This window comes from Vanellus vanellus (assembly GCF_965231255.1).
Source record: "Vanellus vanellus genome assembly, chromosome: 18".
NCBI classification, from domain to species: domain Eukaryota; kingdom Metazoa; phylum Chordata; class Aves; order Charadriiformes; family Charadriidae; genus Vanellus; species Vanellus vanellus.
The window spans coordinates 1,259,488-1,316,160 of NC_138923.1; the positions used below are offsets into that span (position 1 = coordinate 1,259,488).

At 58.1% G+C, this 56,673-nt stretch overlaps 4 protein-coding genes across 7 annotated transcripts; 3 read left to right on the forward strand and 1 right to left on the reverse strand.

The window, feature by feature from the left end:
- Positions 1–817: 817 nt before the first annotated feature.
- Positions 818–1,201, forward strand: LOC309679497 (uncharacterized protein; the record flags this gene model as incomplete). The annotated part of the gene is made up of 1 exon (XM_082492824.1): positions 818–1,201. One exon carries the CDS (start codon positions 818–820, stop codon positions 1,199–1,201), a length of 384 nt encoding a protein of 127 aa, XP_082348950.1.
- A 6,030-nt stretch (positions 1,202–7,231) lies between these two features.
- On the forward strand, positions 7,232–7,738 carry RNF224 (ring finger protein 224; the record flags this gene model as incomplete). The annotated part of the gene is made up of 1 exon (XM_082492542.1): positions 7,232–7,738. The coding sequence occupies one exon, from the start codon at positions 7,232–7,234 to the stop codon at positions 7,736–7,738; it is 507 nt and encodes a 168-aa protein (XP_082348668.1).
- A 4,251-nt stretch (positions 7,739–11,989) lies between these two features.
- On the forward strand, positions 11,990–13,760 carry LRRC26 (leucine rich repeat containing 26; the record flags this gene model as incomplete). Its single annotated transcript, XM_082492543.1, has 2 exons — positions 11,990–12,533; positions 13,501–13,760. The coding sequence occupies 2 exons, from the start codon at positions 11,990–11,992 to the stop codon at positions 13,758–13,760; spliced, it is 804 nt and encodes a 267-aa protein (XP_082348669.1).
- Positions 13,761–17,914: 4,154 nt separating this feature from the next.
- Positions 17,915–55,782, reverse strand: GRIN1 (glutamate ionotropic receptor NMDA type subunit 1; the record flags this gene model as incomplete). Of its 4 annotated transcripts, XM_082492591.1 has the most annotated exons (21): positions 17,915–17,983; positions 24,160–24,270; positions 26,937–27,082; positions 28,198–28,307; positions 29,630–29,791; positions 30,290–30,447; positions 31,224–31,372; positions 31,897–32,009; positions 32,691–32,809; positions 33,142–33,306; positions 33,485–33,612; positions 34,515–34,650; positions 35,798–35,881; positions 35,981–36,125; positions 37,680–37,854; positions 38,361–38,482; positions 39,066–39,166; positions 39,936–39,998; positions 44,530–44,706; positions 52,202–52,336; positions 55,525–55,782. In XM_082492591.1, the coding sequence occupies 21 exons, from the start codon at positions 55,780–55,782 to the stop codon at positions 17,915–17,917; spliced, it is 2,826 nt and encodes a 941-aa protein (XP_082348717.1). The 4 variants fall into 4 exon arrangements, with proteins under 4 accessions (XP_082348717.1, XP_082348718.1, XP_082348719.1 ...); XM_082492592.1 differs by lacking the exon at positions 24,160–24,270; XM_082492590.1 differs by lacking the exons at positions 17,915–17,983; positions 39,936–39,998 and adding an exon at positions 20,955–21,158.
- Between the last annotated feature and the right edge of the window lie 891 nt (positions 55,783–56,673).

The following is a 56,673-nucleotide window of genomic DNA, read 5'->3' on the forward strand; positions in this document are numbered from 1 at the left end:
CATGCCATCCTCTGCCCGCCCCTGCCTGCCCCCCTCTGCCTGCCCCTGCCTGCCCCTCTGCCCCATTCTGCCTGCCCCTGCCTGCCCCTGCTTGCCCCTGCCTGCCCCTCTGCCTGCCCCTGCCTGTCCCCCCCCGTCTGCCCCTGCTTGCCCCTGCCTGCCCCCCTCTGCCTGCCCTACCTGCTCCTGCTTTGCCCCCCTGACCCTCTCTGCCCCCCTGCCCCCCTCTGCCTGCCCCCATGCCATCCTCTGCCCGCCCCTGCCTGCCCCCCTCTGCCTGCCCCGTGCCGGTCCCCTCTCCCCCCGCCTGCCTGTCCCCTGCCCCTCTCTCTACTGCCCCTGTCCTGTCTCCTCCTTCCCCCGCCTCTGCCTCTCCTTCCCCCCACACCCCCTTTCTCCCCTCTCCTCTCCCCAGTGCCTGCCTCCCGCCTCTAAGACCCCTCTCCCCCCAGAAGCTCCTACCCCACCCCACTGCCCTACCTGCACGCTGTCTCCCACCCAGCACCCCCTCCTGCCCCCCAGCACCCTGCCCACCCCCATGTTCCCCTACCCCGGTGTCACCCTCCCCTCTGGACTCTGCCATCAGTGCCATATGGCCAAAGTGTACCGGTTGCATGTCGGGGTCCCCTGGGGCTGGCAGGGAGGGGAGAGTACAGCTCTGTGCCCTGCTCCCAAACCCGCAGGGTCTGCCGGGGGTCCCTTCCCCAGGCTGTGAGGAAAGCCCCAGCACTGACACCCCTGGGTTAATGGGGTCTCTGTCTTGCAGGAAGGAGGTGGGCAATGCCAGCTGGGCCACGCGTGCTGATGACAAGCAGAGATGGATCGTGGCATCAGCCTGGAGAACCCCTATGCCAGCGTTAACATCCCACGGGACCAGTTCCAGCAAAGCTTCATCACTCGCTACCTGAAGGACGAGCCCACTGTCATCGCCAACCCTGCAGCCTTGGCCACCTACAGCGCGGAGGAGCAGGCGGACCCCGCTGACAGCTGGAACAGCCCGACCGTTTCCACGGAGAAGTCCTGGTCCCATCCCTACAACCCCTATGGCAGTGTGAGGATGCCCAACGGGGAATCGCCCAACTCCTTCTACACCGTCACCCTGGACAAGTCGCCCAAGGGCCAGGAGAGGGAGGCCGGTGGGGAATGTAGCTGCTGCAAGTGCTGGCCCTGCCGCAGAAAGTGCTGCTGTGTCATCTCCTAGGGCCCTCGCTGCACCCACAGGACGTGCTGACCATGGGACGGAGCCAGGTGGCCCCATGGGGACGTGGCCACCCTGCCTGGGCACCCCAGGTAGCTGCCCCAGCGCCCGGCAGAGCTGGCAACTGGGAGGCGGCACCGGCTGCACTCAGCTGTTGGTTTTCACCCATGAACTCTGCAGCCAGATACGCCGGTGATGGGCACCTGCCAGGTCCTGAGAGCCCAGTGCAGGGTGTGGGGGAGAAGGACAGGTCCCTTCTGCCCCGCTGAAGCCCGGGAGCCTTGGGGATGATGTGTGCCAATGCAGATGCCACCAAGAAGTGCCTACGCTGGGGATGGGACAGCGCGTCGAGCCTGCAATCCTGCACACTGACCCTGACGGTCCACCCCTGCTGGGAAGCCTCCGGCTCTGGGGAAGGTGCACACTGCCCGTGTGCCGGAGGGTAGGTTTGGATGATGGCAGCCCTGTGTGTGTGGCAGAGAAAGACACCGTCGTTGCTGTCAGAGCAGTGGAGAGGAGCTGGGGACGTGCACCCAGCCAGGAGAGAGACCTCCCTCCCCAGAACCTACTGGTAACCCCTATGCAGCATCGTGGGGATTCTGCAGCACCGTGCACTGAGCTCCGGCTGGGTACCGCTCCTCCTCGCCACGCTGCCTGTGGGACGGAGGGAAGGAGACAGGAAGGACAGACAGACAGACAAAGCGTGGCAGAGTGCCGGGGAGCGCTCCATAGCAGCAGCTGATGGCACAGCATGGTTGCAGGTGTTAACGTTCCTGTGCCAGGAAACCCCTGGTCCCATTTGGTTCCTCCTGCTCATGGGGCGCTGGGCACAACCCCTCGCCCCATCTGCATCCCAAGTCGGGGCTCCACACCTCGTTGTGGCCGGGTCCAGCGTGGAGGGCTGGCCCAGCGCCAGCAGCGGGGTAGGACTGGGGCGCCCCGTTTGGGATGCAGAACCCCATCGTTCGCCTTCCGCGACCCCCCCGGGCATCGGGGAAGGTGAGCGAGGAACCCCCCTGGCCTCTTTGCAGCGTGCTGGGGCGGCTCCGGGCTGGGTTTTTGGCTGGGGCTGGCGCCGCCGACCTGGAACAAGCCCGCCGTTGTGTTGGCGTCCCGCGGGCGGCCGTGCTGCCAGGCAGCAGCTGTGTAAGCGCCGCGGCGGCTGCAGGGGCTTGGAAAGAGCGCGTGTGTGAGCAGATGACTTCAGGGTGCTGCAAATAAATTTACAGCCATCTCCTCCCCTGCCAAGGTACGCCTCTTCCCTCTGCTCTGGGTCTTCCGGGATTCCCGTCTTACTTCTTGCTTATCCTGGCGAGTTGTGTAAGGGCAGCGCGGGGGGCACGAAGCCCTCTCGTCTCCCCTCGAAACCAGGCTTAACTGTTGCACTGCTGACTTGTGGCGGCAGCAGCAGTGGCACGCTGAGCTCTTCAGCTCGCTGCCGCCTGCCGCCCTGCTGCCAGCCTGGGCACGACGCTCCCCTCGCCCAGGCGTTTCCAGTACAGCCTGCTCCTGCCTGCCTGGTGACGCTGGCTGGTGCTCAGCCCGACCCTGCCAAGCTGGATGGTTGTCCTGTCTTTTGGAAAGAAAGTGCCCGGCTTAGGGGGGGAAGGGCTGGGGAAGGGGAAGGTTCTTGGCCAGGCCAGCTGGGTGGGCTTTGTGGCACTGCCCTGGCTGGCTGTGACCCCCTGGCTGTGACCAGCACTGGGAGCCCACCACTGCCTGGAAGCCCATCCCCACCAGGATCCCACCAGGACTGGGAGCCCACCACCCCTGGGAGCCCACCACCACCAGGATCCCACCCGGACTGGGAGCCCACCACCCCTGGGAGCCCACCACCACCAGGATCCCACCAGGACTGGGAGCCCACCACCCCTGGGAGCCCACCATTGCTGGGAGCCCACCAGCACCAGGAGACCATCACTGCCTGGAAGCCCACCACCCTTGACATCCCACCACCCCTGGGAGCTTCTGGGCTGGGGTGGCAGTGGCTCGGCAGCGGTGCAGGGCAGAGTCCTGCCCATTTGCCCCCCCTGCCCTGACCCCGCTGCCTGGCCCAGGTCCCACGCCGGTGGGTGGCCGGGGGGTGTGCGGCGTGCAGGAGGAGGTTGGCAGGGACGCAACCCTGTGCCGCCTGCCCGGCACAAGGAGTGCTCTTGTCCGCCTTGGCTGGACAGTGCTGGCATGGGGATGAGCAGATCCACCTCCTGTTTGCTTTGGTGGCCCTGCTGCCAGCCCTGCCCTGCCGCAGAGCCCACCCGCAGCGGGGCTGGGCAGGGACGTGGTGTCACCGCCTTTCCTCGGCTCAAACCCACATCCTCCAGATGCCCTTGGGGGTGCGACACGCTCTGCGGGGGCAAATGTGGTTTGGGGAGGGGAGAACTGTCTCCGAGGGGTGTGTGGTGCCTTCAGCAGAGCCCCGGGCTGGTGGGGCTGGCGTCAGCGGGGTGACCAAGGGGCGAGGGATGGCTTGTCCTGGCCCTGGCAGGGCGCTGGCAGGGAACAGCATCTGCCGGCAGCGTCGTGTGTCACCGCTGCCCTTCGCTCTGCCTAACCTTGGGGCGAAGGCAAACAAGGTGGGAGAGGCTGGGCAGACACCCGGGCAATGATTAAACTGGAGACAGCAGGAAAGCCCAGGGGGTGGGCAGGGGATGCTGCCCCAGTCCGCGACAGGGCTCTGGGTGACACGGACAGTTGCGTGCAGGGTCCCATGGTGCTCCTTGGGTGTGTTGCAGCTTCGAAGGGTGCTCAGGGGTGCAGAGGGTTGTGCTGGGTGATTGCCACCTCCTGAGCGTGCCGTGGGTGGTGGTGCTTGGCTCTGGCTCATCTGGATCAGACCTTTGCACTCCCCGGAGGGTACCGCTCCCTGCCCTGCTGTGCCAAAGGTCCCTGCAGCCCTCGGGGATGAGTCCTGGGAACAGGAAAGGACGTTGCCCACCCATGCGTGTTGCTGCTGATTGCAGATACGCCTCCCCTGTGCCCAGATTCGGGTGTTTTGGCAGCGGGCACGGAGCCCAGCCGGGGCTGAAGGCTGATTCCTGGCAGCATGCCCTTCGGTGTCACGCTGCGCGGCTCGGCAGATACCTGCACAGCCCATGTCACCAAGGGGTCCCCCCGCCCCGAGCTGTGCCTGCGGGGTGCAGGGTGGGTGAGCCGGGGTGCACAGCCCCAATGGCCAGCAGTGGCCAGGGCTGGGGCGGGCGGGGGGGGGGGGGGGCGAGCTGGGCGCAACCCCTGGATGGGACACAGCCCTGCTGGCATCTGGGGAGGGGGACACGAGGGCAGGGCAGGGGCTGGAGTGGGGTGGGAGGGCAGGCAGGGAACGTGTGTGCGTGCACGTTTCTGCAAGGAGAGGCAGCCCAGGGGGGTCACTGCCGCTGGGTACAGGCGTACCCCCAGTTGTGCAAGGAGCCAAGCGCATCCCTCTCACTCATATATTCTTTTCGGGCAGTGCTTCCAATGGCCCAAAGGGACTGGCGCCCGCCCGCTCCGTACCTCGCCCCGTGGTGGGTGAGCCGGGCCACCACCATGGTGTGGATGGGAGAGCGACTTCTTGCCAGCTTTGGGACATGCCCGGACCTCCCCTGCCAACCAGTGGCCTGCACATCCCTGGTCACGCGGCCTTGGGGGGCGCAGGCTGTGCCCACGGGCACCGGCTCTGCCCTGGCTGCTGGCACCCCGGGCGCTGCCGCCCACCCCGCCGGCGTGCAGGGTGGTACCCTGAGATGCCAGGGCACGGCAGGAATCCCACGCAACTGGTTCCTGATCCACCCCAGGCACACGGCCCTTGCCCCCACCTTGGCCGGTGGGTTTGGCCAAAACCGAGGTCCCCGGCACTGCCCCGTCCCGAGCCGGCTGCTCTGCCATCCCCTGTCTGCCGCCAGCCCGGCCAGGGGAGGGCAAAGCCCTGCCACGGGGTGCCATGCCTGCGCCTGGGGACCCACGGGCACACGCACCCCACGTACAGTGCCTGGGGAACGCTGTGACAAAGGATGTATCAGGATCCTGGGTCAGGATACGGCCACTGTGCTGTAGGTGCCGTGCTGCCGGCTCTGCTGCCTCGGTCCTGAGCGTCGGCGTCGGGGGGTCGAGTCTTTCTGCAGAGCCCGGTGACCCCATGAGGCTCTCGGTTTCCAAAACCCCCAATTCTCGCTGCCGAGGAGTGCTGGAAACACGGCCCGAGGGTTGCTGAAAGGTTTGGTACGGAGACAGCACGGGAGAGCATTGCCCGTCTCCCTGCCCGCATTGCTGCCTGCTCCTGCCTGCAGCAGGAGCTGCTGCCCTCTCCTGCTCCCAGGCAGAAGTGCTACTGGGTGTCCTGGCAGTCCTGCCCCGGCTCCAGGATGTGCTTTTCTCCTCCAGGATCCTGGGTGCAGGATCCGTCCCCCTACCACGCTCCCTGTTCCAAATCTTCCCCCGCTCGGAGCACGCTCTGCGCAGAGCCTGCGGCGTTGCTGCTGGACCAAGGGCAGCTGCGGGGTCCGAGTCTGCCACCACCCCGGTGCTGTCACCTCCCCTGCGTCATGCATTGTCATGAACCTCGCAGGTGTCACCGAGGGGTGCTGGGCTCTCCCCAGCATCGGCCCCGGCAGAGCCGAGGGTAACTCAGCCCCCAGTGCCAGAGGCTGCAGCCCCAGCTGGAAGAGCAGGGGCAGGTCACGGACACATTGCGGCAGTGGTCATCCCCTGTCATGGGACATGGAGCACCACCCCATGTGTGGGCACTGCCAGCTCGGACCAGGCTGGAGCCACGGTGTCCCTGTGCCAGCCCCAGCTCCTCCGTCCCCGCCAGCCTGGAGCCTTGCTGTGCCCTCCTGCGCTGGTCGCAGCCGGCCCCACAGCTCAGACCTCCTGTGGGTGCATGGGCTGGAGTGCAATGGGGTATCTCAGCTGGCCAACATCTGTCCAGATGTGCCTGGCTGCGGGAGATGGCCGAGGATGTGGAGGACTCCGCCGCTGCCACCCAGGTTCAGCCGATGTCCAAGCCTTCTCCACCCGCAGGGAAGTCCAGAGCTCTTTGGCCTCACGGGAACGGTTTCTTCTGCTACTGAAGCAGAGATGGACGGTTAATAGTTGCTCCTGGGGCTTAGATTTCGGAGGTCTTTGTTACCTGGGTGCTTGTAACCCAATCTCCCAGGCTTGGCTTCCCAGCGGCAGATCCGATAGCGCGCCTGTCCCTGAAAGGTGAGCCCCTTCCCACTGCCAGAGCCACCAGCAGCTGCTGGGACCTGTTTGGGGACCTGCTGGCAGCTCGGGCCCCCGATGCTCCCCACGGGATTGCCGCAGCCCCCCGGGACAGTGCAGCCTTTCTGCCACCTCCCCTGAGGCCCTGGGGGAGCATCTCAGGACAGGTAGGGATGGGGGACAGGGGAGGAGGGGAGGAGAGGGATGCCTGTATATATCAAAATGTTTGAGGTCACCCATAGAGAGGGAGTGGGGTCTTGATGGCCTCCATGAGAGGTTTGCAAATATGCTGGTGGGTACCAGAGCTCCTTTAAGATGAAGCTGGACTCCTCGACTCCTCCCTGCCAGCCTGCGTGCCTGTCCCCTGCTGCTGACAGCCGTGCAGCCTGGCACAGCCCGGGGCTGGCGAGGAGCGGGGCTGCGGCACTGCCCGGTCCTCTGCACGCTGCTCCCCTGCCCACCCGGCTGACACGCTCCTGCCCACCCCGTATTCCCCACCAACCCACAGCCCGGGCAGGCTGCTGAGGTCCAACCATCCCTGATCCCCCACAGGACATAAGGGGCATTTGGCAGAGGTCCCAGCAGAGATGCAGGGTGGCACCAGGGAAAAAGCATCCCCCTTGGATGCAGGCAGAGCCAGCTGCGGTGGGAGAGTCCTGCTTTTCTAGGCAGGCTGCCCACGGGGCAGGCAGGGATGTTGGGCAGGGACCCTGATGCCCCTGGGAACCCACCGCATGGGTCTGGTCCCCCTATCTCCCAGGCACCAGATGGACCCAGAGGTGGCATCCCAAACCTGGCATCCCCCACCCAGGCCGTGGGTCTGACAGCTCCTCTCGCCCTCCCCTCCCCAGCATGTCCCAGGCTGGTGGTAGCCCCCGGGCAGAGGACACGGGGCCGTGTGTCAGGGCACACTCGCGTACCCCGAGCCGGGGCAGCCAGCGGGTTGAGTGCATCATCTGCTACTCCTCCTACGACCTGCACGGCCGGCTGCCGCGCCGGCTCTACTGTGGCCATACCTTCTGCCAAGCCTGCCTGAAACGCCTCGACGCCGTCGCCAATGAGCAGCGCTGGATCCCCTGCCCGCAGTGCCGCCAAAATACGCCCACGCCACGTGGCGGTGTCGCCATGCTCGACCTCGACCTGGCCACCTTCCTCGCCGTCAAGGCTGACAAGGAGCATCCCCGGGTGGCCGGCAGGTCCCAGCCCGATTTGGCCACCAAGGGCTCGTGCAAAGAGAAGGCGGTCACGCAGCAGCCAGTGGGGCTGTGCCAAGACACGGTGCCTCCAGCACCGTTCCCCCGACAAGGCTGCTGCCGGCCGTGCCTGTGCTGTGGGGTGACGGCAGCCTTCGAGACCTGAGCACGAGGAGGGCGCTGCCAGTGGTGAGCAGGCAGCTGAGCTCCTGGGGTGCAGTCTGGGACCATTTTTGGGGACCCCACAGCATACCTCAGACCCACGTGTGGACAGTAGTGGCGGGGCTGTGCCTGGGAAGGGCTTCGGCTTGGTCAGGGCTTCCTGTCCATCGTGCTGGGATTTGGGGTACAAAAGGGGGGATGAGGATGCCTCCACCCCCTCATCCTGCCCGCCTGCCCCTCCGACAGCTCAGAAACCCGGTCCAGCCATCATGGATGTCCCCTGGTCCCTGGCTTCTCCATGCATGTGGATCTGCAGCAGGGACACCCGCACTGAGCGTCCCCCAGGCAGGGGACAGGGGAGGCTGGCACAGCGCAGGTACGCAGCGATGCTCCGGGGAGCACGTCCAGCACCTTGAAATCTTCACGCCTATTAAACAACACTCTGTTGGCCCTGCTGGGCTGCACGTCTCGGTCATATTTGTCAGTAAGCCTGGAGAGAGCCCTGGGGTGGAGGCGGGATGGGGAGAAGTGACCTGTCCTGCTGGATTGCTTTCCTTTAAAAGTTTGCTCTGTTGGCCATTTTAATGAGAAATTTGGGCATTGGGGTAGCCGGACAGTTGAAATCAAGGATGACAGAGTTGTTAGGAGGCCACAAAATGTTGCTCCAGCTCTTTGGATTTATCTGTCCACAACCTACTTTGCTCCAGTATGGGAGGAGAGCTGAGCCCACGGGAGCTCCTGGTTGCCCTCGTGCTCTGTGGCTCATGCCGGGTTTGGTTTTTCCTGCCTGACCCTCTCCCCACCTCCCTGCCTGCACACCCATGCACAGCCCCCACACAAGTCCCTCTGCTGTTTGTCCAGGCCATGCCTTCGCTGCCAGCATGGCTTTCCCTGCCTCACCCCAAAGAGGGGGTGCAAGGACAAGAGCCCAAACAGCCCATGGTGGGTTTAACAAAGGCCAAATGGGGAGGACTGGGGTGCCCGAGGTGATACTAACACAGCTCTCGGGCATTGCCTGAGCAGAGCTCTCGCGGTCCTTCCTCAGAGCCCATTTTCTGCATCCATTTCCCACGTGGTTTATGAGCTCTTGCAATATCCCACCGTGGGGCACCGCTGGCTGCCCCTCGGGGCTCGGCAGGGCACCCCAGCCTGTGCCTGCCTGGGGCCAGCACTGATCTCGCGTCCACCGGGCAGTTCTGGTGGTTGGCTGTCCCCTGCACTGGGTGCCAGGGCTGCAGCCAGAGGAGTCCATCACCCACGCAGTGCACAGCACCCACACCGTGCACAGCACCCACATCATGCACAGCACCCACCCCATGCACAGCACTCACCCCACACACAGCGCCCACCCCACACGCGGCACCCACACCGTGCACAGCGCCCATACACAATTCTGCCACTTGGTGTCACCTGCTATAAAAAAGCCAGAGCTCTGCCATGTGCCCAGCAGAGCTCAACCTGGGGAGCTCCAGCCATGGGAGCAGGAGCACCAGGGATGTCCCAGGGCAGAGGTGCCCAGGGGGCATGCAGAAGCGTGGTGGGGTTCAGTGACTCCGTGCATGAGGATCCGCCTGCCTCGGGTCTTTAATCACATGGAAACATGCGATAAATTAAAGCCGTCCAGGATGGGATAAAAGCCAACACAGAGTCTCAAAGGACTTTCCCCTCCATCTGCATTTCTTCCCTCTGTGCTCAGCCCGGCACCTGACTCCCAGCTTTCCAGAGGTGAAGGGTGACCAGGACCCATGGCTCCCTCTCCTTAGGGAGACCTCCCCAGGTCCTTGCAGCCGTGCTCCCACCCCAGCTCTCCCGCACCCTGCCAGCACCAGAACCAAGCTGTGAAGTTTGGCCCTTGCCGTCTGCCCTGTGCACACACACCCCTGCTGCTTCCAGTCCGCGGCCGGTCTCTGAGGGACTTTATCCCTCACCACCTCCTTGTGGGAATGTTCTCGGCGTGCTGGCGGGGCACCCTGATTGACACCCCTTGGTCAGCGCAGGGTTGGTGTTGAGCCCTGTGCCTCGGGGGACTCCTCCATCAGTCAACATGCCCCCCCCCCCGCCCCCCCCCCAAAGCTGTCCTGCCTGGAGCAGCCTCTCCTGGTGCTGGCCCCGGGGCCAGGCTGCGCTGCTCCGCGTGGAGCCCAAAACCGCAGGAGGAGGCACGGCAGTGGGGGAGTGGGGCACCAGAGGGTGCAGCCCTGGTTGGGGACAGGGAGCTGGGCTTTTCCTGGGTCCCCCCGTTGCAGAGAAGGGGGCAGTGACAGGGACCCATGCTCTGCTGAGCACTGGCAGCGTGCGTGAAGGGACAGTGGAGGCACTGCTGGGGCACAGGACCCCCAAAGGGTCACCAGCCTGGAGCTGCAGTGGGGTGCAGCCAACGTATGCAAACCAGGAGTGGGGCTGGGCATGACCAGCACCAGCCCTGTGCTTGGCCAGTGTCCCTGGCAGGCAGGACACTGGGGACATCTCTCCTGCCACGTGCCATAGGGGTGTGCAGCGGGGTGACAGCGAGGGGCTGGCGGAGGACCTGAGGTGGGTTTGCAGCTTCCTGGGCTCTCCGAGCACAAAAGCTGGGAATGGCCTTGCTTTTAATTATTTTCTTTTGTTTTCTTTTGTTTTTCAATTAATTTTGCACTTCTCACCTGATCCAAGGTAGCCACAGGGATTGGGCAATGCAGCCTCTGGGGAGGAAGAGCATTTTGGGACCGGGCTCCCAAAAAACCCAGGTCCTCACATAGCCCGCAGCTGCTGGCGTGATGAGCTGGTGCTGCAGCTCCACGTGGCTGCGGGTTTGTGCCCTGCTGCGGGGCTGGGCTGGGCTGGTGGATTCCTCTGAATTATTTCCAGATGGGGATTAATGCAGTAAACCGAGTCTGCTGCAGGATAGATAAGCAAACCAAAGCTCCTCTGGATGCTATTCTGGATGCTATTAATAAACCGTCTGCCTGCTGCTTCTGCCCCACATTTGGGAACGTCCCGGTCCTGGCCACACACTGCCTTGCTGCCCCTCCAACCCTTTGGCCGTGGGGCAGAGGTGCCAGGGATTCCTACAGGACCGGGACCGCCGGGGTCCCAAACGGGACAGGAGCTGGGAGGGTGTGAGTGGAGGACAGTGCCTCTGCTCCGTGTCCCGGCTCTGGGCTGCGGGTGGGATGAAGTGCCGCTGGCCATGTCACCCGGGTCCCCCAGTGTCCGCTGCACTCTGCCAGGGATGGTGGGCGCCGGGAGGTGACGCGTCTCCTCTCCAGCCTTCTGCTGCAGGGCTTCAGGCAGCTTTGAAACCGGAGCAGGTGTAAACACGGCGGAGGCAGACTTTGAGCCCTCTCCTGCCGGTGTGGCTGTGCCGGGACGAGGGTAAACAAGTCCCAGTTGGCTGCAGCCCAGAGCGCTCCCCTTTCCCGTGCCTTCCGGTGGGGGGGCTCCGGGGTGCCCCCCTGTGCGCTGGCAGACGTGCGATCCTGCTGGGGAGGAGGAGGGTGGCCCACGGGACTCACATCCCAACCCTGCGCATTTCGGCGTGGCTTGTGGTCTCCTGCAGGGGGGCAAACAGAGCCTGGCAAGGGCTGGGCTCAGCCAGGTGGCCCGTGGCTTCCAGCAGAGCTCCACATGGAGGACCTCTGGGCGTGGTGGACCAGCACAGAAGATGGGGTTAGACCCGCCAACGATATGATTTAAGCTACGGGGGTCCTGGGTCCGTACAGCCCTCTGTACGTGGCTGGTGAGGCAGCACACCCATGGGGGATGCCCCGTGGGGAGGACGGAAGCCAAAAATGGGTCTGGTTCTGCTTTTTTCCATCTCTCCAGCCTGCAGCGTGCACAAGCAGTTAATCCCGGGCCGTGCAGAGCTGGCTGCTTACCTGGCTGGAGCAGTGCCTGACGGAGGGAGGGACGAGGGCACGGCTCCGCACCTTGCCAGGGCAAGCAGCGCTGCAAAAATATTTGCTGAAAAAAAAGGTGCAGCTCCACCCCGGGGAAAACCGGGGCCGGGAGCACAGCCTGCTCCGGGTTTGCAGACGGCGGGTGGCGGCGAGCGGTGCAGGGTGGAATGCGTAGAGCTGCAGGGAGCTGAGCGCGTCCACCCGCTCCCCTTGCAGCCAAGCACTGCCTGGCACCTCCGCTCGGCATCGCCGGGCTCGCCCCGGGGTGCCGGGCAGGGACGGGTGGCTGGGCAAGGTGACGGGCATTGGGGATCCTGCCCCGGCGGGCAAACCCGGCACGGGAGGTCGGGCAGCCCTCGCCGCCTCGGTGGGCAGCCATGGGCTGCTGGAGGGGCCCCGGCACCGTGCTGGCCTGCCTGCTTCTCCTGCGCCCGCTGCCCTCGCCAGCCTGCCCCGCCGCCTGCCGCTGCTCCTCGGGGGAGGTGGACTGCAGCGCACATGCCCTCCGTGAGGTGCCGCAGAGCCTGTGGACCAACACCAGCGCCCTGTGGCTTGGCTACAACTTCATCACCGTGCTGGGGCCACGCTCCTTCCCTCCCCTGCCGGGGCTGCTGGTGCTCAGCCTGCCCCACAACCGCCTGGGGCTGATCCACAGCCAGGCGCTGGTGGGGCTCGGGGCGCTGCAGGAGCTGGACCTCAGCAACAACTACTTAACCGTGCTGACCCCCGAAGCCTTCCTGCCCCTCACCAGCCTGGCCATGCTCAACCTGGGCAGCAACAGGCTGGAGGAGCTGGACCCTGGGGTGCCGCGGTCCCTGCCCCAGCTCCAAGCCCTCCTCCTGCAGGACAACCCCTGGGTGTGCGGCTGCGGCATCCTGCCCCTCTGGCGCTGGCTCAGCCACAACAGCGAAAAAGTGCAAGGTGAGTGCCAGAAGGACCGTGTCCCCAAGCGCCCCCACCCGCTCCACACTGCCTCGTCACCCCATCGGGGCTGAGGCAGGACCCAGCACCCTGGCTGCCAGCCGGCTGTGGGCTTGCACGGTACGGTGAGGTTCCCAGGGACCCGTCCTCAGGCCGTGGCAGCTCCTGCGTCTGCCTGGGTGGACGCATCCCTGGGTTGGGTACCTGGTGCCCACCCATGGTCCTTGGTCACCAGCAGGGCTTGCCTGGAGAGGAGGGCTGGGCAATATCCCAGCGATGGGCACCCAGTGCTGTCCCCAGCAATGGCACCGGTCCTGCCATGGTGAGGGCAAGGTGTGCTGGGCAATGGGCACCTGAGGGGGCAAGGAGAGCCTGTGTGGCAGGGTGGGCATCACCACTGTCCGGGCCAGGACTCAGTGCCTTCAGCCCCTTCCGCAATGCCTTCATGAACACGGGGCTGATCCTGCATTTCTTCCCCTGTGAACCTCGGTGAAAGACAGCTCTGCCACCAAGGTCTCTCCCTCCCCTGCCATCTACTCCTGCTTGCTTCCAGCCTGGGTGTGCGCCTGTCACTCGTGCTGGCTGGGACCTTCTGTGACACTTCCAGGCTGGCTGCATGCTGCTCCCCACATCTGACCCCTGGGAACCAGGCCCACCACCTTGCCTGCCCCATCTACTATCCTGCCCCATCCTATCCTCCCCCAAACCCATTTTTCAGTGTCCTCTCCAGCACTTGTGCCCACCTCCCCATCCCATCCTGCTCCCCAAGGCGCAGGATGCAGGTGAGCCCTGAACCCTCACTGCTCCCTTTCTGTGTACCCTGCTCTGGGCTCTCTTGGTCAACCTGGCCCCTGTCCTCCCGCCCTGGTCCCATCTGTCCCATACAGACCTGCCATCCCCTCTGTCATTGACACCTGCCTTGTCCCAGCTTCCCAGTGTGCCCAGCAGCACTGCTTTTCTCTTCCAGAGAAGCGTTTGCTCCTGTGCAGATTCCCAGAGCGGCTGAACAATTATCCGATCATGGCCTTCGGGAATGAGTCCTTCAGGCAATGCCAAGAGACCTCACTGTCCGCTCGGCACTACATCACCTTCTTGAGCATTGGACCATTCTCCTTCATGGCCAGCATCTTCTTCTGCACCTTCATGGGGACCATCACAGTCGTTTACCACAACCTGCGCAGGGAACCCCACTTCTGGAGGAGACGCCGCATCTGCCGGGGCCGCTGAGGCAGGGCGACCAGGCGTTAGCCCCCAGGCAAGCTGTGGTCCATGCCTTTCTCCAGGTGTCTGCACTGTGCTGTTGCAAAGATTTCCCTCTGGACCAGTGAGAGGATGCCCTGTTCCTGGAAATTCCTTCTCTTCCTCCTCCCAGAGTCCCCCGAGATGATGCCAAGCTCCCTCTGCCGCGCTGCCGGGGGGAGCAACCTCCAGCTCAGCCCCCTGCAAGGGCACAGTCTGACTGCAGAGGGTCTCCGTCTTTTGGGAGACTCCCCCAGGCCACCCCTATCCTGGGGAGGGCCAGGTGATCCTTCTCCTCCAGCTCACCCTGTCCTGTCCCTTCGGCTGCCCGGGGGCCCCAGTGTGCGTTTCAGGGTGCACCGTGTGCCTCCGTCTGCCCTTTAGTGCATTCTGGAAGCTCCGGTGTGCATCTCAGGACAGACCGTTTTCCCCCAGGGGCCCTTCAGCGCACCCCAGGAGCCTCCATTGGCCTTTCGGTGCAGCCCAGGAGCCTCTGCGTGCCTTCCAGTTTGCTCCAAAGCCCTCCTTGGGCCTTTTGGAGCCCCCAGCACTCCCCATCTGCCATCCAGTGACCCCAGCAGCCTCAGTGTGCCTTTCCATGCCCTTCCGGCCCCTTGGTTTGGCTTTTTGTCCATCCAAATGCCATCTGTTTGGCTTTCTGTGTCCTGACAGGCATTGGTTTGCCTTTCGGTGTGCCCCAGAGCTCTCCATGTGCCTTTTGGTGCACCTGAAGATCTCTGGGTGCTTTGGGGGCACTGCAGAACCTCCATGGGACTTTCAGAGAGCCCCAGAGCCCTCCGTGTGCCACTCAGGGACAGGGGCAGGTTGCAAAATATTTCTTTTGATAGTTTTCTTCCCTTGAGATGGGGCTGCCAATGCTGAGAAGGCTCAGCCAACAACCGAGATGTAGGGTGATGCTGAGGTTTAGGGTGAGGGCTGGAAAGAGACAAAGCCTCCAGCTCCCACCCTTGTGGTTTGGCAAAGGGGCTGCCAAAGGATGGGTGAGGCTGCACAGTTGTTCCTCCCCCAATAGCTTCTCCCCTAGGCTAAAGCTGATCCAAGGCCAAGCTCTAGGATTGGCTCAGTGAGGACAAGAGTGGGGACAAAAAAAGTGCGTGTGGGTTTACAGCCCAGAGTCCCGCTGCTGCCTCACCTCCCATCGGCCACAGGAAGGGGCTGTGGCTGCCTCTCCGTCTCCCATCCCTGCCGCTTCCTGCTCTTCCCTGCAGAAAAGCTTCTCCTGCGGGTTGCATGGAAATGCTTAGTGAGTGTAGTGGGAGATGCTGGAGTGTGCTCCAGAGGAAAGCACAAGCTGCAGTGATGGAAGATTCTCTCTGGGTGGAACAACATGACCTTTCTGGCATGAGCTCTTACCCGTTGCGAGGTGATAAGAGCCACAAGATGACTGTGGCCACCAGCCTCACCCTGCTGACTCAGTCTCTTGCCCATGCAAGAACTGCAGGACAAGCCAGAGATATGATGGGGGCCGATACATCCTTTGGCACTGGTTAAGTAAATCATGCAGAGAATAAACCAAATGTCATTTCAGTTGTGGCTGGCTCCCATTTTTATTTTCAAAACGACCCAGCGTGCTCCCACGCCTCTCCGTTCCCGCTTGGCTTTTCTGCGGTGCTTCTCCCCAGCAAGGGGTCTGAGGGCTGCGGGGAGCTGGTGACAGCAGCGGCTCCTCCAGTTCTACCAGCCCTGCACCAGCGTGGCTGCAGGACCTCTGCCAGGATCGGTCCCTCGCACAGTGCCTTTTGCAGGAGCAATCCCAGCTCTCCCAGGCCTTCTCTAGCGACAGCACCCGATTGTCCTTGAGAAGCCCTGAGCTTCCCATTTGGAGCTGGGACCTCGCTTGTCACCCTGCATGGCCACCTGAGCCCCGGTCCTCCTCCCTGATCATCCTGAGGCTGAGGGCCCCGTGGAGGTTGGTCTGGTGGTCTCAGCACATGGGGAGCGTGTTGTGAATGAGTGATGTTGCTTCAGCTCAGCCCCAGGGAGCTGCGTTTCGCAAATCCCTCAGGTCACCTCCTTGCGGATGGGCTGATGCGCAGGGACCTCCCCAGGCACCTTCATCCCTGCAGTCGGTCCTCTGTTCCCAAAGGCCAGCCCCGCTGGCAGTGCCCCGTGCTGGCGCCCAGGAGCTGGGGAGCACAGCACTGGCAGGGACTAGTGTTCCCTCAGGTGAAGGTGGGTGTGAGAGGCAGCTGGCGTGGTGCCGGCGTTTGAGTGGTTCCAGAATGTCCCCAGCTCCCTGCTGCCAGGTCTGTCCCCCCCACTGGCTGTCCAGGCTGTCCACCAGCCTGGCATCCCGCAATGCTGATGCCCCTTCCCTCCCTGTCTTCCCTGCAGCTCCTGGCCTTTCTCCCTGCTGGCATCTCCGTCCCTCCCTGTTCCGCCACCTTTTATGGTTTGCAAACCCTGCAGCAGTGCTGGGTGAGGCTCTGATTCAGCACGGGGCTCCCTGCCAGATTTGCCAGAAGGCAGAGACGGAAAGAGGCACTGGAATAAACCACTTCATGATCCAGTCTAGACTTTACTGAGCTCTTGCAAAAACTTGGTATTAATGTTACATTGACGTATAAAGTAGAATGGGTCCGATTTCTCAGCTGGAGCGAGATGAACTTGATGGAGCCACTGCAGTCAGTGGGACAATGCTCACAGACCTAGCTGCCGTCTGAAAATCCTGCCTGCAAAAGCTGCCGACCCGCAGGGGGAAGCCCCATCTGCTCGGCCTGGGCAAGGAGAAGGCAGTTCATGCCGCTGGGGCTGGGTACCATGTCGCAGGAGGCGGGGTGATGTTGTCCGCGCACGTGCTGTAGCTGCTCATCACCAGCCTGGCTGGTGCCAGATGCTTCCCCGACACTGGTGTCTCCGCACCCGCTCACAGCACCCACGGGGAGGGTGCTCAGGGATGTTGGCACATGGGCACGCGTGTTTGAGGGGGGGAAGGTGTGGGGAGGAATGGTGTCAGCCTGTCTCGTTTGGTTCCCTTCTTCCGAGCTGGGATCCAGTTTGCCGTGTCTCCAGGTTCAAGCAGATGCAGCCACATGAGCTGAGGCTTCGAGGCTGCCACCGGCGCTGCTGGCAAGCTTGTACTGGAGGTGAGTGTGACAGGGAAGTTGCCGGTGCCCGCTGTGGTGCCCCGACACTGCAGGCGGGCTGAGCGGCCGCTGCAGACACCGCAGCACAGAGCAAGCCACGACCGGCCGGCAGCATCTCTCCTTGCATTGCTGGTGCTGAGGCAGTGTGGAGCTTGGCTGAAAGTCAATGCAACCATCCAGAGCCATTCCCCATGGAGATGTTCCTGGCCAGGAGAGCCACAGTGCGAGAGCTACATGCTGACCATTGCCAGGCCCTGGGGTTGTCTTCTGTGCAGGAGATGTGGGGAGCCAGGGTCTTGGCTGACAGCATGTTATGAGCTCCAGAGTACCACGTTTAGCGCAGGAGCGTGGGCTGAAGGGCTGGGAGCACTCCCGCTGCAAACAGACCGCGTACAGGAGCCGAGTCGTAGCCATGGGCTTTGAGCACAGGCTGATGGGAGGAGGAACAGGGGGCTCAGAGCACACATCTTCCAGCCCCTGCCGCAGAGGCAGGGGTCACTCGGCACAGCAGGAACATGTGCCCAATCTGCCGATCCGCGCCGTCTGCTCCAGTCACTCGGGACCACAAGCATGTCGTACAGCCCTCTGGGGTGGTGGGAACCGTGGAGCACACGTCTGAGGGGCCATGCGTGTGCTGAGAAGCCCGAAGCCTGCAAAGTGAAGCACACGTTTGTAGTCTGGCACCAGCTCTTCCCCGCTAGCATGGGAGAGCAGGCACCAACTGCCTTTCAAAGTCCTTTCCCCTTGCACATAGCCAGTCAGTGGCAATACTGATTATCAGCAGCACTGGTTGGAAGCAGTTATCTCTGTACAGTGAAGTCCAAACCATGTCCTGGTTCTGCTGTGCATTCTGGGGCACGAGCATGGCGGCAGGCCTAGGAAGGGAGGGAGATATACAATGAAGTCACTGTGTATGGATGAAGGATGCTTTCCTCCCATCTCACCCAGAAGAACCCATCAGTGTCCCTTGAAAGGCAGTCCTGGTTGTGCCTTCCTACTGTGTTGGGCAAGGACTGATGGCCCTCGGGGAGAAGGTCACACCACAGTGCTGACTGAGGGGTCGGAGAGGTTGAGCTGGCCGGTGATGTCGGTGGGATGATATTGCTGCAACACACAAATACACAGACAAGGAGAAAGAAGTGTTAGGCAGTTCTGGCACTCACTCCCGCCTCTACTTACATCCCATGTGTCCCTACAGGATATCTCTTGGGGGTGATGCAACGGCCCAAAACCTGCTGCTGGCTGAGGTCCCCTTCCCAATGCAATCCAAGCTTGTGCAGAGGTCGTTGCAGACACTCTCCAAGCACCCTGCGGCTGGGGCAGGGAGGATGCCCAGGAGCGCGGCGCAGCTTCTGCAGAGCGTGGCAGCCGCGTCGCCTGCTGAGCGAGCCCCTCTCTGCTCTGGGAGAGCTACAAGGCAAAGCCTGTGACTCATCAGCCCAGCCCACGGCTGAACCTGTGTTTGGAGGGTCTGGCTGGGTTTCAGCATCTCTCTGGTGCCAGATCAAGCTGTGCTTTGAGGCCAGGGCGTTTCACCTCCTTGCTTGACTGTCCTTTAATGCAGGTGAGATGTGCAGTGTGGTTGACTTGTGATAAACTATAGCGTCAATTGCTAATGTGGAAATACCGCCTGTGCTGGGGATGTGGTATGGATTTGGGGTTCTGCACTCCTTGCGGATAGGGGGCCTGGCAAAGGGTCCCTGGGAGAGACCTCCCCAGCTGTAGTCCCACCAGCAAGCCAAGGGGGAGAGCAGAAATGCCCTTCAGCGGGCAAGAAAACAAAAAGTCCTTCCTCCCCAGGCAGGGATTTACAACTGGGCAGTTATTTTCTCCCTTCCTCCTTCCACATTCCCTTCCTCTCCCCGTTCCACTCTCCTAACTCCAAACCCTGAACTGGAAGCCCGGACCAGCCCCACTGCGAGAGCAGGTGGCACGGAGCATCTTGTGCTGTTGTCTGGGGACCTAAATTGGTGCTGGGACAGGAGAAGGTCTCGTCGGGTCTCGTGTGCTGCGGTGTGGACCCTCTCCAGTGACGTTTGCCCGGCCCTTGCACCACGCTAGCCAGGTGGGCTGCCGTGTTGCAGGGCTCCCGGGGGAGCTCCTCGGTGACAGGATTTTACCCGTCTTGCGTTGGTCGGTGGCGACCGTGGCCCTTGCGGTGCTGCCGGTGGCTCTGGCACTGTGGCTACCCTGCGTGGCCCTACACCCTGCCTCCTGCCGCGGGGAGGTCTGGGGTCCCCCCGAGCATTGCGTGGGGTCCTCGGGGCTGCCCTGCTCTGCCCAGTTTTGTGCTTCACCAGGACCCCTCAGTGGGGAGCTGCTGGGGCAGGGGCGAGAGCCAGCATGCTCCCATCTCTCCGTTACACGTGCCGGGGACGTGCTGACACCCAGGGAATATCTCATGGGATCACTCATTCGTTTTGGGGACGAGCCTCGGAGAAACTCCTTGCTGTGGCCTTGCTTTGCTAAGTGGCAACACCTCGGCCGTCGCCCGTTGGCACAGAGAACGGCCGAGGCGATCCCAAAGTCACTCTGCTGCCCTGGGAGGAGCCTTTTGTGGCTATTCATCAGCCCACAAAAAAGCGTCCCTCTCCCAAAAATGGGTGCAGCCACTCCCTCCTTGCAAAAAAATTGAGGATTCCAGCTAAATGCGATCTTTCCTTTCCATAGCAGAACGGCCGGGAGCTGTGTGCTCGCGGGATGGGGCTTGCTTCCCACCGGGGAGGAGAAGCAACCAGGAAAGGGGAGAGGCTGGTGAGTCACTGGTGGAGTAGGAGGAGGAACTTGAGATACTAAAAGGAACGGGCAAAAGAAAGGTCCTTTGTTAAACATCCTGCCTGACGCAAAGCGGGGAGGAAAAAGCGGTGTGTGCATGTGTGTGTGCGTGTGCCTCGGTGCACGTGTACGTGTGGCTACTGCGGTGGAAAGCTGGAGGTCTAGCAGGGCAGGCTGGGGCGTTCTGGCCTCTCTGCACAGCTCTGGGGGTGGGAAACGCTACAATAACCAAGCAAAGTGGGGAATCTGGCCAGAAAAATTAAAATACAAGAGCATGGCTTTTGATTTGAAAGCATATCTCCTCCAATCACAGAGTTATCACAGGGTAACATTCTCATTTACTTTTTTTTTTTTTGTGTAGAGTTCATGCATGCAATTTTTAATAATAAAAATAAAAATAAAAAAAAAAAGGAAAAGGAAAAAAAGCAAGAAAACTGTCATATCAAAACTATGTTAAAGTAGAACTAATGCTAGAAGCACATATCAGTAATTTAGGGTAAATTATGTTACAGGGATGGTGCAATTATCCCCAAACCAAACATTATAAAGCCAAGAAATTAATCAATATTAACCGTAGAAGAGACTCAAACATGTTAAGGTATGGAAGTGAAGTGAAGGCACCAAAAACTTTAAATGACAACCAGGAAGAAAATATAGACAAGAACTTAATATGTCTTTAAAAATGACTTCAACCTAATCTGGGCTGTTATGGTAGTCCCTGGCTGGTGGAAGAATTTCTGGAAGAATTTTCGGGTTTGGGGTTTGTTTTTTTCTTCAATTAAAAATTTGGATTCCAGATAAATGCAATCTTGCTGTAGAAAACGTCAACTTTCCTTTAAAAAAAAAAAAAATTAGTTGTCTTTGACCTACTTTTGGTTCTTTTGGGCCAAAAACTAGGTTCTTTTTCAGCCAAGAAGCGTTTGGCTTTGGGACGGCTGATCCTTCACTGAAAAGGTGACCTTTTCCATGAACCCCCTTGGTTCTCGACCAGCTCTGGCACCATCCCCACGGCTGCAGGGCGAGCATCGCCTCCAGCGCCGGGCCCTCGCTTGGCGGTGACGTGGGACGTGTGTCATGCTGTGTCTGGGAGGGGTGCCCGCGGGCTGGCAGTGTGACTCTGCGGGGGCTGATGACGGCTGCGGTGGGGGGGGCTAAGGGACCTGTGCGCCTCGTTACGTGTCTGTACGAAATGTGCCGGCTCGGAAGGTGTCTGTGTGGTTTATGCGTCTCACATGGCTTCTGTGGGGTTGCAGTATCGTGGGTGGCTGCGATGGATGGCAGTACGTCAGCTCTGCGAGTGCTATTCGAGTTGCAGGAGCTGCCTATGGGGAACACATGCATCTCCTCCTGGGGCGGTGGGGATGATGTGCCGCGGAGAGGCTGTGCAGCTCGGGTGATGGTGGGCGCTAGGACGTTCAGAGTGGGGTGGTAGCTTCCCAGGGCTGTCTTGGCTCCATGGTGCCAGCCTGTCTCTCTGGCACTCCTGAGGGACCATTCTGCAGGGCTGCAGAGCAGAATCCATTTTTAAAACTCCCGACAACGAAAAGGAAAGAAGCAAGGCCACCAGGTTTGCGTCTTTCGCTTGCTAGCCAGGAGAGCCCATGGGGCTGGGGTCAGCCTGGCCTTCCAGCCCCATGGGCTCTCAAGCCTTGCTCGTCTGAGACCTGGTGTGGGCCCGCGGTTCTGCCGAGCACCATGAAACAGAGCGCCTCACTGCTTTCTCGTCTTTACAAGGACCCCAGGCAACGTGTCCCAGCATGCTACATACTCATGGGGCCTTCCACAGCAGGAGGGCATTGGGGTCTCTGAGCCAGGGCTGCTGCACGGAAGCGGAGGGCACCAAATGGCAGGCTGTGACATGAGCTGGTGGCAGCACCCTCCCGCTGGCCGCTCATCCCGCAGAGCAGCCACCGGGTCTCCCCAACATCACGACAAAGATTGCTCCATCGTGGATCTCCTGCAATAGCTGGATCTTGGCCTTGCTAGCTTCCGTCTTGGTCCCGTTGGCTTGAATGTTGGCCCCACTAGCCTGTTCTTGACCCAACTAGCCTGATTCCCCGGGGAACGTGTCCCAGGGCCCTGGCCAAGTCACCCCATGGCAGGCAGAAGACCATAGGCTGGACGTGGCCCTGGGCAACACGGTCTAGTGAGAGGTGTCCCTGCCTATGGCAGGGGGGTTGGAACTCAATGATCTTCAAGGTCCTTTCCAACCTAAACCATTCTATGATTCTATGACAGGCTCCCAGGCAGTGGGACATTGTTGCCGATAGCTGCCCCACAGATACAGCTGCCCCCAAAGCAGCAGCCATCCTCTGGAACAAGTGAGGTTGTCTTCCTCCATGACTCATGGCCATGAGCAATGTGCCGAGAAGAGCGTGGCTGGGGCCCAAAATAACAGCAGGGGTCCTGGGAGCCCCGTGCCCCACTGGTCCCCACTGGTCAATGGAAGGGGAGAGCACAGCTCCACCACTTGCCCATGTGACCTCTGGTGCAGGAGGCCAATGAACATGATCAGCTCACGGCATCGGCGTCCTCCTACCAAGGGGCAGAGAGTGTTGTGGAGTGGCATGGGGTACGGTGGATGTCACACCGTGGAGCAGGATCAGGCCCAGGATGCCTCCCCAAAGAGGGAGCGATGTGGGAGGGAGGTACCAGGGGTGCCACACGCCAACTGTCCTGTTGTTCCTGGGTTCCCCCCTCTCCTGTGCTCACTGTGGACACTGGTCCTCCTAGGTGCCCACTTCACTGTGATGCTCCTGCTCTCCCAGGACAGGACCACTTGGTTTTCTAACCATGGAGTGCTCAATCACAACAAAACATGGCGTCTACTCAGGACACGCTGAGGGGTCTCCCACCAGATCTTTCTGCAATTTTTTCTCCCTTTTTTCTGTGCATCCCACCTGTTCCTCCTCACTCTTCCCATCTTCTCCCCCCTGCACCACCCGCCCCATCTCTGCCTCCTCGTCCCTGGTCAGGACTCAGGCCACCAAGACACAACCAGCAACCTCCCTGCAGAGCTGCTCACGGGGTGCAGCAGTGGGAAGGGGGCACCCGACACACGGGGGCATCACCAGGACAAGGTGCCACCAGGGAGCACAGGGGCAGCGCAGGAGATGACAGGGATGCCCATCTTCCCTGTGGGGTAGTAGAGATGAGTGGGGAGGGTGGGGGTCTCCCCCTGTGCCTGGCAGACTTCGAGGTGACAGCGAGAGGAGCGCTTCGTGTGAGACGGTGGCAGCCGAGCCCGGCCGAGGGCTCAGCTGTCCCCAGGGCCATGTCGCAGGGGTGCTCCAGGAGCTTCTCGGGATGGAGCCTGCATTGGTGTCAAAGGCAGCCGCCTCCGTTTCGCATACAGAGCCGTGGCCCCGAGACCCCCTGCGATATCGCATGCTGCTCCCCGAGGCACCCCGAGCCTGCGGCCGGGGACGGGCCACCCCGCCACGGGGGGCCGCATGTCCCCACACCGCCGCCGTCCCCCCGTCCCCGCCGTGCCTCGCGCCTCGGGCAGCCTGGCGGGGAGCCTGTTCTGAGCAACCCTGGGCAGAAACCCGCCGGTCGCCCCGGGGAGGTGATTTCGGCAAGCCCCTCGCGCCGGGAGGTCGGGCGGCAAAACGCAGCGGCCGCTGCCACACGAGACAACAGAGTAGCCACAGTGCAGAGTGTCATACAACAGACGGCAACATGCAGAGGGACACCGGCTCAGTCCGACAGACCAACAGCCCGACCTGACGCTGAAGAGTGTCTGAAGCTCCAGCACGAGCAGACACGTTTGCACATTTGGAAACAGCTGGCTTTAGAGGCAGCAGTTTGGAAATTTTCTCTGGTTACGTGAGAGCAGTTTTACTCTGAGGCAGAAAGCACAAGTTTGAACCAAGGTTGGGTCTTTAACAACCTCCTCTTTCAAGCCTTTGCGTCTCTTTTCTAGAGCTGCGTTACTGCTGACGATAACCAGAGGCAGCTGTCACTCCTGTGCCGAGGACTACGTCCCGAATGCTAATCGTCACAAACAAAAATCACATGTAGAGAATGTGACACGCATGGCTCTTGGTGAGGTGACACGGTGCCCAAATTAAATCGGGGTGATCGTTCTTAGGCATACAATGACAAACAGGAACAGGAACACTCAGGAACAGAAAAAAAAAAAAATAAAAAAAAAAATATGTCATCGGTTTCAAGAGGTCAGCACCGGTAAGGTGAGCGAAGCACAGAGAGGAACGTCAGAAATCATCCAGGCAAAAAGAAAACAAAAAAACAAAACAAAAACTCGGTTGCATCTCCCAACTCATCACAGGACTCCAAGCCACCTCCTGCCTGCCCTCCAGGATCCCAGCATCCTTTCAGGTACACGGGATGACTGACCCACTGACTCACTGACTGACTGGTGACGAACATGAGCTATGCATGTACACTGGCAGCTTCGGGATGGGTGTGTGGCAGTCGATGGGATGGCAGAAGAGAGAAAGAGAGAGAAAGAGAGAGGGCAGAATTGTTCTTCTTCCTCTTACCGTATCCTTGGAGGACCTACGTCTCTTGAAGCTGGAGGCCAGGGTGGAGGTGATGGACCTAAAAGTGGCTTTCTTTTTAGGGTCAGGTTCTGCTCTACCACTTTTTCTATCCTAAAATGAATATGTATAAGTGATTAGATCTCTAGTGTGTTGTTGGAAACGCTAAATCTATTTGAATACTGCCCCATGTCATGTCCTTCATTTAGGTGAGAAAGCTACTGGAGGTGTCCTTTCACTCCCAGTCCTCCAAGGGCCTCCGTGACCCGCGGCTACAGCACGGCCACCACACTGCTACATCTACGGGGCCGGCCCGGCGTCTGGAGCGCTGGAAACCCCTGCGGGGAGTAGCCCTGCTCTCCTGGGTGTCTGCGTCCAGGCCTGCACAGCTGACCTCGCTTCTGGGGATGCTCTGCCTGGCGCCCTGCCCCTCGCTTCCACCGCCAGCCTGGCTAGACCGAGAGGTGAGATGCTGCGCCTACCGCTAAAGAAAAAAAAAAATTCGCTCAGGGCCTTTTCTGAGGCTGAATCCTATGTGCCACAAGAGAGAGAGAGGACTGCATTGAAAGAGAAGTCATTGTATGAATATTCTGTAAAAAAAAAAATGTATTCAAAAAATTTAAATGACGCAGTTGTGCAAAGCCGAACGTGGTTGTTGGTGGTGGGTTGTTGTTTTTTTTTTTTTTTCCAAAGTAAAACGGGTTAAAAAAAAAGGGAAAAAAAAAAAAAAGAAACTGGAAGAAAAAGAAAGGAAAAAAAATAAAGGAAAAGAAAGGGAGGAAGCAAAGCATTAGCGCTATGATGTCATCGGGGTCGGGATGAACTCAAAGAGAAACAGAACTGAAAAATGTAGCCATTGGTGTTAGCGAGTCGGACCTGGTTAGCGCAGGCTGGGAGCACCAGCCGCCATGGTGCGGGGGCAGCGAGCCGTGGGGACCGGCCGCGCTCTGCGGCGGGCGCTGAGAACGATTCCTCCCCAATTGCTTTCGTGCCAATGAGTGTGACCTTTCCGACGGGGGACGGAGTGACCAGGTCTGGCTCTGCTACCGCACGGGGGTAACCAAAATGTATCCCGCTGGTGCGTAGAGCATGCTCGGGGATACATTTGCTCCTCCTTCTCAGTTCTCTCTTTTGCGGACATGCACAAACGGAAAGGAAAGCAAGATGAATGGAATGAAATGTCTTTTTCTTCCATGGCATCTCAGGAAATAGCCATGGCAAAACTGTGATCCCAAAAACCATTATTTTTGTTTGTTTGTTTTAACAAATAAATCTTTCCACTTGCCTACCTTCTAGCAATGTACCAGATACTAGTGCTCTGACGTTTCCTCCTGTGGAAAAGTCTTACAATGTCAAACGGCTCTTTACCATGAGGCTGTTTACCCCCACAGGGCAGCATGCTTTGCTCACAGTCCCACAGACTCTGCCCAAGGACCCAGTGCAGTATTTTCTAGAAGGTTGGCAAGTGAAAAATGGCAGTGCGACTAGTGTGCTCTGTCCCAGCAGCCTTAACCCCCTCGGAGCCGCTGCTTTTTTGGAAGCAAAGGAAAAAAAAAAAAAAAGAAAAAAAGAAAAAAAAATAGAGAAATGGCTTTTCCGAGACTCTTATCAGTGACCTGAACCCAGCGAGCTCTCAGGATACAGCAGCCCGGCCTCGTGCTTCCCCTCGCTGCTCTCGGGCAGGTCGCCGCCACCCGGGCAGCCCACCCACACGCCCCAGCCAGCGGCTGCTCCAGCAGGGCCACCGCTCCGGGCTCGTTTCGGGGTCCCCAAGCCTCCTTCTCTCTCTTTCATTCACTGGCTCCGCTGCCAGCGGCAGCCTCCTTTAGTCGCCTAAAGGATCTCTTGCTCTTTGAACGCCGGTTTGCTTCCCCAAGGAAGAAAAGCAGCCCGGGCGATTCAGAGAGAGCCTCCGGCTGCCCTAACCTGGGGCTCGGGGGCACCACGGGGCTCAGCCCCAAAAAGCAATGGGGAAGGGGAGGTGTGAGGCTGGTGGCCCACGGACGTGCCCACGGCTCAGCGTCACTGCCAGGCACCACTGACCCTCCCGAGCTCCTCTGCCTGGGCGGCACGGAGGTGTTTCAGGGATGGGAGACGCCGGGGAGAGCAGCGGCCCCAGGGAAGGGGCCCGGGGGAGCCTGGGCGCTGACAGGCACCGGCACTGCTGGCTCCCGTGTGGGGAGATGTCCTTGTCTCCAAATGACAAGAGCACGCACCACCTCTTTTTGGAGTTGGTCCTGGGTATGACAAGGGCTACCGCACCCCCAGGGAGCGGGCAGGGAGGGGGAGGTGATGGAAACCACCCCTGGAGCATTTCTCCACCTGAGCACCGGGCAGGGATGCTCAGCGGCAGCAGATCGACCCTCCCGTCTGCTGGTGAGCGCGGCCGGAGCCGAGCCGCAGGGCAGCGCACCTGCAAAGGGAGCTGAACCGGCACCGCTGGCTCGGCCAGGGAAGATGTGGCTCCGGCACGTGGTCCCCAGCAGAGCAAAGTGCCCGTCCTGAGCACTGTTGGGGGCATTTGGGCCATGTCTCTGTCCCCGTTGGAGCTGCGCACAACACCTCCCAGGAGAGATGGCATTGGCCAAGGGCAGCTCCCGGGGACAAAGCGGGGACCCTACAGCTTGCTAGGCACCCAGTAATGCCTGGCTGGAGATAGTGGGGTGCGGGGTGGGGGGACAGAGGGCCCCATGCTAATCCACAGCTCTGCATTCACTGATTTGGTGAAGGAATGGAAAACGCACCTGTTGGAGATTTGCTCTAAAAACGGTTTGTCCTACCTGCAGGTTTTTCCTCCACACATTAACGGCCGCGAACGCCAGCTGCATCTGCTTCCTCCGCGCGTCCTTATGCCTTTTGTAAGCTATTTCTATGAATATTAAAAATATCCCGGCAACAATACCTCCAGCCACCAGCATAAACACACCTGAAATAAGCAGGAAAGTTACAGGGGGCAATGGAAATTGCACCATGACACTTCATTTCCTCTGTTACCGCACTCAGCGCCAGGAGTTTCTGCCAACCCACGGTCCCCCCGGCCCCCCGCCATCCCCCCGCAGTCCTGGAGGGGCCGGGGAGGGGAACCCAGCAGAGCAGGGCAGGAAGGTGATGGGGTGCTGGATGTCTGCGCGAGCTCCTGTCGGTCGGGCACAGGGCACCGGCTGTGCGGCAGTGATGCTGGCAGCCGGCACGGCGCGCTGGCTGCTGCACCGAGCACCGGGGCAGACCCCGTCCCCTGGGGCTGTAGGGTCGTTTGCACCAGACACCCAGCGCTGGTGGTCCCATTTGGCCCGTCGGGAAGGACAGCCACGCACAGAGCTCTGTGCTGTCCTCGGCCGGCTGCCACCCTCAGGGCTGACGTTTTGGGAGTGGTGTCTCGAGGAGATGGAGCAAAGTGCCCCCTCTCTCAGTGCTTCTGCCCTGGCCCGTGGTGCCAGCGAGGACAGGGTCCCATTGGACACCCCTCATCCCGCATCACCACGTCGGCTGGGTGAAGGACCGGCAGCACCGCACTGCTGCACGGGGAGAGCCCGTCGGGGGAAACTCGCAGCCTTTGCAAAAAGGGAAGGAGAAAACCCCCCTCTGTATCAATTATCCTCCTCCTGCCCCCCTGCCCGCTGCCCAGGGCCAGCCGGGACACGCTCCTTGGGGCTGGGGGCTGCCCCTCGCCGCCAGCTCCCTCCTGCAGCGGGGTCCTCACTCGCCTCCCCCGAGGTGCTGCTCCCCTCTCTCTGCCTTGGCGACAGCTCTGATTTCACCGTGACAGCCGCAGTTTGGCCAGAGCAGAGGGAGGGGAGCAATGTTCAAAGCAGGACAGCCCCACCGATGAGAAAGCCACCCCAGGGAAGGTGGGGGAAGCTTCGCGGAGCTGTTTCAGCCAAGGTGAGATTGGAGCCCAACACAGCCGCCTCCCAGCGCTAGGAAAGCACAAACCCAGAAGAAGCAGAGCGTGGGCCCGAGAGGAGAGCCCCGGAGAGGAGAATGTCTTGAGCGAAAGCAGGCTACCCAGCGAAGAGGAAGAAAGAGGTTTGCAGAACAAACCTGCCATATTTTCAAAGGTGAGTGTTGCTGGGGCATTGCTACGGGAATCACACTCCTGATACCTCACCCAAGTCTTGTCCAAATCCTCCATGAAGCCGTTCTCGTGGGACCTGAAAGCACAAGGAGACAGGACAGAGTAGTCACGGGGGTCCAGCAGCTGGGGCACATGCTCTTTGTGCCTTCACGCCCTCCTCCGTCCTAGGACTCTGCGCTCGTCGGCAGCCTACAAACACACGAACCGACGATGGGGCCGGGGGATAACTGCTGCCTGGCAGCTGCCTGCTGCGCACGGCGCGGGCTGGGGCCCCCCAACAACCTGGTGTCACGCTTGAGGGGAAACAAACCATGTCTCCACGGTGCCCATCTCTGCCTGAGCAGCTAGTGGGGATAAAGGTAGGCACAGAGCACATGTCCCACCATGGATCCCCCTGCACTTTCCTCCCTCTTGTTCCTGGCACATCCCACCACCCTCACAGGCCACCTGTAACCCTGGGCTTCCCCAGCCTCTCCCAGGAGGACACCAAGGGCTCCTGCTGCCTCTCCAGGCTCCTCACATTGTTGTCCCAAATCCCATCCGTCCTGCTGCCACCAATCCCCACGGTAAGACCACCCCACAGACTCCCTACACTACCCTGGGTCCTGCCTCTGCCTTCCACATCCTGCCCGTCCTCCCTCTCAGACCTTCCATCTCCACATCTTGGGCAGGACCCTGGTGGCTTCCGACCCTGTCTGTCTGTAAAATTACTCTCGCATGTCCCCCTCCCTCCACTTGCTGCTTCCCAGCTGCCTGTTACTCCATCACCACATTCCTCTGTCTGCAGCAAGTGTGGCATTTCTGAACTAAAACAAGGAAAACCCTTTTTACCCATAATATCAGATTGACCTGTGGCACCCCATGCTGCAGGCTCATGCTGGTATAAAAGCCTGAGTTGAACTCAACGGACATATCTCTTCCTAACAGGAACAGCCAGAGGAAAAGAAAAACCCCTGGAAGATCAAGCCAGGGCAGCGCAATGCTACAGGCCAGGCCGAGCTCGCAGGGAGAAGTGGGGAAATGGCAGCACCTCTGCCCGCTGCCGCAGCCCGCACGCTGCGCACAGGGACCTGGCGCTGGACGGTCCCAGCACCGCTCTGTCAGCTTTGCCTGCGCTGCTGCGGCCGAGCACGGCTCCTGCTCCCTGCCCCGCTCTGCTCTGCCCTCCCACCAGCTCCGTGCTGCTCCCCCAGCCCTGCGAGCCGGAGCTGGGGCTGCGGGTGCCCACCCGGGTGGCTCAGGGACATCCCCTTCGTCAGGAGTGACACGGCAGCCCCCGGCGCCCCTGGGCCTGCAGAGGGTTTGGAGGGTGGGGTGGCAGTGCACGGCACGAGGCTACTTGCGTGCTAACACATGCAGCATTCGGGGCAAGCCCCATGCCAAGAGCCATGTACGGACTTGAGGATGGCCAGGGAGACGTTCTGCTTCCACGGGCTGTCCTTGCGCATCCCGATCCCAAAGCCGGAGCGGAAGAAAAGCTCCCCCGTTGTCACCAGGTCACACTTCTGGGAGGCTTCGAACTCCAGCACTGCCGAGTCCCAGATGAAGGCATGGAGCTTGCTGGACACCAAGAGAGGACAGACAGGTAAGGTTGGGCAGCCCAGCTGGTCTGCAGCTAGCATGAGAGCAAGGAGGGTGCTCCCAGCCCTAATTTAAGCACTAATTAGCATCACCCTCCTCCCAGGTGTGTCCATCTATGTGCTGCTTGGAGGCAAAAGACTTGGCAAAACTTTGGAGGAGGAGTGCGAGGTGTTTACATGGGGTTTGAAGCCACCCAGCCTTGCACAGAACCAACCGCAGACACCAGAAAAGGAGGCCATGGCCAGGGCCAGGGCTCTGAGGGGGCCTTTCCCAACGCACACCTTGTGCTCTCCATCCAGAGACCTGGTATGCACTAGGACTAGGAAGATCCCACCCAGCACCAACTGGGCAGGTCCCATCAAGCTGTGCTTTGACTGCAGCTCCCTCCAGGTTTACATCAGCCCTGCTTGCTCCACCAAACTGCAGTCCCCCACAGCTCTTCCCAGCTTGGCCATACAAGGTGGTGGTCCCACTCACTTGTCCCTCACTGCCTGGATGGCTTCAGCAGCACTCTCATAGTTGTGCTTCTCCATGTGCCGGTACATGGTGCTTAGCTCCACCTGCCTTCGGAAGTAGATGTCCACCGAGCTCTGCTTCACCGTGGCATAGATGAACTTATCAGAGGGGTTGCGCAGCTGAAAGGCAAGGGCAGGGCTCCTATTTCTTCTGTCCTTCATCAAACAAACTGGCTCACCCCAAAGCTTTGTTTGCTCTTTTTTAATCCCCTTCAGAAACCTGTTTCCCAGAGAAGACCTTGATCTCCTCAGCAGAGATGAAGATGCCACGGGGCAGTGGATGCTCTGGGACCATGGTGAAGGGGCGGGGGATGCTATGGGATGGGGACATCGTGGTGCTAAGGATGCAGGAGGCCTGCAGATGCCATGGGGCTGGCAGTGCTGGGGCAGAGGACATGGGATACTGTTGGTCAGTGCTGCTGTGGGGTACATTCCTGCGTGCCTCAGCTGATAAGCTGTGGCTGTGTCCTTGCCAGAGCAGGAAATGGGTTTGAGGCATGCTGGTATCTGCTGAGAGTATTGACTGCACCGCAGGGACAATTTCATTAGTTATAACTCATCCATAATGAATCGTTTCCTCGTTGGTTAGTGCAGGCTCTCCAGGAACTGGCAGGCAGTTTGGCTGGGTAAGTGCTGTTTCTGGACAAGGTTTCCCCTGCTGATCCCTCCCTGTGTCTTTCTGTTCCCACCCAGCACAGGGGCTCAGACCCACCAGCGACAGCCCCAGGCAGAGCTATCGGGGGCTCGATGCTCTGGCAGAGACGCACAGCCATGTTAAAGCAGGGCTCTGGGTCCTACCAGCCATATTATATGAACCAGGAGATACCCACTAGAGGTCTCCTGCTTCTCTGCCTAGAGGTGGACAGGGAAGGGGAAAACAAGCGAGGGGTCATTACCCGGGGGTCGTTGATGCCCGTAATTCTCTCCTCAGGCCGGTCTAACACCAGGAAGGCTGCCAGATTGGCAGTGTATGAAGCCACAATGATCATAGCAAAGCCAGCCCACACCATGCCAAGAATACGTGCAGAGAAACTCCGGGGAGCACCTGGAGGGAAAGAAGTGAGATCAGACTGGCACGAGGGCTTGACTTGGTCACCAAAGCCATGTCCATCCCACACGAGACCGATGGCAGCTGCAGATGTGCCCCATCTATCTGCTTTGCTGACAGCCATGCAAGGAGCTCCTGTGTTGCCCAAACCAAGAAAAACCTGACTCCTCCCAGGGCATGGTGCGTCTCACCCTGAGCAGATGGATAACCATGGGCAGGAGAAGCAGCCCAAGAAGGACCTGTTTCCCATCACTGATCATGACGGGAGGCCAGGATGGTCTGCACAAATTGTTCTACAAGTGTGCCACCCTGGTGTCACCAAATCCCCCACCAGCCCATTCCAGGGAAGGCTGAGGGAACCAGGGCTGTACTCGTTCACTAAATGGACCCCATGGGCATCAGCCCTGCCACAGAGAGGAGACAGTGGAAGAGGGCATGGGCTTCTCCTCCAGTTCAGTGTCCTCCCCGGCTCAGGGCCAGGGCTGCAGGGCAGAGCAGTCCCACTGTGTGCTGCAACGCACCTTCTCCGATGCCGGAGTTCAGCAGGACTCCCCAGGAGAACCACATGGCCGAGGAGAGGGTCAGTGCATCTTCCTCCTCTTCCTCACTGTTCACTTTGAACCGGCCAAATGGGCTGGAAAACAAGACAAAGACCTCCTCATCTCCGCTATCCTGGTTCCCAGGCCTCTCTGCTGTGCCCTAAATGTCCTGATGCAGCCCTACATCACTCATCCCTATAGACCATGCTTGTGCCACAAATGGCTCTTCACCCTTCATTCCCCACTGCCTTGCATGTCCCCTCTGCTGACCTACAACCCTGTCCATCTCACGCTGGTACTGGTCCCATCATGCTTCTCTCTGGACCAGAAAGATCATCTGATCCTGGCCAGCTCAAGCTTCTCCCCCTGCAATGTGGCGGGCTCAGTGCAGATTAACCGCAAGAGCCTCTGGGCACGGGGCTATCGGGGGGACAGGGTCCCTGCCCTTCAGAGGAGCTGCCTTGGGGTCAAGGAAAGGGAGTAACTCAGAGCCCATGAGCTGACAGTCCCTTTGGTGTGGCACCTGGTCTCACAGGCACATTCCCACATATCCAGGTACCCCACATATCCATATCTCTCAGCTTAGCAGCAGTCAGAGAGGCCAGGAGCCTCAGCGCAGGGCTGGTGGGGCAGAGAAAGCGGGTTTAGCTCCTGTGAGAGCCTCCCGAAGAGCTGCAGGGCTGCGCCTGAGCAAGACACTGGGGGGACCCAGGGGACAGTTCCCAGGAGCACCTCCCTGTCCCCTCCAGCCCTTGAGTAACCCAAAGCGCACTCACCTGAATCGGTCTAAGAGGTACAACATCACTGCCACCACGTGCACAGACAGCCCCACCAGAAGCCAAAGCGTGCTCTGGAAAGGCTGCATGAACGAGTCCAAGGTGCTGCGGGGGATTTCCTAGCACACAGGAGAGAGGTGAACAGCGCTGGCATCCATCACGCCTGCACCTCCTTCATCAGGCTGGACTCACCGGGGCCCCTGCCCTGCTCTGAGCTCCTTCTGCTCTGCTAAACAGGAAGGTTTGGGGTGGCCTATTCAAGATCCACCATTAAAACCAGCAAGCTGAAGGCTGGCACCCCGCAGCAAAGGCTGGGATTTGCAGCTGCCCTGGGGTGGGCAGGGGGCAGCAGTGGGGGGAGCTGGGTGTGGTGCAGACGTGGCACGTGTCCGCAAGCTGGGGAGCAAGGGACACCTCCCCTGTCCACAAAACATCCCATCCCAACCCATACCTTCTTCACAAGGATGGTGAGGCCCTGGTACTTGAAGGGTTTGGAGAACTCAATGTACTGTGCCCGCTCATTGTTGATGGTGAGGGGAGCCACAATCATGTCCGCTTGGCCACTCAGCAGCTCTCCCATCATCCCATTCCACTCCTTCTTGTTGCTGTTGTTAACCTGTTAACCAGAGAGCCGGCACAGGATCAGCACACCGCCCTGACACTTGTCCCCCACCAGCCAGGACCCCCACATCACGTGCACTGACCTCCCATCCCACCCCAGCTCCGGAGAAGGGCCCGGGGGTGTTTCAACACACAATACAGGCAAAGAGATATCCCAGGCTGCCCAAACTCACCCGCTCTTGGGTACCAAATTTACCATCAGCCACCAGGTGAACCTCGTAGGTGAAGTTCATCACTCCTGCTAGCCGGATGAGCAGGTCGATGCAGAAGCCGTAGCAGCACAGTGCCACTGTGGGGCGGCCTGTGGGCGGGAGAAAATTGGGGGGACGAGTGGAGGCAGCCCTTTGCCAGGGACCCCATGCAGGGTCCACGTCTGTCCCCAGCAAGAGCAGCCACCTGCACGGCTCTGGCTTCATATGAGATGTAATCACGTTATTCAGGCAGTGCCATCTGCCTTGACCACCCTCTCCCACTGCCTCCATCGCCCATGGGTGCGAGGGAAGCACCAGCGCGGGAAGAAGGCGAGTGGGGGGCAAAGGGGTCTCATTCGTTTGGTATGTCGCAGTGAGGTGGGCTGAGAGTTGGTGCTACTGACCCACAGCAGGGGACGGAGGGGGCTGGGTGTGCTGGGGGTGCTAACACGAACCCACCAGGTTGAACACACCCCAGGACAACTCGGGGCTGGGGGGTAGTTGTACACAGGAAAGCATGATGGGCCAGGTGGATTTGGGCAAGCCTGGCATTGCTAAGCAGTTCGCACTCCCCACCAGGTGCTCACTCCTAATCCTGAAACAGGTTTTCTGTAACAAAAAGGTTTGAAACTGGTGTTGTTAGCACCAGTGCAGCAGGTGCTAATGTGCCTCGGGGTTCTCGCTTCTGCTCAAGATCAAGGCAAAGAGAATTGGAGCACGTGCGGATGCAATCCCCCATAACAGCCCTGGAGCCCACCCAGAAGAGAGACAGTGGGAAAGTCATCTGTTGGGGTCAAAAAGCTGAATCCCAGTGCCCAGTTAACACACAGCTGAGGGTGAACTGACAGGGATGTGGCATTTGGGGGCTGAACGTGCTGTCACCTTTCTGCTCCTCATCCTTGGGCCTCCTGTGTGACTGAGCACCCTCCCTGGGAACCCCTTCTTGGGACGGGAGTCTTCATCAACTGGGTGGGCTGGGGGAGCCGCTGCGCTCACCACCGGACTGAGTTACCTGGGATGGTCTCGTTGGGTCCAGTGCAAAAGACCTTCTTCACAGGATCTCCATTGATGGTGAATTCCTCCCTGCACGTCCCATCTGCTTGCGTGGGCTTCACATACACAAAGGGTTCTTGGTGGATCGTCACAATCTGTGAGGTGAAGCACAAACACCCACTTGTCTCCGTTCCTCTCCAGGGCTATGTTCCCCTGGGCTGCCCTCTCCACACAAGCATGGCCAAAATGCCATGGTGCCCTCCTCAGCTGCCAGCTCAGCACATGAGACTGCTCAGCCCAGCAGCAGGACCTGGCTTTGGCATGAGGAACATTTGATTTCCCTACACCCAAGATGAGGAACAGCCATATCGGCGTTCTCCTTTGTGTGGCACTTTCACCTCAGCCTCAAAGCCTTTCACACCCCCCTCCCTAACGGCAGGCTGATGAGAGCCACCGCATAGCCAGCATGAGTGTCCTGAATGGTGCTCTAGACTCACTCACACCGCCCCAAGCTAATGCACATCTTTCAGTCCTGCCCCGAACCTTTTCAGTAAAGTGGCATCCCAACGCATCTGCACCACCTCTGCAGGAGTAAGGGCCCACTGCTGGTGGGAATGTGTGATTTCCCTTGCCTGGACAGTATGGCAAACGAACAGCCAGTACTGGTGAGACCAGCCTGCCTGGGATACACACACTAAAGTGGCTGCTGGAGTACGCTTAAGGCAAGGGCATGAGAAGCAAGGCAAGAATGGAGGGACCTTCTCCCAGTGTCACCTCTAGCTTCTGGACATCAGCTCTTCAGGGATTTCCTGAGCCCATCAGCCCACCCAACCTCCACTACCTTGTTTAATCTCCTTTTGAACCTGTTTCCTTCTGGCCTCTGCACTGTCTAGCAGCAATGGGCTCCAGAACTGAACTATGCCTTGGCCAAAGGACACCATCCTTGCGTTTCCTGCAAACCTGTGCCAGGTGCCCTCTGGCTCCCAAGCCATGAGGAATGGTGAGCACCTTCTCCCTCCATCCCTTTGTTGTTTCTCCTTTCCAGCTGTCTCTTTTCAAACCAAAGGATGCCACCCTATCTAGTTTGTCACCAGCTGGAAGTTGTGCTCTAGCTCTGAACACCCTCCAGTATCTTCTCTAAGTTGTTCTGCTACATCCTCACAGAGAAGGCAGGTGCCCTGGGTTTGCAAATGCTGCTGACAGCTGCAGAAGCAGCAGTGGAAGTGGGAGGTGGATAAAGTCACAGCTCTGCATGCAGAGAGCTAAGGAGACCTGCCACCCTCTACTGCAGTTTGCTGTTACCTTCAATTTGGTTGACATCTGATAGCCTTGAGGTTTCTCGGTTTCTCCCCCTGGCCAGATAATCTTCCGGTCGTTGGTCAAGACCTGTGATCAATCCCAGAGGAAGGAGATAGGCATGAGGCCACAGGTAGACACCCCAGCGCACACATTCCTCCTACCCAGCCTGTCCAGGCCTGTACATACATGGCTGCCGTTGTAAATCCCGACTTGGACCAGTTTCCGATTCTGCAGGTTCATGATGCTGTAGTTGGCAAACTTCCTGTCCCCATCCTCATTGAATTCCACCCGGCCAGTGACACCCTCTGAGTACTTGGAGGACATCAACACCCTATGGAAAGAAAAACAGCAGGGCCATCCTAGGGCTGTCGCCATTGAGACATCTAAGAAGGGGTCAGAAAAGCAAACACTTTCTCCCAGTTGCCTGCCATGCCTGACGTGCACATCACACAAGTCCAGTCAAGGCTACCTACAACCTGTTCATAGCCCTGTGGTCATCTGCTCCTGATGGATTAAGTCAGTCTGGGGACTCATGTTGCCTGAATGTTGTACTACCGTACCTGTTGTCGTTGTCCCCTGTTTTCCACCAGATCAGTCCCACTCCCTTAAGGAATGAACTGTCCCACAGCACCCAAGGACACCTTCTTCTGGGGGTCCCTTGGGAGCTACTGCTCCTGGTGCTTCTGTCTGGCACCAGCCCATCACAGCCTGGGTAATGCCCCAGGCACGCACATGTACCACCAAGGGGAGAACCAGCCCCCCAAACCCTGGAAAGACAATAGTGGAAACACAGAAATATTGCCTGAGCCGCTTGCAGTGCATCATAGAGAACAACTTCAAATAGCACATGCCAAAAACAGTCACTGCAGAGGATGCTGGAAATCTTTCTAATGATTTTCTAAATCTTTCTTTTCTAAATCTTTCAACCCAGATCTACAGAAAGGGCATCCCACAGACACCACAATCACGTCTGCAGAGAGCAGCCCCTGGCACAGGATCCCACTGCCAAAAGCAACACCCTGGTGCCAGGTTGCACACTGCGGAGAGCAGCCCTGCCGCACGGGGAGCTGTGCTGCAAAAGGAATCGCTGCTTTACTAAAATCCAGCCTGCAGAAGACAGCCCCCTGGCTCCAGCATCCGCAGTCATGCAGCACAAAACCCCACGCAGCACAAAGATTGGGTTCTGGGGAACACATGCAGCATCTCCCGATCACACTGCCCACAGCAGCGAGATCCAACACACGCGTTCTCTGTTCCGCTGAGACCCCGCCACCCAAACCCACAGCACCATGATTTGCTACAGCAGAGAGCAGCCTGTCCCATGCATGGAGAACTCTTGCCCCCAAGTCCTGCTGACCCATGCCACAGCCCTGAAACATTCAGCAAGAAACCTGTCTGCAGCACTGAGCTCTGATTTGACAGGAACATCCTCCTACCCTGATTTGGCAGAAACCCTTTCTTCCCTCTTCCACCCACACTGTGTGGAATCCAGATTGGAGGAGATCATCCCTCTGTGGTGCCCAGATTTCTTCCTCCTAGGTTCGTTCCCTGCCCACACTCATCCCAGCTGCCCAAGCATTGCCCAGGAGAGCATGGGTTGGCATGGACCGAATTGTTACCAGGCTCCAGGATGATGCCAAAACAGCCTGGGCAAACTGGATGCCAGTGCCTGAGCCCATGTCCTGGCTAGTTTTCTAGGAGAGATGTAGCCCTCACATCCAAACCATGCAGGAGAGTCCAAACAGTCCTGTGCCATGTGCCCCAAAGCTTTAGTGATGGATACTCCGAACAAAGCTACCATGCTGCCCTTTTCCACATGCTCCCACCTTTTCCAGCTCCCCCAGCAGGTCCTCTGCTCCCTCCAGCAGGACCCTTCCCCAAATACCTCTTGAAAAGGGGTCCTGTCTTCCAGATGTTGGTGTTGCCCACGCAGCCCCGCGGCGGGTCTGTGATATTCTCCTTCTCAAACAAGTCGTGCACGGCCTGGGCCACCACCGCGACAGCGTCGCTGATGTGGGCTGACTCGTTCTTCCCGTTGATGAGCTGCAAACCAATCACTCCTGCCACGAGCAGAGGGGAGGAGGCAGGTCAGCAGGGCACACCGGTTGCTCTGCCCTTACTCCCACGTGCAGGGCTCGGGGGTCAGCAAGCACATGGTTATGGGGACCCCTCAGATGCGGCTGGGGAGTTGTCTGGGCTTCAGGCAGGGGCAGGCAGGGCAAACGTCTGCAGTGGCGCTGGGCTGGCACCGTCCTGCCTGCTGGATGGGGACAGCTACGCGGACTGCTGACGCCCCATGCTCCATCCCCATCCTCCAGCCCAAGCCTTTCCCCCGGGTGATGGTGAGCTGGATTTGGGCATGGCAGCGTGGCCAAGGCTGCTGCCTCCCTGTACGGGCAGAGTGGAGAGCAATGTGTGGGACCCTCCACTCACTCGGGACCACCATGGCATCGCATTCCCCCAGCCCAAGGGGTCCCTGGGAGGGCAGGTGCCACTCGTCCCATCTCCAAGCAGGCTCCTCCAAGCCTGGCCGACAGCGGGACGGGCGCCTCCGGCAGATGCCTACCATCAGGGGCGTAACGCAGGGCATTGCCCGATATCTCCCGTTCCCCCACCAGCCACACGTAGCCGGAGCCCGTCATATTGAGCATGGCTGCTGATCTGTACACCGTGGCCGCATCATCCTCACTGCAACGAGAAGAAGGGAACGGCAATGTGGCTCCAGGTGCCGGATGGCCCCTTTTCTCCTGTATTGGATCCCAAAGGGGTGGCAGCGCCAGGGAAAACACATCCCCAGGCAGTCCTCCTCTGATAACCGGTTCTCCTGGGCAATGGCTAATTCCTTGGTACAATGGGAACCTTTCTCACAGCTTCACCTTACCCCACAGCACCCAGCACTGCCAAGCATCTGCAAATCTGGCCCGTTCCTTATTGCTCGCCATCTATAGGCATGGGGGCAACAACACTCCCCTCCTTCACAGGTGGATCGGGGTACATCATCAGTAACTCCTGCTGCTTCTGCAGCTGCCAACACTTGGCAGGAAAGCCAGGCATCTCAACCCCGCTCATGACTGCAAGCTCCCTGGCCAGCAGCACGTACAGCACAGCACCCGCCGCCTGCCTGGCACATGGGGTTTTATGTGGGTTTTCTCCCACGCTCCTTGAAAGGACGACATGCCCCAAACCTGCACTGACTCCAGTGCTGGGCAGCATCACAAAGGGGAGAGTGAGGAAATCAGAGCAGGGAGGGGAAGGGACGGCTCCCCCTTACCTGGCAGAAAGGATGATGACGCGAGCCTCCAGCTCCTTAGCCTCCAGCAGCAGCGACGTCACGTTTTTGGTGCCGGGGTCAAACTGAAGCACTTTCTCAGCCTGTGATTAGTGCGAGCAAAGCTGGTTAGTGTGGGAGCCCCAGGACTGCTTGTGAGAGCCATGCTATCTAGAAAAGGGTCAAGAGAATTCATTAAACTGCACAAAAGTCTGCTAAATAAGGTTGGTTATAGCTACTTTTTTCTTTTTTCTTTTCTTTTCTTTCTTTTCTTTCTTTCCTTCCTTCCTTTCTCTTTTAAAGCTTTGGCTTTTTGGTTTGTTTTTTTTTTTTTTTTTTTTTTTTTTGCACTGTGCATGCAAACTGAAGTCAATCAAGACCCAAAAAGAGGCGTGCATTGTACAGGAAAGAGAAAAAGGCTTTGAAATGCAATTGAAAACTCAAACGAGTGTTGTTTTTCAAAAACATGGGAAATGAAAAAAACATATTGCACAGGGTTAACCTTTGGGAGTAAAAGTGAGCAACTTACACCAAGGAACCGTTTCCTTTGGGGGAAAAGGGGGTTGGTTCAACTTTTCAAAAAAAAAACCAAAAACTTGCAAGTTAATTACTGGTTCACATGCATGTTTCAAAAAGAAATCCTTCCAGGGTCAGCTGGCTAGGTTTCCATTCTCAAGTCCAAACCAAACTATCTCAACATAAAAACGTGCTACCAAGAAACATAGTCATGGATCTTTTTTTTTTTTCTTTCTTTTCTTTTCTTTTTTTTTTCTCTTTCTCTTTTTTTTTTCTGTTTTATTTTTCTGGTGGCTGTGGCTATTTTTCATTTGCTAGTTAGGTTGGTGGGCGGCGTGCATTTCCATGCATATATACCTTGGGTCCTCGCTTGTTGTCATAGGAAAGTTGGTCGAGGTTTTCATAGTTCCTTTTTTTACTCTGATGAATAATGTGCACAGAGAAAATATGTAGACACAGAAGAATATTATAAACAGTTGAAAATGACGTGTAGTAAAGCAATCCAACATCCACCTCCTCCTCCACTGTTTGCTAAAGGGTCTCTATAACGCTGGAGCTCGCAAAAACCACTATCAGGAGAGAGTGCCTCAGCTCTCACGGGAGCGTCAGGGCGCAAAGCCGTATCGGTTAGAGCAAGCCTGAGTGTCACAGCTGTTGCGATGCAGTTGCATTTCCCTTCTGGGACTGGGGAATTCTTCAGCAAGAAATTTTTATCTTAAACTCAGAAACAATCTACGCATGTCTAAGGGCCTAAGTGGTGGGATTTCCGTGGAGTTACTGTGGAAGTAAAGGACAAAATGTGGTGTACGGAAAGCACTGGATAAACGCAAACTATTACAGTTAATAGTATTAGCATTACTACCATCACTATTATCATTACAATCCTGTTCACCCTAAGAGTGTTCACAGCAAGTGAGGTGTCTCAGCTGAACTCCTCACCTCCTGCAAGGAGGGAGCAGTTTTTGGAGCTCTGTTGCCGTCCAAAAGAGAAAGAAAAATCTCACTACGTCCCGTGTTGGCTCAAAGCGTGGCGATATGAAGCAATGGTGATCATGGGATGATATCGCAGCTATTACCTGGTGCCTGGGGAGGGCCGAGGGCACTTCGCGGCTCTGTGGCACACGGGTGGCCCTGGGAGGTGCAGCTGCCACAGACCATAGTGCCCAAAACCTGGCCCTACACATGGCTTAGTGGGGTTCACTGCTTGATGGTTTCCATGCTGCTGGTCAGAGCATCACACCGGGACCAGGGGCAGGTGGCTCAGCATGCACTGACCCTGCAGGGAACGGACCGGAGCAGAGAGCCGGCTCCCCTCCTTGTCTCCTGCCTGAGCCACTTCTGCTGCTCGGCCCCAAAGGAGCTGGGGGGCATGAAGACTAATTCTGGAGGTTTCCTCTCCTCCACACAGCGTACTGAGGGCTGACAGCCTCTGCTCTCAGGAGCCTTGACCCTGCAGCAGCACGCACAGAGCCCCGTGGATCTTCCTGGGATCAGCCCGCACGGTCATGCCAATAACACCAACTGACAGTGCCTGCCGGATAGTGCTTGGCAGGTTTTGGTGGGACATGGTCTGACCTCTTCTTCTTGGCCCCATCCCACCCCAGCTAGGCACCCCTGATCTGTGTGTATGGGGTATGGGAAACAGCTCTAATCCGATCTCCATTTCGCAACATCTTATGGCAATGGCAACTGATCCCTGCCAGGAACCCGACCCTTTGCAACCCCGTAATGCAAGGGTTCATGTTCCCAGCCAGGTTGTTCCTCAGGCAGACAGGTTTTATCTCTGCATCTTGCTTTCCAAACTAAATAGCTTGCCTCTTCCTGAGCACTCAGACTGGTCTTTGGCAGGACCTTTTGCCAAGGTCTCCTTTCCATGCAGCTGTGTGATCTTTCCTTTCTTCTCCTTGGACACAGCCTGACAGGTTTTTCGTTGCTCAAAGAAGTTGAGTCCTTGCAAGGAAAAGTATCTGAGGAGGCAAAATCTGCTTGGAGCCCACGTCTGCCTTCACTTCCACTGATGTCCGTGGTGAGGATTTCAGCAAAGGCTTCTTAGAGTCTGCTCAGATCACAGTGAGACCTGGAGTAAAAACTGTCTCAGAGGAGAGCAGAGCTGCAGCAGCAGGACAGCATGAATATTCTCCGATGAAGAGACAGTGGCCACTTTTCCTCAGGCACCATCAATTTAGCTGGAAACTCGGTCATCCATCTTGCAGCCTCCAGCCACGAATCACCTCATGTGCCCGGGATGTGTTGTTGCCTCAACCCAAGCTGGTCAGCAAAGCGAAGCAGTCTTGGGTACAGCAAAGCTGGACCTGATGGCACCTGATCTAGGACCTCTGTCTCCCCCGTCCCCATCTCTATTTGCCAGAACTAGACCAGTAATGTCTCCTCTCTCTACACTTTTCCCCTGTGGTCCTGCAGCACTTCCCTGCTCCTCAGCCTGTGCAGAGACCTACAAATGCAAAATTCACTTTTCACCATGTTCTCCAGCACTCATTCAAAAAATAACCACTTTCAGTGTGCCAGAGGAAGGGAGTCAGCACACCAGGGACCTGCCACCTCTGACTTGGACAAACTCTGATTTTTACAGCATTTCCCCCTGAACCTGAGCAGCATTGGGCTGTCCCAGATGAGTGAGCAGAGTTGTACTGGGATGAAGCAGTAGCCCCAGGCTGAGTTACTGCAGACAGACCTCAGACAAGGCTATCATGTGGGGTGCACCAGGGCTGGCCAGGCTGGCCCAAGTGCTGGGCTCCGAACACCTGCTTGAAGTGCAAATCCACACAATGGTGCCTGAGTGACACCCACTACTGGCACAGACTCCAGCGGACAAGCCATGCTCAGATCCAAGAGCTCAGGTGGGCAGGTGAGCCTCTGACCCAGCCCCAGGTCCTCGGGGGCTGTGATCCAAGCCTTTAGGTGGTCAAGAGCAGGTGTCCTGCCTGCTCCCTCCCCATGGCCCAGGCTGGCCTTGAGGAGGTTGGCGAGGGACCCAGGGTACCACTTCACAGCGTGAAGAGAGTCAGCACACGGGTGATTAAAAGAGAAATTAGCAGAAGAGACTGAGGAAGAGGGGAAAGCCCCAATGGGGGTTATCTACTTTCCAGACCAGTCAGACCAGCCAGTTTGACCACAAGGACAAGATGCTGTGGCACATCCCAAAGGGAAGACAAGGTGACCTACCCTCACAGAGCACATGCCCCTGTCTGGAGGATGGTCAGGGCATTTGCAGTAGCCCAGTGACTGCCAGGAGACACCAAGATACATTGTAGATGCAGTGCAAATGTTGGGCAGGTTTGAGGACAGACCCTCCCTCCCCAGTCTTTCAAGCCCCATATCTCAAAGGCTTTCCTGTATGATGGGCAGGCTGAAGAAGAAATACACTCTGTGTCTGGGAGCATCGCATGGAGCGAGCAGGGAGTGGAGGCATGAGAGGGAGCAGCAAAAGGGGATGCACAGGAGCTTCAGGAAAACAGAAATTGGAAATCAAAAGATGCAAGGAGAGGGACGACATACTGACAGTGGGAACAACCTTTCCACAGCTCTCCCTGCGTGAGGGACACTGTGCTGGGAAGAGGCTTTGGAGAGAAATACAGGCCCACTGTCACCCAGTGGGAAGCTGCTTTTGGAGGCGTTTGGTTGGTGGCACACTAGTGTCTCATGATGGCTCAGGATGCAGCAAGGATGAAACTTCTTGGAAAACACTGCCAAAACCAAAAGCCTGTTGGTCAGTATGGCTTGTGCCACTCTGCACCCCTGCACCAGTTGTTCCTCCAGTGGCTTGACAAGAGGTGACGAAGAGCACTGGCAGGCTACTCTCTCTGGTCTCTCAGCTCAGCTGCCAACTCCAAGCACAAGAATTGTCTACGGCCACATCTCCTCAACAGCTGACTGCCAAATGTCCAGCGGCTGCTGGTGGGGCTGGAGAAGGGCAGGTTGTGCTCCCTGCTTGTGACCCAGGAGGGAGCAGCCAGGAATGGGTGCCTGCCCTGACGCTGCTGAAGACTTGGAGATGGGCTCGGACTCTGCCCACCTGAAAGGGACCTCACCCTGCCCCGGGCGAGAGGACGCGCTGGGACTTCAACCCGTAGGGCAGGAGGTGGTTCTTTACCTTCCAGACAGGCACCTGCCTTTGAGCCACTGCAGCCACATGGCGCCCTGTGCTCTCCTTCCCTGCTTGGCTTGAATGCTTGCTTGGTCCTTTTACTCAACGGTGGCAGGTCTATGGTAGTCCTCCTCAATTTCTAGCGGGCTCGGGGGCCTCCCCTGCCTCCCTCCCCCTCTGCTCCCCCGCGTGGCCCTGAGTGCAGGTGCAGCGCACCTCCTCAATAAAGCTGCTCCCGCCAGCCGCAACCGCCCTCTCGTAACAGCATGGGGTGTCAGGAAAGCAGCGTTTGGCATGTGCTTCGATGGAGATGGGAACGGGGGCGTCAGCCTGCAGCCGCAGAGCTGACAGCTTTATAGAGAGGGTGCATCATACCTCCGTGCGTCAATGCACCGGCTGCCCTTGCCCCTCCTAAGCCACTAAGGCGAGCTCCGGTTAGCCAATTCAGAAGCTGCTTTTCGGGGTTTGTTTGGCACTGCTGGGTCTGCCTGGTCCCTGGGTGGCTGTAATGGGGCAGGTGCATCCCTAAGCTGAGCGACTGGTCCTCTCCTTAGGTGGGAATCTTGGGCGAGGCATTTGCAGAGCTCCAGGTTATCCTTCCCTTCATTTTGTAGTCGATTTACATGTAGGAGATTTTGACCATGGCAAAGCAAGTGAAATGAATAAAGTACAAAGTTCTGTCAGGTACTAGTCAGACACTGTTGATGCTTTAAGCATGTTAGCCATGTTACAATGGAAAGAAAAGGTGTTTTACATACAGAAATCTACATACATACAACAGCCCGAGACTTCTAGTTTTGTTGTTGTTGCTTAAACAAAGCTACAAGACAATGTTCAGGAACTGACCTTGGACTCTTTCTCCTCCAAGAGGGTCTCCAGCTTCTTTTGTGCAGCACGACCTTCGTGGTCGTCACTGACTATCAGAATGACGTGATTCCAGTTGAAGACTCTCATCATCTCAAACCAGACGTTGGCCTGGTGAGAGTATGGTGGGACCGTGCGCAAAAAGGACAGGTGGATGCTCTGCAAGGAAGAACAAGAGCTCAACATAGACTGGTTGGGTTGTCGGCTACGGTCCGTCTCAGGGACCGGACAGGTTTGCAGGGACAGGACCGGGATCACAAGGTCAAAAAGGCACAGCAGCAATTTTTGGTAGACCTCTGGGTCGCACACCTTGAGCTAGCCTCTGGGACCTGCACTCCCTTCTCCTGGCTGAGAAGCAAACCCTGGCTACGATTTTGTACCTCTATGCGGTTAAACCAGCACGTGGCAGAGAGGGATTTTTCCTTTGTGGCCCGTAAATGCACAGCGAAGGAAAGCCATGAGCTGTCAGCAACATTCAGTGCAAATATAGCCCTTCCTCTTGACTTTTTTGAAAATATTACTGAGCAATGGACATCAAAAAGAAAACTAATTCCCTTTAGAGATCGACAAGGAGCAGTTGCAGGTACACGCAGGTATATATTAGCTATTTGTCATGAGAGAAGTTCAGGAAAGCAGTTTTATAATATGCTGTCGGGCTGTTTTCTAGGTCAGCCTGTTCTGCAGCAGCACACAGGAGGCGGCAGCTCTGGACTCGTGCCCCAGCTAACCTATCTGATTCGGTTAAAGACATCGTTATGGTTGGATGATTGAGCAATAGCAATTCCAGCCTAATTAAGTACAGCACTCTTTGGGGAGCAATTGGACCAAAAGCTGTAGCTGACGGAGAGGTTTCAAAAAATGCAGCTTTTCCAAAAGGCCCTGGAGTCAAATATTAGAAAATGAAAGTGCTTATGCTCAGCATGGACGCCGCTTGACAAGCCAGCTACGTGCTGGAGGGAGGCAGAAGTCTGAACAGGAGAGGACAAAAGGAAAGCACCATAATATTTCTTTTTTTTAAAGCTGGGATGATCCTTTGGAGCAAACAGGGCTTGTCCAGACCTGCTCATCCAGAGACCAGACCCAGCACAGGTCAGAAATGTCCTGACTGGGCCAAAGTAATTCACGCCGTAAAGGGAAAAGGTGTCATGTCCACCATGGACCCACGCAGGACAAACAGGCCGACCAGACAATGCCTTTTCCTCACACTCGACGTGGTGATAAAGTCAAACCGAACCACGCAACATACAGAAAATAGTGCAAAACCCCTGTGATGGTCAGGTCTCTCTGCGGAGGGACAGCGGGGCCGCTCTGCTGCCCTGGCCCACAACACGGGTATGGTGGAGGCAGCAGCAAAAATACCAAAGCACTGGAAACATTTCCTAATTACAGAAGACTGAGAAGAACTGTGGATGTTTCACTGAAGAGGAAACAAACTGGGAGAGCTGTAACAAGCGTCTCAGAGTTGCAGTTTTGTATGACTCGTACAAACATTCCCAATTACTTGAAGAGTGGGAGAAATGCAGCTCATCCCACAAGCCCAATACTAAGCAACGGGATCGGGAAGAAGTCCCGTAGGGACAAACAATGGAAGGACAGCGATGGTCTCCACACCAACGCGGTGCTCGAGCTCTCTTTGGAGTCAGCAGGGGTGCCCAGGTATTTCCAGGTCCAGCTCCATGGCTCGGGCCAGAGGCGCACAAGATGGGTATGAACGTTTTTAATTTTTAATCCCTCAGCAGTATTAATTGCTTTAAGGAAATCCATGGAAATGGAAAGTGGAAATGGGAGGAAAAAAATCAGAAGAGACATTTAAAAAGAACAGAATAGCTAATAGTAAAAAAAACCCAGAAAAATATAGGCTAAAAAAATTTTTGTCTAACTTAAAATTATTTCAATCCCTTTTTGAAATAAAAACATCTTTGAAATTTCAATATAATGCATCAAATTATTTTATAGTTTCCCAACTAGCTTTCAAAAATACTGCTTAAACTGAATGTGGCTTTCTTAAATGTTGTAAACACATATCCCCAGGTTCAGATGAACAATTTTACTGCAAAGTTGTTGGAGAGGAAATTGGTCTAACACTTCAGGCAAATTTGCTTTCTGAGGTGGTGTCAAAAGGGTCATGGACTTGCTATGATGGTATCTCAGCTCTCGGATTACAGAATTGTAGTTTTTAAATAGGATAATGAAGAAAAACTAATTGCAAATGCTGAGTCTAGATTTCAGGATGAGCACCTACATTCTGTGCTTCGCTTTTTGAAGCACTCGGGACTCCTGAACTTCTCTGCAGGGCCTGAAGATTGGCAGGAAAATGAAGGTTCCCCCAAAGGTTAACAAGTCCAACTTGTGGTGCGCAGAGGCAGCTGGGAATCGGGCTTTGTGTGATTTGATAACCCCATATCACAGCATATGCAGTGACAGGTCGTTGGCAAATCCCGCTGAACCCAGCACAGAGTTTTCCTGGCCATGGGGCTGTACTGCAAAGTATGCGGATGCAATGATTTTTTGGATCATAGTAAACCCTTTTATAGGCAAATAGCTGTTATAAAGATCTGATTTTTTAACACAGCGTCTGTCAGACAACCATCACTCATTTCGGCTGCACTGCTCATCACACTGTCCCTGAAGTACTGCTACCAGTGCTTTAACGCTGAGATGTTGTGGGTCATCACCCACTCCCCTCAGATCACAAAAATGCTCCCAATTACAAATCAATGGTTCGCCCTGTAAGACATTTTGCAGGATTCACATCCTTTGCTCTCCTACACGTGTGCCCACCGCCTGCCGGGAGGGCTGGGATGTGAGCGTGGGAATCGCTGACAGCAACCCCGAGCCGAGCAGCAGCTTTCTGCAATATCTTCCTGATGTCGCCAGAACCCGAGCGCTCAGCCCTCTGCTTCCTCACTTAATTCTACTTCTGTGAAAAATAAGGAAATACAGGTTGGGATGGAACCCAGGCTTCAAAGTGGCTTCAGCTCAGCAGAAACCCACTCCTAAATGCACTGGGAGTGAGCGCGGTTACGCGGCTGGGGACACGTGCTGGGACAGGACTCTTAGGAACTGCAAATTGTGAGTGGTACTGACTTTGTTGAGGTGAGTAGATATGAAAAGGAGCTGATTTTAAGTAGATGTGTATTTGTGTGTATGCATGTGTGCAATCAAGGACTCTCTATATACATAAAGGTGAGCATATACGTGCAGAAAGGATGTGTGTGCAGGTACCCACGTTGGGGACGCGTTTGGGTGTTTGAATAGTCTGCCCGTGGCCATGCCAGGCCTGGGGGAGGGTGCGCGTGCAGGTGCTTATCGATGGAGTTTGTGTGCGCAGGGAATGTGCGCACGCGCAGGAGCGTGCAGCCATGGCGGTGGGGCTACCAGGCAGGGCACGGACCGTGTACAGGTCCATGAGTGAAAAGACTGTTTGTCTTCTTCACTTCTGTCTGCCTCGGGGCCCATCACAGCTCACGGTCCATGGCTGGTAGAGTCATTTTTCCTACAGGCTTGAGGAAGCGATGGGCTTTTGTTTCGTTACTTATGGAAGTCATGTGGTCGGTCCTCCTTTTAGCAACCCACCCCAGAACTGAGCTGTCTGGGCAGTTTCAAGGAGGTTGACAGAGATTCCAATATATAAAGTTCCGGATAATTTAGTAAAAATCATCAGCTGGGTGCGAAAAAGAAGCCTGGGCTGCTCTGCGCCCTGCTCTGCCCATCCTGCCCGCCAGCCCGCACACGTCTCGCCGAGCCCCACCAGAAAGCAGCCTGCCCACTGCCCTGCGCGATAGCCGCAGGCGTGGGAGGGCGCTGAGACAGCTCTGCAATGCCTTAGACAAGCGCTGGGAGAGATTTCAGTGGACGCAGAGTACGGGGAGCTCAGGCGCAAAGGCATCGCCCGTTTTTCCCCTGCAGCGCATGGAGGAAAGGGCCTGTTAACCTCTGGAGAACGGGCCCAGCGCCGCAGCGACAGCCCTGCGGAGCGGTGGGGCTGCTCTGTCCTCCTCCCAGCTTGAAGCCTGAGAGCCTGTGAAGAGCTCTCATCCACTGGGGTGAGTGGGCTCCATCACTGCCATCAGCACGGGCTTCGGCGCACAGAGCGCCTCGCCTGCTCTGACGCACGGCAGGCCGCCCCTGCTGAGGGCCATGCCGCTCGGTGGCGGCTGCAAAACACATTCCCGGGGCAAATGCCTCTACATTACATTAGCCAGCCTCTCCCGTCACTCCTTGCAGGTGCCAGTGGAGGAGTTCTGACCCTGACCTTGATCGAGGAGCATCACTTCTCTCCCCGCTTTCAGCGCAGCTTCCCACCCTAACACCGTTTCTGCTGAGCATCGGTTGCCAGTGAGACCAGTAATTAAGAAAAATCCTCCTCTCAGTGAGCAGTAACCCCCGGGAGGGCACGGAGTGATTATGCCAAGATGAGGAACCAGAGGGAAAAGCCATCCACACATCCAGGTTGGAGAGCGAGAGAGAAAGAGAGAGACAGACCTCATTTCAACTACCAGGACCAGGCACTGGACATTGAAAAGGCTCTCCAAGTGCAGAATGACTTAAACTCCATTTTCCATCTCTTTCAGCAGCAGAGCAGGTCTCAGTTAAGCCATCCTCCACTGCACTGCCTCTCTGACGGGGCGGATGGCGTGGGGCTCAGCACCTCGGGGCACCCAGCATGTCCCTTCATCCCCATCACGTAGGTGTGGTCCCACATGGTGGCGATGAGCGGCAGCAGATCATTTCCCCACGAGCTTTGCTTTCACACTCTCAGTGTCATTTCATATTTCTCATCTTGTCAAGACGTCAGTGTCTTCTCATCTTTTTGGCTGAGATGCAAAGGAGATAAAAATTACCCCAGTGCCACATGGGGAACAGAAGCACTAAAGCCTCTCTGTTCAGGGGGCTCAGCATGAGAAGGTCTGAGCGTGAGTTTTGCAATGCTCAATCCACGAGGAGTCCACGAAAGGCTCTCCATAGCGATGGACATCACAGCCACGGGCACAGCTCTGCTGCCTTTACCGTGAGATCCCCCCTCTCTCCTCCTGCATTCCCTGCACACCTCACTCGGAGGTGACCGCGATCTCAGAGACCCCCTCCCCGTACAGGCAGGACTGTGCCGAGTGATGTGAAGACCTTGAAGAAACAGGTAACCATTTCATCAGATGTACGCACAAGGAGGCCAAACAAAGGCTGCCAAGCCAGCGTGCTCAGCTTGATAGCTGCAATAGCGTTTCTAGAACAAATAGTTCTTTGAATACTGGGAGCAATAAAGCTCGCTTCCCTCGGGTACCTTTGTTGAAAGACCGGCTACAGCTCGTAGACTGCTGTGCTCCACTGGAGATGCTCAGAGAGCATCAAAAGGTAGTGGGCAAACCTGCCGGCGCTGAGGCCCACGCCTTTCCTCTCCCTGGCAGCTCAGCCTCGGGAGGACCATAATTAACTCTCAGACTTCAACCCCCTGTGAAATTTAGCTAAAATTGGCTGATGCCTTCAAACCAATCAGGGGCACACACACAAAGGGATCTTACAAGCTTGTTTCCATAGAAACTAAGCTGAAAGATATAATTTCCTGAATTTAAAAAAAAAAAAAAACAACAACCAAAAAACCCAACAAAAAAACCCCAACCACCAAAAAAGCTGATCCATGGAAACAAAAAGGGAACCAGCTGAATGTCCCGGTGCTGCAGCAGCCAGCCCGCCCTGCTGTGTGCAGAGCCTTGCACCGTCCCGTCCCATGACTTCGCACCCCTTTGCTCTGCTGTCCTCCACTTCACTCCCACCTTCGCTGTCCCCTCCAGCTCCTGCCAGTCCGCTAGTCGATGTCCTCGCTTCTCTACCCACCCTGTCCCTGCCTTCGCCCCGTCTCCTGTCCGCAACTCCCCTCTCTGCAGAGAGCTCCAAGTCCTAAAGCCGCCGGCTGCCCCGGTGGGAAGGAGGTTGAGCGAGAGCCCAGGCGGGAGTGCTCGGAGGGGTGACACACAGCCTGGCCTCCCCGGTGAGGTTCTGCCAGGCCGGTGCACCCCACAGCCCTGCACCTGCCCAACACCCTCAAATATTTGGCGGGGAGCATCTCCCTGCCACTGCAGTGGATTGCCACTGCCTCAGTGGGTCACTCCTCCAGCTCCCAAGTGAGCCAGGTGGTTTTTATGAGCCGCTTTTGCAGAAAACATGTTTTAAATAGGGAACAAAAAAATAAATGGCTGAAGCAGAGGTGGGGAGGGAAGCTCCCATCCCCTCAGGGTGAGCACGCAAATCCAGCACGAGGTCGTGCTGTGGAAAAGGTGACCAATTTGGATCCGTGAGCACGACTCTGCTGAGATGAAGCTGGACCGATAGTGTGCAGCGTCCCCTCTCCCCGCCATCATGTGCAGCGTGACAAGGTCCCTCTCGGTGGCATTGCTGATCAGACCTATCTCCTACCCGTGGCAGAGGGAACCAAATTCTCCCTGCACATTTCCTACCTGCTGCCTGCCCTCTCCCTCGGTCTGCCAGCTCTGCTACCGTCCCTTTCCTTCTAACACTGCCTGACGGGACCCTACCGTGGCGCACGGGGTCCCAGCCTCTGCCAGCCACCGTTGCTGTCACTGCCGTGCTCTTGGCTTGCTGGTTGTCCTACCACGGTGTTACTCGGTGGGAGATGCCAAGACCTGCTGCTGCTCTGGCCGAGCAGTCCCGCGGGCTGCATCTCTGGGAGCCTCTGCTCCTCCCTCCTGAAATTTGACTTCATTTAGCGCGTAGGCGGAGTGACTATTTTTGCACTGAACATTTGCATTTGTGAATATTCACATTTCCCAAGCGAAGGCCGATTCGTGCTTCAAAACAGGCCTGATCTCACCCACTGAGCTCGTGCACCTGGACAAAACCCCCCACCAAGGCAGCGACGGCGTGTGGTCCGCCGGGCTCTGCTCAGCTCCTCCTTTTGTTTTAACTCATCACAAAGTGTCTCTGCGGGACGGTCTGTGAGCTGCGGGCCCGCTGGGAGAGCTGCCCACCGCAGCATCTCACCCCCAGGCCAGGGCATTGCCCGCAGCCCCCGCACACAGCAGGACCTCCTCCAGCCTGAAAGTCTCCGTGTGTCCACAGGGACAGCAGACGGCGGTTTGAGACAGTAGAATTCGAACCTCTCTCTTGAGCGCTGAGTGAATGTCATTTAAAGCCTCGGGATAACTTGTCAGCCAATTCTGTTCTCTCCCCTACCAATGTCACATAAACCCAGAGAAGTGAACGCAACCAAACAACCTTCAAGCCCCAGAGAGCTCCTGCCCGACGTACGGGCTCCAACTAGGGTCCTCCCGCCCCTCCGCAGGTCTCCCCGCACCCGGGGAGCACCCGGGACCCCCCCGGCTGTCACTCGTGAGCAGGGCAGGAGCTGGTTCGTGCGTTTGCCTTGGCTGAAGAGCAGTGAGCCCAGCAGCCTGGCAGAGCAACGCCGCAGAAATCATCCGGCACTATGTAGGTCAACACTGGCAGCTGCGAAAAAATAATGTCCCGGGGCATGTGGGAGCGAGAGAGAGGGGGAACTGCAGGTTTAACTGGGGAGGAGGGATGGACAGACAGACACATAGATAGGCAGGGTAGTGTAGACATCATTAACCCTCCTGACGGGCAATCTTGATTTATACCACACGTATGAGGTACTAGACTAGAAACATGCATCAGTTACCTTATCAGAATATATAGACATGCGTGTTGTCAGACCAATGACAGGGATCCTGTAGAAGCCAGCTGTGTATGATACGGGTGTTGGTGTTAGGTGATCGTTGGGAGCAGGAGGGTGACTAACTAATATTGCATAGACCTGTAGGACAGGATACACGACACAAACATTATTTCACAGGAGCGCATCGGCCATCGAGCGTGATCTTTTTTTTTTTTTTTCCTTTTCTTTTCTGCAATGTTAAACAGCCCCACGTTAACATGATAATGGCATTCAAATAATCGGGAGCAGCAAAGCAAGGACTGCGCCGGGGACCGAGGGGTGCTGTGCCGTGCCTCGGGCTGCAGCCCGCACGGAGGGGATGGGTCTGCTCAGGGTTATATCTTAATGGAAATACCGTGCCTAGCCGCTCCGCTCGCTAAACTAATAACTTTCATGGATTACAGATTAAAGGGAAACATCTCCCTTACAGTCACACTGTGTAATGCGATTTCTTTAACCACACATTTAATACTCGGTTGTAATTCCCCTCCGAGGACTATTACAAACAAAGTGGTCAGCTGGGACTCGGAGCAGGAGAAGGAGCGCAGAGCCACGGAGCAAATCAGCCATCTGGCCCCGAGCGCGCGGAGAAATTAGAAAGGGGGGGGTGGGGGGGTGGGGGGGTGGCGGGGGGCAGGAGCCGGGATCTGCCCTGGGCACGCCGGGGCAATGGGGCGCAGGGGATCTGGGGTATACCAAAATGGGGAAGGAGGATCTCGACAAGGTCCTGCTGTTATTACAGGGCTGGGATTTTGGTCTCCAGCAGGATCCTATTCTGTGTAAACAGAGACGAAGGAGCTGGGTAATCCCTGGGGGATCCTTTGTTACACTAATGCCCTTTCACAGCACAAGGAATGTCCCCAGCTGGTGACAGGTCTCCAGCCAGGGTGAATCAGTGCAAGGACTTTGATGTCTGGGAGGAAATGACACTTCCTCCTCCTCCTCCAAGCATCTGCCCCAGCCGCGGGAGATGCTCTGCGCCCAGGCTGGAGGGATGGCTTGCAAGGACTGGAGGGGAGGATGAAGGATGCTCGGGGAAGGAGACCTGGAGACTCGGTGGGGTGGGAAGAAGGGAAGATCCTGCCTGGAATTGGGTGGGAGCAAGCGGAGGGTACAGAGCGAGCTGGGGCAGAGGTTGGAGACCCTGTTATGGGAAAAGGGAGGAATTACTGGGGAAGGGGTTGGGGAGGTCAGCTGGGGAGGCAGGAGGAGGGGAGTGCCCTGTGCAGAGGTACCCTGTGACACGAAGGGTAGGTGAAGACCTGCACCCAGCAGGTCTGGGACATGGGCTTTGGGGCAGGAGCAGGCACTGGGGGGAGATGCTGGGGGTGAGGGCTGTGCTGTGCTGCACAGCAGCTGATCGACAGGAGCCATTTTGCATGCGCGGGCTCCCAGCCCCTCCTCTGCCTCGCAGACCCCTGCTTGGGCACCGCACCAACGAGCAAGGACCAAGGGTGGCTGTGCCCCATGCTGGGGCCGTGGGGCTGGGAGAACCCCCGCGTGTTGGCACAGCGTTGCCATCCCAACACCCGCAGCCCCCTCTGCACCCCGGTTTAGCTGCCCCCCACGTCCCACCACTCACACAGGAACGTGTTGGTGCCTGCAACCCTGCACTGGCCCGGGGCTCTGTGAGGTTTGCCATGGGGACAGGGCTTCGCAGTGGCATGGACACAGGCATCCATCAGCCGGGTTGCTTAAATGGAGCCTCAGCTCAGTGAGGGACCTGACTGAGCCTTCTCCCTGCTCCCTGCTGGGCAGCGGGTGTAAAAGACAGCCTGCGCTGCGCTTCCCGCCAGCATCCCCAGGGATGTCTCCAGCCATCCTCCACCTCCTCACTAGGAAGCTGAGCTGCCAACGTGTCAGCTGTGCTCCGCTCTGCGCCTCTGGCCCCTCCAGCTCCCTCCCCCCTTGCTGGCTTTGTGTGTGCCTGGGTGCACACATGCATCTCTGTGTGCGGGTGGGGGGGTGTGAGTCTCCGTGCTGCGGGCGTTCATGCAATTTGTGTGCATGTTTGTACCTATGCATGGGTTTGTGTACACCTTTTGCATTTGCATGGGTGTGTTGGAGGTGGGGGTGGGTTTGTACCTGCCTGTCCACCCACCTGATGGTCCCGAGTAGGGGGAACGGGGCTGGTTAGCAGGGCTCAGCACCCAGAGCACATGCAGGAGCGGCCACAGGCTGCCCAGGGCACCCAGGCGGCACCCACCACCGCCGCAGATTCGGACTGCTCCTTTGTGTGTACTCAGAGTGACCCACGCAGACAGGAGGGAGGACGTGCTGTGCTGGTGTGTGCAGGTATGCGTGCACAGCCTGCACCCTGCGCGTGCCCACGGCTCCCTGTCTGTGCGGGTGTGTGCACGCTGTGTCTGCAATCTGCCCCTGTGTGCAAGTGTCTCCCGTGGGGGTGCTTCATGCATGCTGTGGTGCTGGGGGGACCATGGTGCTGTGTGTGGCGGGGGTGTGGGCAGCTGTGGTCCACAGTCAGTGTGGTGCACAGCACAGTGTGGTGCAGGGGTGTGTGCACATGAAGCCTTGTGTGTGTGTGTGTGCTTGTAGTGCATGCAGTGTGTGTGTACCTAGTGCAGCGTATGCCAATGTGTGCCTATGGATGCGTGTATGCATGTGGCATAGTGTGTGTGCACCAACGCGTTTGCACCAGCGTGTTTGCACACTGGTATGAGCGCAGACACGCAATGATCTGTGTGTGCCTGTGTTTGCACAGCAATGCACACCTGCACATGGCGTGTGTGTGTGTGCATGTGTGTGTGCACGTGTGTGTGCATGGGAATGCCCATGGGCATTCCCACGGCCAGATGTGAGCGCGCAGTGTGTGTGTGCATGCATGGCGCTCCCCATGCCCGCACGCGCCCAGTCGGTGGATGCCCGTGTGTGTGTGCACATGCGTGTGCCAGTGTGCGACCATGGCGATGCGTGTCTGCGTCTATATTGCCGTCTGCACACATGGTTTTGGGTGGGCATGCCAGCGCACCCGCTGTATGTCTGTGGCCCTGGGGTGCATTTTTGAGCCCGTGTGCGCCCCGGGGGGGGTGCGGGTGCCCATGTGCGCCCCGGGGGGTGTGTGGGTGCCCGTGCAGCGGAGTGTGCTGCCCAGCCGCGCTTACATAAAGGCTGCAATGCGGGCAGCGGCGCCCCGGGGCCCCGGGGCAGGACCCCGCTCGCCGCGGCTCTGCTCACCCGGAGCCCCGGGGGGACGACCGGGGGGCGCGGCGGGGCCGGGGTCGCTGCGGCCGCGGCGGGGTGGGGGGGATGTCGCCGGCCCGGGGTACCTGGCTGGAGATGAGGTCCTCGCAGACGGAGAGAGCCATCTGGATGGCGTTGGGCTTGTGGGTGACCGAGGTGGCGTTGAGCTGGAGCTTCCAGGTGCCGTGCCGCTTGTTGGCCTGGTTCACCGCCTCGCGGAAGATCTGCTCGTGCTTCTTGGTGCTCAGCACCGCGCCGATGTTGACGATCTTGGGGTCGCAGCCGGCGCGGGCGAAGGAGGAGGAGAAGAGCAGGGCGAGCAGCAGCAGCCGCATGGTGCTCATCCACGGGCGACCCGGAGCCCGCCGGGCCCCCCCCGCCCGCCCCGCTCAGCGCGGCCCCACGCGGGGCCCGGCCCGGGGCGCTCTCCCTGGTGCTGAACCGCCGGTTCGCTTCCCTCCGCTCCGCGCCGCTCCGCGCCGCGCCGCTCCGCTCCGCCCGCCGCCGGCTCCTCCCGCTCCCCGGCCCCGCGCTGCCGCAGCACCGCCCCCGGCCCCCGGCGGAGCGCGGGCGGGACCCCCGCCGGCCCCGGGCGCTGCGGCAGTGCCCCTCCCGGCGCTGCTGCGGGCTGGGCTCTACACACACACACACTCTCACACACACAGGCACCTTCCGCCCCCGCTCCCCGGCTCCCGCTGCCGGCCGGGCCCCGCACCGCCGGGACACGGGGAGGGCGGCTGCGGGGCCGGGGGATGGCTGCCGCACCGCTGGGAAGTGTCGGTGGTGCAGGGCTTGTCTGGGGCTGAGGCTCTGGCTGCGGTGGAGCGCACCTCCTGAGGATCCCGCTCTGTCCTTTCCACCCACATTGCCCGTTCGGCGTCTGGGTATCCCCCTTGCTTTGGGAGGCATGATCACGCCAGATATTGGGTAACCTGGAGTCTTATCCAGGCATAAATCACACCAGATTGGGGGTAAATGGTCTAGTGGAAGGTGTCCCTGCCCATGGCAGGGGGGTTGGAATTAGATGACTGTTAAGGTCCCTTCCAGCTCCAACCATTCTATGATTCTATGATCCTATAAATCAGGGTCTTCAGGACTTGTTCTCCAGAACAAGTATTCCCTGTTACGCAGCATCTCTGAACAACAGGCTTCCCCAGCCCTGGCTGGGGAGACTTGCTTGTGACATGAACGACATCAGGGTCTGTGTTCACTCTAGTGCTGGAGAACCCTCCCTT